Source organism: Lampetra planeri, chromosome 6 (assembly GCF_965212315.1).
Source record: "Lampetra planeri chromosome 6, kcLamPlan1.2.h2, whole genome shotgun sequence".
In the NCBI taxonomy this organism is placed as follows: Eukaryota; Metazoa; Chordata; class Hyperoartia; order Petromyzontiformes; family Petromyzontidae; genus Lampetra; species Lampetra planeri.
In genome coordinates this window covers 12,784,774-12,845,721 of record NC_136112.1, presented here as the reverse complement: position 1 = coordinate 12,845,721, position 60,948 = coordinate 12,784,774, and the positions used below count along the sequence as shown (strand labels likewise).

Here is a 60,948-nt window from a genome sequence, read left to right as displayed (position 1 = left end):
CCTAGACGGGCACAAGCACCACGGTGACATCACCATCACCACCATATGGTGGCAAATGGCATCTGCAGCTGCTGCTGTGTGCACACACACACACGCACGTGTGCACGCACGTGCGTGTGTGTGTGTGAAGTGGTTAGCGCGATGTGCTACGAACCAGGCCCAACCCGGGTTCGATTCCCGTTTACGACCAATAACAGTGACGAATATCCGAACCGGTCCCGGGACTCCCCTAGGTCGACTCAGCCTTAAAACGAGAACCCGGTGCGGTGTGCAAACTCCCGCAGTGGGGAGACAAAGGCGGCCGGGCGTGATGTCGGCCACCCACCCACCCCTCCGTGTGCCCTGCCGGCCTTTATAGGTGAAGTTACTCGCTAACAGCACTTGGCCCAAAAGTCTGTCAAAGGCTACAAGGGGGATCTGTGTCTTTGTTGCGTGTGTGCGTGCGTGTGTGTGGGGAGGTGTGTGTGTAATGTAGTAGGTGTGTGTGTGTGGGTGTGTGTAGTAGTAGGTGTGTGGGTGTGTGTGTAGTGTAGTAGGTGTGTGGGTGTGTGTGGGTGTGTGTGTGTTGTAGTAGGTGTGTGTAGTGTAGTGTAGTAGGTGTGTGGGTGTGTGTATTGTAGTAGGTGTGTGTGTGTAGTGTAGTAGGTGTGTGTGTAGTGTAGCAGGTGTGTGTGTAGTGTAGCAGGTGTGTTGTATAGGTGTGTGGGTGTGGATGTGTGTATTGTAGTAGGTGTGTGTGTGTATTGTAGAAGCTGTGTGTGTGGGGGGGTGTGTGTGTAGTGTAGTAGGTGTGTGTGTAGTGTAGTAGGTGTGTGTGTATAGTGTAGTAGGTGTGTGGGTATAGTGTAGTAGGTGTGTAGGTGTGTGTATAGTGTAGTAGTTGTAGGTGTGTGTGTAGTGTAGAAGGTGTGTGTGTATTGTTGTAGGTGTGTGTGTAGTGTAGAAGGTGTGTGTGTATTGTTGTAGGTGTGTGTGAGGGTGTGTGTGTGTATTGTAGCAGGTAAGTGTGTGTAGCATAGTAGGTGTGTGTGTGTGGGTGTGTGTGTGTGTGTGTATTGTAGTAGGTGTGTGTGGGTGTGTGGGTGTATTGTAGTAGGTGTGTGTGTGGGTGTGTGGTGCTGCCGCGGATTTCTAGCCGCCTGTCAACGTCAGTGCTGCCGGGTCCGGGGTTTGAGTCGCTTTAATCTCGGGGAGGCGGAGAGAGAGAGAGGGCGTGGGGTGGGCGGTGAACGCAGAGAGACTTAACCTGGACACAGGGACACGGCTTAGGGAGAGGGACACTCACACAGACACACGCTCACACACACACGCTCACACACACGGGGGTAGTGGGACAAGGCGAGAGAGAGAGAGACGCAATCAGCTGGAACAGCGCAGCAGGTGAGTTGGACAAAGCTCGCGACGACGACGCCACCGACGTCTTCTCTCTGGGTTTCTCGCTCTTCCTGTTCGCCGTGCCGGCCTTAATAGGTGTTCGCGAACACGAGAGAGAGATGGTGTTGTTGTTGTTGTGATCACACAGTGGGATTTTGTTGTGTGTGTTTGTGTGTGCCTGTGTTGCAGGTTCTGCCGCTGCTAGTTTGTACAGAATTAGTTTTTGGCTGAGTCAGGATGTCGTGTGTTCTGGTTTCGTTTCGTGCGTGTGGTGTGTGTGTGTGGTTGTATCGTTTTACGTTCTTTATGCAGGGTGTATATTTAGATATATTTCCACAGGTCGATCTCTCTCGCTTTGTGATATATGTAACGATTAACGTTCTATATGTAGGAGATTTTTTTCTACAGGACTTCAAAAAAACTTCAAGCGACATTGACATCCTTTAGGCTTTCCCATGCGTTCTGGGGCGAAATAGTCGCGTGGCAGGCAATCCGGTAAATGTGTTTTTTTAACTTTGAATTCTCAGAGCCAGATTTAGCCAAATTAAGTTCAAGACGAAAAGTAACGACGCAGCTTTGCGCGCGCTGTGATTTGAGACGAGGCAGAGGCAATCAACTTCACTCCACTTGAAAACCCAGTTTAATCACAGGGCAGCTTGCCTGGATTGGAACACGGGAGCACAATAATGCTGACTCGGTACTTCGACCTCTGTACGTTGAACTTAATTCGCACCGTACGTGGCCAACGGCGCTAATCGGTGGTGCGGGATGATTATGGCACACTTTCTTTTTTTTCTCACGCAGAGGACATCTCTCTCTCTTCTTTCTCTGCTCTCTCAACCTGGTTCGTGGAAATACATTGGCAAAAATTGCCGCAGGCCTAATTTCGTCTTGATGTTGTTGGGGTTTTTGTAACGTCAGAGTACGTGTGAGTTTCCCCCCCCCCTCTCTCTCACTGAAGATAATGTTGCCGAGAGACCAGAGGCTTTCTGTATATTTGCTTTCTAGACCTCTACCCCCCTCTACCCACCCACCAGAAGCCATTGCTATCGTCTAAAGGTGATCTGTCGTTGTACACAGACCATGCCAAATCAGAGGCCGGTCTTCCGTATATTGTTTTGCCTCTGCAGAGGGCCCCACCCCCTATCAGAGTATCGTCTGTTAGTCTATTGGCTACAGAATGCATTTGCGAATGTAATTAGTAAGTTTCATCCTTACCCGTGTATCGAAAGTTCAATTTAAATGTGCAATTGTGTTGTGTTGTCTTGCTCTGGTCTGGGACTGTTTGTTCTGTTTTGCTGCCTTGTCCAAACTTGGGAATTTGTGTACTTAAGCAGTTTGAACTCATGTTCTTCATCTATTTACGTGTTTATTTTTGTCATCTGCTTACCTTTCATATACTTTGCACTGCTGCCGTTTGTTGTATTTGTTGTAACTCTCTGACCCGCTCCTACTGGACATCTGTGTAAAAAGAGCTTCATAGCTCGTCGGATTTCTCCAGGATAAATAAAGATTCCGATTCTCAGGATGCGTCATCCATACTTCTGAAACTATGGGACACTTTACGTCCGTGACTTGTGAACACAAAAGCCATCGATTGACACTGATGACTCATTCTGACGAACGTAAGACCGTCGGTCTGTCAGCCGGCTGTCTAAAGAGCTGTCAGTGACACTGGCCTGTCAGCCTCTTTCTTCTAGGGACCCATTGTGAGAGACAGGGACCGTCTACACATTGTGTAAATACTCCACGAGAGACGACACCGTCATTTTAAAGACTTTACCAGAGACTGATGATTATGATGACCAGCTGGACAGGGCGGTACAAGCACTCTGCGAGGCTGTGTTTGACGGGACACGCTGCTGCTGCCGCCGCTGCTGCTGCTGCTACTGCCGCCGCTGCTGCTGCTGGTGCTGCTGGTGCGCAGGGACGGTGCCTCGCTCTGACCGCACCGCTCGGCCATCATGAGTGAACTGGAGAAGCTACGCCAGGAGGCGGAACAGCTACGCAATCAGATCAAGGTGCGCGCCCTTGATCTTCGAGCAGCCCCATCAGCCTCGCCTCGGCACTATCACCATCAACATCGTTGGCACCGTCGGCATCATTCTCAACATTGTCACCACCACTGTCAGCACTAGCACCACAACAACACCATCGATGGCACCATCAGTGGTGGCAGCTTCTTTTACGTCATGACCGCCATCAACGATACCATGAGCAGCATCCTTTAAATCACCATCAGTATCATTACCAGTCCCATCAGCAGCGGCTTCAACAGCAACATCAATCAGTACCATCGGTAATATTTTAAACATCACCATGAATATCAAAGACATCGCCAGCAACATCAAAGACAAAGATCCACTGTATAGCCTGTAACAGACTGTTGGGGCAAGTGCTGTTAGCGAGTTGCATCTATGAAGGCCGGCACGGCACAAGAGGCGGTGGGTGGCCAGCACCATACCCGGCCACCTTTGTCTCTCTAGTGGCGATGTTTACAAACCGTACCAGGTACTCAATTGAGACTGAGTCGACCTATATGAGGCCCAGGACCGGTTAAAATAATTGTCACTGGTGGTGGCCGTTAGCGGGAATCGAACTCAGGTCGCCGGTTTCATAGCACAGCACGCTAACCGCTCGTCATCATCCTCCAAGTTCATTTCATCGATGCCAACTCAGCGTGTAACGACGCGTCGATATGTCACTGACAACCGATTCTTGCACTCCCAACACAAATCAATGAATTGTGCATGTTCACGTCAATCATTTCCGATGTATTCAAATTATAGATGAATGTTACATTTCGGCTCGTGGACTGAGCAAAACTGTGGCAATGCGACAGCAAACGACACGCGTTAAAAAAGTGTAGAAGAAGGCTTTCACAACCACAATTACGATCCATAATTCGTTTATTTTGGGTTGGATTATCGTGTATGATGCCAGTTTTATTTTAGTTACCACAACCCTCTAGAGTCTATGAATTAGTCGCATGGGCAAATGTGCCAGTTGATTTGTTTTTTCAGAAAACCGGAACATTTCTTTACAAGCAATAAAACGTATAAATAGAGCGAATGGTAAGGTGTAAAAAAACAATTACACAAATAACAATTCATTATGATGGGAAGGTGGCCGGGCGGCACAGAGATCTGAGCTCCAAGCTGGCACCCCTGAGACCCTGGGAGCCACTCGTGATTCCACTGGGGTTCCCACACGTGCAGAGTTGATGGTCTCTCAGCTCGTTCAACAAATGGCCATGCACGTAATTTCGGCATGAATCTTATCTCGAGAGCTAGAGGAAATGGTTCTGATTCTCGTGCAACGAATATTTCCCCTCTTTGGCAGAGCACAGGTGGGAAGGTGCTGCCCCCAACTGCGTCGAAACATTGTCTCGCAGGCGGTAGCTCTGTGATATCCACTTCTGCGGGGGCCGTTCTCTTACACGAAGGGTTGCACTGCACCGCTGTGCGAGCAATCCCAATGGGTGCTTCGTTTCGTGACGCGATGCCATAGCTGCATTCGGGAAATAAAGTGGGTGGTGAAAAGTAAAAATGTATTGAATCAGGTTACGAGCTCAATTCATCGAATCGCTGTGTGGGGTGGGAAATTGTTACATTGTATAGAATTTTCAAATTTCATGTTTACAAGTAATAAATACGACAATGGCGCTTTAAGTGGCAGATTTTTTTTTGTTGCCATGTTAAGTACAGGACCACAAACACCACCGCCGCCATCAGCATCGCCTGCCCGCGCATGTGTGTGTCCTGCCCATTGTTTCTCACGATCCCTGTCTGTGCCGTTGTGTGTCACAGGAGGCCAGGAAAGCATTTGCGGACACCACCTTCGCTCAGGTACTGTTGCCCCTTCTGTCCTGTTTGTAGGTTTAGCAGTTTGACAACGGCATTCTTTAAAGATAATAGTTTTCCGACATTCTTCCGCTAAATTATCGTTGAACAACAGGCAATATTTGACCAACGTTCCCACCGCCCCAATCCCACAAAGGTTATAAGTATAGTGATAAAAGATACCATCATTTACAGCCCTTTGTCTATCCACTGCTGGATGAAGCAATGTTGGTTATGGTGATTAGTTCATCATGCTTGGCCACGCTGGTCAATGTACATTGTTGAGTAATTAATAATAATATCAGAGCAAGTGGCACGTTGGCTGACCACCTGACTGGTCACATTGGTTGTGTATCGGCATGGCCAAAAATCATCATCTCCTTGCCACAAATGAACCACGATACCATGGCTATCTCGTCAAGGAGACTGAACCATCACGCAAACTCTGGTCATCCTCACAGCAGCTTTTGGCTGGCCATCGAGCACAGACGGTCACTGCATCGCACACTTTCAGATCTGCTTCTGCGGCCGTTTGGAACACTCTTCCTTCCAATAGTACGGAGTTTGTTGTAGTACGGAGTTAGACTGATGGCCTTAATCTAAGTTGTCTTGTAGTTGTTGTTGTTGTTTGACTTGCATCCCACTGGCATTTTTGCACGCAGCATTGGTGTACGGTGCTTTTTTCTGGAATTGTTGCTGTTTTTTTTCCTGGATTTTTAGTTTGCACATAGTCACATAGTCACTTTAAGATGTTCACTTGTTCGTGTTTTTGTTTGTTGCGGTTGCAACCGATTCAAGAGCCGAATGGCTCACAGGGCTATAGCTAATAAATAAACATGAAAACAACTTGAAAATAGGAAGACACTGGAGTTATGCACTTTTAAATCATCTGGATTAGAAACTAATTTCTGTAGAACTTATTTTGTGTTTAGTTTGTTGTCTTCCCCCCGCACCTCCGATTATTGCGGTTGGCTCCGGGTCTGTGAATTAAGTGAATTAGTAGGTTGCCCTTCCCCTCACTCTGATCCTCACCTCAACAGCTCACTGCTCAGTGTTAATTGCAGTTTGTCATTGACAAATCTAAAAAATAATCTGCCCGAGCCAATTTGCGCAGCGTCCATTTGTGTTTGTGCAACAACTTGCCATCTGGCTTGTGACACGGTTGTCTTTGCTCTGATTTCTATTTGCTTCATTGCTGTATGTTCGTCTTGGTTCTTTCGGTAAAGTCACGTAGAAGGGAAATAATAAAATAATACAAATAAAACATACTAAATTATAATTCTCACGATGTTTCGGCCACAACACAAGCAGCCGTCCTCAGGTGAAGAAACAGAGCTGTCGGAAAGACAGCGCTCCAATGAACACCGCTAAGCTTGGCAGCGTATTTAAGCTGGGTGGGAGGAGCAGAGTGCCTTGACAAAGGAGTTTACATATCAACAGAGGAATTTAGCATAGAAGTAGCTATGATAATGTGAGAGATTAGCATGATGTTTAAGTGAGAAATTAGCATGTAACTGGGAGATTAGCATGATGTTAATGTGAGGAATTAGCATGTAACTGGTCACGGAAGTGGCTATGTTAAAGTCAGAGTTTACAACCCTTATTGGTCATCCCGTGTCCTTATAGATCTCAACGTTCATCCTACTAAGTTCCATCACAAAGCAGAAACACAAACTAATCGTAAAAAAACAATTGCCCGTATTGAAACGGCTCTATGCTGTATGTTATTTAATTTGTGCTGGATTTTGCATTTTGCTGACCCATGTCAGTCGTGCAACTTACACTAAACCTGGTCTCTCGAGTTCTTTCCTGTTTAAACAAAGTAAACTCAACTAAGTACGTGTAGTATCACATGGTTGAAATCAACTAAACTAAACCAAGTATTTTGATTTAAAGCTTTCGTGACTGCAGGGATTCATATTCTTGGTTTTTTCGGTAAAGTCATGTAGAAGGGAAATAATAAAATAATAAAAATAATAAAACAAAAAAAAATTCTCACGACGTTTCGATTGCTTTTGTTGCAGTCGTAACGTCGTAGGATTTTTTTTATTGTTTTATATTTTAATTATTTTATTATTTTATTATTTCCCTTCTACATGACTTTACCGAAAGAACCAAGAATATAAACCAAGTATGTGCCGTACATACCACTTTGTGGGAATTCGACATTTTGTGCCCTGTGAAGAGACGGTTAAAGTGCCCCGATGCAAAGGGTTCGATAGTTGCTGCAATGTTTTATGGTTTCTCCTGCATGTATAAACACTGATTAACTGGCTGAAATTAACGAAATATATAGAGGACTGCAGAGCTTGGGCAATTGTTTGCGCTGGCTCACTGCGTGGCTCACTTGCCGCTCGTCTCTGCTTCCTCGGTGATTGTGAAATGCAATTTGCGTGAACAACGCTATATAAAACGAAACATCGCTTTTATTACGATCAAGATTTTAAACGTTTTGTCCATTAACTATGCGAAGTAAATGTATTCTCTTCACTATTTGGAAGATTTTCTGAATACTATGAATGTTCTAGATTTGGCCAGCGCAGGGGTTAGACTTTTGCCTTACTTTAAGGAGGGCCTGGGTGTGACTCCTTACTCAGGTGCCTTTCTGTGTATTGGGTTTTCTCTGATTTCTCCAGTTCCCTCCCATAGCAAAAAAAAACATACAGTGTAACTGGTATTGGCCAAACATCCCAAAGCTGAGAATTTCCCCAGAAAATTACTTAATTGGGATCACACACAGCAGCAGCAACATCACCGTCCTCCTGCAAACACCTGGCAGTACCCTCCTTAAAATTGTCTAGAGACTCAGCGAGGTTTTCCTGGTTAAGCACACTAATAATGTATGTAAATTACATACCTGTCAACCCCTCATCAGTGCCTACCTTATTACAGACCAATTTAACCCTTATTGATCACCCCATATCCTTATAGATCTCAACGTTCATCCTACAAAGTTCCATCACAAGGGAGAAACACAAACTAATAGACAAAACAAAAATTGCGTGCATTCAAACGGCTGTACGCCGTATGGACCTGAGAACTCAATTTCCCTGTACAAGAATACGGGTAAACCGTATGGGTTGACAGCTATGGATTGACATCCACGCATGCATTGACATTACCGCTCCTAGTGTGTGTAACGGTGGGGAGCGGCGGTATCCTGGTATACATGCCAACGTTGGCTCAACCTTGGCGCATGGTTCGATTTTGTTGGCATGGCCCAACGGTTCCACGTTGACTGGCCAGGGTAGTTGGCACACAAACGATTCCCGCTCGCATCCAACATCATTGACGGATATCTGAACCGGTCCTGGGCCTCCCCTGGGTCGACTCAGCCTCAAATGAGCGAACATTGGCACTGGGGAGACACGAGCGGACGGGCCTGCTGCTGGCCACCACCCTCCTTTGTGTGTTGTGCCAGCTTCTACAGGTGGCCCAACAGCGAGTTAAAGGCTATCTGGGGGGAACCTTTGTCTGTGTGGCTGTAGGTCACAGCCAGCTTGGACTCCGTGGGGCGGATCCAGTTGAGGACTCGGCGAACTCTGCGTGGTCACCTCGCCAAAATCTACGCCTGCCACTGGGGCACCGACTCACGGTACGCACTGGTGGATATACACACACACATGTGTGTACACACATGTGCATGTATACAACGACAATAACAACCACCATTCGGCACTAAGTGGCAGTGACGTCACCACAGTGCTTGTACCAGGCTATGTGCATGTGTGTATGTGGGGAGCGGTAGTGTAGCGGTTAGCGCGCTGCGCTATGAACCTGGAGACCCGGGTTCGATTCCCGCTCACGGCCAACACCAGTGACGATTATCTGAACCGGTCCTGGGCCTCCCCTAGGTCGACTCAGCCTGAAATGAGTACCTGGTGCGATGTGTAAACATCGCCACTGGGGAGACAAAGGCGGTCGGGCGTGGTGCTGGCCACCCACCCCCTCGTGTACCGTTCTGGCCTTCATAGGTGCTTGCTAACAGCACTTGCCCCTACAGCCTGTTAAGGCTAAACGGGGGATCTTTATTTACATGCACACTAGCTTTACTACCCGGCTTCGCCCGAGACTTAGATTCTTGTCTGGGATTAATACGCGGCCTACGCGGAGGGTGGGGGGGGATGCGTGACGTCAGCAGGCACACCGCATTACGCATGCGGGTGACATCACAGATCTGACGTCATCGCTCACTTGCCGTGCAAAATATATGCATTATTGCGCCCCCCCCCCCAATCCAAAAGTCTATTTTTATACTTTTTGCATTGTGTACAGTCTGGAAGCTCCCCACATGCCAAATTTCAAGTTTGTTGCTTGTTGGGAAGTATGCTAAACATTTCCAACAGACACACATATTCACAAATTTCCCTTTTATATATATAGATACACACATGCATATCTTCATGCACATATACACATGCATATATACACACATGCATATAGGGGCTATCCATTTAGCACGTACGCATGGAGGGGGAGGGGAGGGTTAACCCAAATGCATACGCTTGAGTATGGGGGGGGGGGTCTACTGACAATGTACGCATAGGAAGTGGGGCGGGGGGGGGGGTGAAGCCTCGATAATAATTTGTCCACATTGGCCTTCAAATGAGTTCGATAGTCCGGCAGTGGACTATCTGTTTGCTTAAACACGTGAATATTATAAATCCTTTATTGTTTCTGCGTGGATAACAGGTCCCTGCGGGGTGGGCTGGTAGGAACGAACAAATACGATACGAAGGGAGAGTTTGAGGCCTAGTTCTAGGCTTTAGGCCTAGCTGTAGGCTTTAGGCCGCTGTGAGTTAATTTTTAATAAAAAAAATTAATTATTCATGTTAAAGCTTTAAATTTAAATGTTTCTATTTAAAAACATCAGGGAATGTAACATTGTTAAACATTAACTCCCTTTCATACACGCGGGGGTACGATACGAAGGGAGAGTTTGAGGCCTAGTTCTAGGCTTCAGGCCTAGCTGTAGGTTTTAGGCCGCTGTGAGTTAATTTTTAATTAAAATGTTTTAATTATTAATGTAGAAGCTTTAAATTTAAATGTTTCTATTTAAAAACATCAGGGAATGTAACATTGTTAAACATTAACTCCCTTTCACACACGCGGGGGTACGATACGAAGGGAGAGTTTGAGGCCTAGTTCTAGGCTTTAGGCCTAGCTGTAGGCTTTAGGCCGCTGTGAATTTATTTTTAATTTAAATGTTTTAATTAAAAACTATCTCAGGGAATCATAAGGGAATGTTATACTTGTTTAGCCAGGAAAGCCTCACTGAGTCTAAAGGTTTTTGTAGGGTCCTGCCAAGTGTTTTCAGTAGGGGGCGATGTTGCTACACCTAATCGGACATCGGACGGACGGACGATATAATCTATTGTAGGCTGGTTCACTTCGTTCCTACCAGTAAAAAAATCGGCCGTTTTATAGGATTCGGGAGGTGGGGGGGGGGGGTGTAAAAAGTACGCGTGCGTACAGGGAGGGGGGGAGGGGTCATGTTTTGACAGATTTTTGCGTACGTTCTAAATGGATGGCCCCATACACACACAAAGACAAAGATCCCCTGTATAGCCTTAGCAGACTGTTGGGGCAAGTGCTGTAGCGAGCACCGATGAAGGCCGGAAGAGTACCTGAGGGGTGGGTGGCCTGCACCACGCCCGGCCGCCTTTGTCTCCCAAGTGGCGATGTTGTTTACACACCGCACCAGGTACTCATTTGAGGATGAGGACCGATTCAGATGATTGTCACTTTGTGTTGGCCATGAGCGGGAATTGAACTCGGGTCGCCGGGTTCGTAGCACGGCGCGCTAGCCACCACACTACCGCTCCCACACACGTACACACGCACACACGTACACATCTGCTCTTGTGAGAGATGATGCCGTGTGGTCTTTAAGCTCCGCTTTGTAGCAGATGGCTCGCTATGGTAAATTCACGCTTATGAGTGACCTTTACAGAAATCTAACTGTGTACTGTGTGAAAACTGGCTCGTAGCCTTAACAGACTAGCGCGATGCGCTACGAACCCAGCCACCCGAGTTCAATTCCCGCTCATGGCCAACACCAGTGACGATGATCTGAGCGTGCCCTGGGTCTCTCCTACATCGACTTGTCCTCAAATGAGTACCTGGTGCGGTGTGTAAACATCGCCACTTGGGAGACAAAAGCGGCCGGGCGTGGTGTTGGCCATCCCACCCCCTCGTGTGCTATGCCGGCCTTCACAGGTGCTCGCTAACAGCACTTGCCTCAACAGTCTGTTTAGGTTATACGGTGCGGGGGGTCTTTGTCTTTTGTGTCACATGTGTAGGCTGTATGTGCTCGTGTGGCCATTTGTATTCGAGCTTGTCACTGTGAATGCAAATTCTCGTGTTTTGGTGTGTGTGTGTGTGTGTATATATAGACTTGTGGTATGTGTGTCCGTGTGTCAGTATGATGACTTCACCTGTTTACCCAAATTACCTGGGTTTGTACCCCCCCTCCACCCGTGACCTCTTCCCATTGAGCCTTCACTCCACGCAGCCTCGGCTTGAACCTAGCCTGGCCACCTCAGGTCAGCGATGGCATCGACGGACCTTGGTGGCGAATGATGGCTGTTTACTGTCGTTGAATCAAAATAAAAAAAAACGGAATATGTATTGACACTGGAGGAATTCGATTAGCTGCAAATCTCTTCTTCACAGACGTTTGTTCCATGTTTAGATTTGAAGCTTTCGTGACTGCAAGGATTCATATTCTTAGGTTTTTTCGGTAAAGTCACGTAGGTAAAAAATTAAAATTAATAAAAGTAAAAAAAAAATCACGACGTTTCGGAGGCAACACAAGCTTCCGTCTTCAGGTGGAACCGTCACAGCACGATTGCTGTTTCAAGTAATTTCAATTTTTTACCTACGTGACTTTACCGAAAAAAACCTAAGAATGTGTGTTCCATGTGTTCCGTATGTTGAACGACATTTTCTGGCCTTTTGCTCGACTCACAATGCAGGCAAATGGGCGGGGCTACCACAAAGTGGGCGTGGTTACACTGAGTTTTGGGGGGAGCTAGTGGGTGAGTGGGCGTGGTCATGGAAAAATGGGTGGGGCTGTTTGAAGGAGGGAGGAGCTACAAACTCGGCACGTGTCCTCGCTGAGCCTCCCAGATGTGGTAGCTCTTACGTATGTACGTTGAAACTTCTTTCGTACCGATTTAAAGCTTTCGTGACTGTAGGAATTCATCTTCTTGGTTCTTTCGGTAAAGTCACGTAGAAGGGAAATAATAAAATAATAAAAATAAAACATAATAAAATAATGGCCACAACGCCGTGAGAATTATTTTATGTTTTATTATTATTATTTTATTATTTCCCTTCTACGTGACTTTACCGAAAGAACCAAGAAGATTATTTCGTACCGTACGTAGCCAACCGTGCTCGTCGGACGTGCAATGATATGAAATACAGTGAACGAAATCATTGATTCTACTCATAATATTAAAAAAAACTGAGCTTGGAGTTTCTCGTGTGGGACCAGTTTCATAGCCAATGAGTGTGCAGGGGGTAAAACGGCAACACAACTCACAGGCCTGAGGCCAGAGGGGCCCATGTGCCGGGCTATGAGGGCCTCATTTCATTCCTTGCTGCGGGGCCCATGCCATCCATGCTCCGGCACCGCGTGGGTCCCCCCTCGAAGCAGCAGTTTTTTTCCGCACCGTTGCATCACTGCTAGCGATCATTTGACTTCTAGGGGCAGCCATGGAGCTTACAAACATTTCACAAAAATAATGTGTAAAAGCCACTCAGCCTTTGAGCATTCTGCAAAAAAAACACCAGAAGTTGATAAAGAACTGCATTATGGGCCCCCTCGTCTTCACTTATCGCCAAAGTACATTTGAGCAAATGCAGTGATGCAGTGATAAACAGCTTCGGACCGGTTTCATCCTCATTGCGAGTTATCGGTAGTAGAGTATCGTCACCAATGCTCGCTGCTGCAACGTTTGCCCCTCGGCACCATGTACAGTGTCTGGGGTCCCTACTCCCACACTTCGGGGCTCATTTGCTTGGTATTCGCCAAGGAAGTCTTCAACTCAAAACAATTGTCTCAGTCTCTTGTCGCACATGCGATGGTGCCTTCCAAACGTGTTCCCCTCGGCGCGCGGTTCATGCAAAGCATTTTCCGCGCAGGCTGCTGCAACGTGAATATCAGAGGGAGACTTCCTCATTGAAACGCATCGCTTGATGTTGCACTGTTGCTCTTTCAACATGATAACCCTTACTGACAGGCCCTGCTCGTGTGCATATCCTTGCCGAGTCATGTGACTCCTACGTGTGTTTGCGGAATTGTGTAAGGAGTAAGAATGATTACGGGTTAAGTTTGAACACAAAGCTCATTTGATTTATATATTTTTTACACAGTTGTCGAACACAATCCCAAAGGCCCCAAATAGTCGAATGGTCAGGAACAAATAGCGCTATCAAAATTATAATGGATAAGAGAGATTATTATTATTATGAGAGCTTTGAAAAAGCAACGATGGTAATACATTCCAAAGTGCAGCAGTGCGTGGGAAGAAGCAGAAAGAGAAGTGTTAGACCTGCAGTGTAGTGGGCGTATGTATATATGTTGAACTTCTATTCACACCATACGTAGCCAACTGTTCATTGGAGGTGCGGGTGGGTGAGTGGGTAAGTGAGTGTGTATGCTGTTTTGACCTGCAGTGTGGTGGTTGAAGACAGTACGGATAAGACCAAACAGTCTGGTAGCCCGAGTATTTTTTCTACTGTCATCTTTTCAATGTTAACTCAATCATCTGCCACACATTTTTACTGGACCTCACGCTCTATGCTCGCGGGCAATCCACAGTCAAGTAATACCAAGAACGATGCGGGCGTGTTCGATTTGGCAATTAAATAGAGTTCTCTTACATCGTGTTCCACACTGCCATGTAAGAGCATTTAGGCGAAGGGCGCAATATCGAGCATCGTGATTCTCAGATTTGTCTGATTATAAGCATTTTTTTGAGCTCATTCTTTTACACGTAACTTTCACACAGAGCACCAGATACACAAGGAAAATAAATACACAAGTATGTCGATGTTATATGAGTGGACGTCAGGCCATGTAACCACCAGAGCCATGCGACAGTTTCATCTTCCAGCCCCTGCAACAAGTCCACCCGGCACGCCCTGACGCACTGCATAGCCGTTCTCCTGATCAGCAGAGACCCAACTACATTTGTGTCAAATCTCAACTCTCAATTGACACCAGTCACTCTCACAAGCATCCGCATATGCAGCTTACGACTTAATCTCATAACATCCACACGTGGTGGTGGTGTTGTCGTTTATTGAACGCTGCAAGCATCTTAGAGTCGCGCCAATTGGGTCCTAGAGGAGAAATCAATTTGGCCTGGCACCACTGTTTTTAATTGTAGTCGCGCCGAGTCACTGCTCTCACTGCAAGGGCCCTCTCTTGCAGTGACGGAAGTGGCCGAGCTGTGCGTTGACAATGTGAGCTGTTTGTTGTGTTTAGTTTGTTGTCCGTCCGCCGCACCTCCAATGAGCATGGTTGGCCACGTACGGCGCGAAATCAGTTTGACATACGTGGTTGCCCGCCAAAGGTATTTATTTTAAAGTCACGTTTGGTCCTTGGCAAGGAATCAGTTGCCCACCCATTATCTGTGTGTACAGTATTAGATTGCAATCCAAACTATATACTGTACAGAAAACAACTGTAGTTCGCACTTCTTCAACGCAGAAGGAGGAACAGCGAAACTTCACAAACTTTCTCGTGAAACCCTCTCATCGTGGCCAGCAGCAGACCTCGTAGTTGGCACTTAGATCTTGAACTCATTGCTGCTGCCATACGCAATAATCGAATACATTAGCTCCTCTACGTGTGTTTGCATATGTCTGTCTGCGTGCCTATGCATAGAAATCTAGTGAGTGCCTCGCAGGACGGAAAGCTGATCGTGTGGGATACCTGCAGTACCAACAAGGTATCACGGTGTGCACGTGTGCGCACGGCGTGTACCCACGTGTGCGCACGGCGTGTACCCACACGTCGTTCCACCGCCCTCCCTCCCTTCCCAGTCCATCGCTCCCGTGCCTCCACATTTGCATCTCATTTGTGTTTTGTTGGCATTCCCGTGAGCGCGTGTTGCTGTGTTCAGTGGTTCACCTGCATACATGCGAGCACATGTGACAGGGCAGGTGTGTGTGGGTTCGTGTGCATTTTTCCGGGTTCATTTGCGTCTTGGGTTTTTGTGATCATTCGTGTTTGCATTTCCTTCGCAGTGTTTGAACTTGCGACCGTGTGCGTGTGTGTGTTTAACCTCACTGTGCCGTTACAAGGTCCACATCTCGGTGTTTACAAGGTGCTGTGCATGTTGCCGATTTCATCACATTTGTGTTTTTGCTGCATCTGATTGACCCATGCCATGTGTGTCTGTGTCTGTCTCCATCTCTATCCTGTCCACCTGCTTGTCCACCTCCACCTCCCAATGTCAACACGTCTCAACACCTTCATCTTCCAACACCTCTTCCTCACAAATCCACTACCTTCCAAAACATTAACCTACCAACACCTCTCATGTCTCCAATAACCAATTCCTCTACCTAACTACACCTAAACCTATACATGTCTCCACCTATCTTAACCTTCATTAACCAACACCTCGGCCTCCTGATATCTCCACCTACCAACACTTCCAAATGTCTCCACCAACAAACTCCTCTCTCTGCCAACACCTCTATTTACTTACACCTCTACCACCCCATATCTCCACCTACCAATAACTCTACCAACCAACACCACTCTCCCAATGTCTCCACCTACCTACACCTCCACCTCCAATTATGTCCACCTACCTTCTCCCTCCTTATCTCCCCATTCTCTCCACTTCTCATCTGTGTTCCCTACTCACCCCCTCTGCTCTCACCCCAGCTTGTTATTGAGTGCATCCCAGGACGGCAAACTCATAGTCTGGGACACGTATACTAACAACAAGGTAACTAGGCGAGGCTCTCACCAGGCCTCACTGCAATTTGACAGTATTCCTTGAAAGCAAAATGATACACCATACCTTTTAGTAATATCTTAAAGCATCACCTACAATGACCTCTTGACGTCTGGAAATTGTGACCTCAATCTTAATGATCTTATGAATATGTATGTGAATCATGTATACATATTTTGTTACCAATTGATGCCCAATTACCCTGGCAACATGAACACACACCAAAACATTTTTATTTCAATCTATATCTGTGGTCCGAGCCCAGTGGCGACCCTGTTTAATACTGCCGGGGGTATTAACAGTAAAAACAACGCGTCGTTTGCTTTATAATGGACGTTCAAGATCCCTGAAAATTTTCAAAAAAGAGTCACCAATGTGCGCTGGCATCACAGTCCATATTCGCCAAGTAAGAAAAAGTACTCGCAAGTTACTTAATTGCGAAAAAAACAAGCCACACGCAACAACGTTGACCCCTACTGTGAAATTAGTGCAGGGCCCTGAGACTCAGGCTGTCCTGGGTCAATAAAGGGCAATATTGTTGCTATTATTATTAAGGCCACACGTCACGGTGGAACAATGGAAATCACAGCAGAGGTGTTTGGTTAGCATCCCTCGAGTCGATCTTGCACATGCGCCGTCGTTAGCCTCACAGTGAGCTGTTTCCCCGTGGCTGTCTGCCAATTGAGACCGCGTATCTGGTTTAGACAAAATTAAGTGGAAAATCAAATTAAATTACGTGTGCTCTGTGCACACATGCATTTGATGACCGGGATTAGATCTTTAGCCCGCTACTCCTGACAACCCAAGTTTAATCGCGTGCTGATGAACCCTGGATTCAAACCCACGAATTTGGCGATACTGGTGCAGTCTCTAACTCAGCCATGAACCCCATTTTTTAAAGAGACACACCCAGACCCAGGACTCAAACCCAGGCCCGGAGGGGCATTGTGCTCAGGTGATCCTGGCATCTACATTGTGGGCCCTCTAAAATCACCTGGCCACCTTACCCCCCCCCCCCCCCACGACTTTATAATGTGATGACCTTGACCTTATAACCCGCTGACCCGAAGCTCGATCACCACCAGGTCCATGCCATCCCGCTGAGGTCGTCGTGGGTCATGACGTGCGCCTACGCCCCCTCGGGAAACTTCGTGGCTTGCGGAGGCCTCGACAACATGTGCTCCGTGTACAGGTGAGCGGGGAGGGGGGGGCATTAGGCCAGGGCTATGGCGATGTATAGAAGGAGAGGTTGAGGTAGGCTACGGGGTATGTATAGGGTAGGGCTATGGATAGGGATAGGGTACGGGGGTTGGGTTCTAGTTAAGGTTATGGGTGAGCTTAGGATTAGGGTGGGTGGGTCATTTCAGCAGGTTTAGGGTTAAGGATGGGGTTCGGGTTATGGGTAAGGTGTGCACACATGCATTTTATGACCAGTCAGTGGGCACGTTAAGCAATTGGAAGGTCACAAGTTCAATTACTGGTTGGGTGTGACTCGGCCAATCATCTCTCCGGGGTGAATAAAATGAGCACTTAGTGGGGAGGTCAGCAATCCCGTGGAATTGCTTGCTCCTGCCATAGTAATATTTGAATTTTACTCACTGGCCCTGGGCTCTTGGTGGGGAGATGAACGCAACCTCAATGCTCATTTAAGCAGGGAATCAATTTTTATTTTAAACTAAATTATTCAGCGATGCCGCTGTGTTGGCAGTGGTGTGCAAGCACAGGACAAAAACTCCCATCGCATCCCATCAAGAACACCGTGTGTGTGTGCGTGTGGCCTCAAAGGAAACTATATAATGGGCAACGTTTTCGGCAACGGCCCTTTTTCCACGGCGCATTTTTTTTAAACGTGTTTTATGACAAAGTACCGTGAATTAAAGAAGCCAAAATCCTAGATCGGGATTTTGGCTTCTAGATCGGGCATCAGCAACCAAATGAACAAGAAGATAAAAAAAATTGTTCGAATTTTGAAAAAAAAAATGGATTATTTCAAGAGCCACAATGCAAATGTGACTATGAGATGGTGGTCCTTAATAAATAACGTCACGAAGTAATCCTTAAAGAGCCGCATGAGACTCCGGATTCGCAGGTTTGCCGACCCCTGGCCTAGATACTCTTTGTGGCGGTGATGTCATTGGCAATCCCTGACGAATGTCATCATGAGGAATAGTTTGTGTTGCTTTCCTTACATAGATTCATATAGCGCTTTATTCCTGGGTGCTTTACGACAATTGTAAACATTGTACATGTAATGGTGGTGGTTGAAATAAAGAGTGGGTTTTTTTTTATAAAAGTGGTGGTGTTGCTATGGTGACAGTTAGGAAAACAGGTGGGAGTGGTTAAGGAGGGGTTGGGGTAGGCCTGGTCGTAGCTGGGGGGTAGGGGCAGGGAGTAGCAGTAGCATGGGCAAGGCAGAAGAGATGGGGGTTTTTGTAAGGTAGGAACGGAAGTAGGTTACAGTAATTGTCATCTCGTGGTGGCGAGATGTTTACAATTGTCGTAAAGCACCCAGGAATAAAGCGAGATGTTAACTTCCTCGCTGGGTATACAGGAGGTCGTGCGTTCGATCCCAACTGTGACACCTGCTGTGTATTTGGAGTTTGCATGTCTCTGTCTCCCTGTGATTGCGTGGATTTTTCTCCAGGTCCTCCGGTTTTCCCCTCCACATTTAGAAACATGTTTTTAGAGTATTTGGCTGCTATAAATTTACACATTATAAGCCACTTAGTTGAGCTGTTATTTGCGGCCAGGTCACCTCTGATAAAGAGCCATTTAGCTCAGTGGGGCTTACCTGGTAAAATAAAAATAGTAAATTTATGTGCAGTGGGAGGTATTTTTTTGCATGTGTATACCCAAGATCCCACAGGCAAATAACAACCCCAAAGTGATGGACCAACAGATGTCGTTCTTCTATGTATACTCATCTACTGTGACTCTTTTGAGATGTCTGACCAGCGTGGAAGACTGGACCACATACCCTCTAGATGAGAGATATCTCGAATTTAGGCCCTTCTGCCGGCAATGCTGTGAACAGTAATTTTCAAGGGCTGTACCTTTATCTTGAGAGTTTTATGAAGGTGTGGGTTAATACATTTTATATCCACATTCAAATGCAGGGTGATAATTCCTGGTTCTCTCAACCACTCACCTGGTGTTCAAACTAAATAAAAATTTTAAAATTTTGCCATATAAGGCCAACGTGGAAAATTATAGCAGCCAAATACTCCAAATGTATTTTTATAAATGTGGAGGGAAAAATTCGAGGACCCCAGAAAAACATCCACGCAACCACAGGGAGAACATGCAAACTCCAACTATACAGCAGGCGTCAGGATTGGGATCTAACCCACAACCTCCTGTATATCAGGCGAGGTAGTTAACATCTCACCATCGTGACAAGTTATGAATTGTGTGAAGCCCAAAGTAGATGGTGTATTGATGACGACAAATCAGGGTGATGATTATATTCATTGCACAATGGCTGCGTTTGTGTATGTGTTGCATGCGTTGTGTATGCACACGCTTGGGGAGCGGTGGCGCAGTGGTTAGGCCACTGCACTATGAACCCTGCGAACAGAGATCGATTCCTGCTCCCGGCCCACATCGGTGACGATTATCTGAACTGGTCCTGGGCATGCACTAGGTCGACTCAGCCTGATGGGAATACCTGGTGCAGTGTGTAAACACCAGCAATGGGGAAACAGATCTGGCCGGGCGAGGTACTGGCCACACCACCCCATCGTATGCTGTGGTGCCCTTCATAGGTGCTACTCGATAACAGCACTTGCGTCAACAGCCTGTGTAGGCTACACGGGGATCTTTGTCTTTGTTCACACACTTGTCTGTGGTTTTGTGACCCTCAGTCTCAAGTCGCGTGAGGGAAATATAAAGGTCACGCGTGAGCTTCCCGGACACAACGGTACGCACGCACATAACAACAACAACAGCCGCCATTCGCCACTAAGTGGTGGTAACAACACTGCAGTGCCAGGCCAGGTGCACTTTGAGGCCATGTGAAGTGTCGAAGGATTGCTTCTGGCAGGAGGTCACGGGACAGACCCAGATGTTATGGGTTAACTGTCTGAGATGACTGGCTGATGCACACACAAAGACAAAGATTCCCCCTGCATTGCCTACAAAGGCTGTTGGGGCAAGTGCTGTTAGTGAGCACCTATTAAGACCGCCACGTTGCAGGAGGTGGTGATTGAATGGGCGAGCGTCACGTCTAAAATTGGTGCTGTGGGCTGTTGTGGGGCTACGTTGCAGAGAGCAATGGAGGCAAAATCAAGTGTTGTGCTGTACTATTGTCCAATGTCTACGCCCATCGCCTCTATATCATTTCTGCAAATGACACATAATGCATATGTTAATGGTCAAATCTGTAAATGACGAGAAAACAGATTGTAAAATAAAACTAGTGCAGGCCGGAAAACCATACATTTCAAACCATAAGTTGTTTGAAAACTTTGGACTGCTGGAGCGAACTAAACTGCACAAATGACACAGAACAGATGATAAATACCATTGAGAGATGGTAAAAGCAAGATATAAAATGTGTTCCTCATTGAAGTCGCGAAGGCTAATCAAATCGCCTAAAATTCATGGCTTGTGATTCGTGTGCCACAGACGGCAACATTTGCTGGCCTTGTGCTCGACTCGGAATGTCGGTAACAGGCTACCTGAGCAGTGGGCGTGACCACGTGAGTTGTGGGAGGGGCTAGTGGTTTAGTGGGCGTGGCTATAGAAAGTAGGTGGTGCAGTTTGGAAGAGGGGGAGGAACGAACAACTTGGCATGTGTCCTGGCTGAGCCTCCCAGAAATGTGGTAACTCTTCCATATCAACAATAGAGGTTCATCTTCCTGGTTCTTTCGGTAAAGTCACGTAGAATGGAAATAATAAAATAATAAAAATAAAACATAATAAAATAATTCTCACAACGTTTCGGCCACAACGCAAGCAGCCGTCCTCAGGTGAAGAACAGGTCTGTCGATAAGACAGAGTCTGAATGACACGTCCTGGGCTTGGAGCGTCACAATAGAGGTTTTTGGGTTAGATCACGTAAACAAAACATGGCAATTCATCACTAGTTCAGCATGCTGGTGTGTTGGAGAGTAAACCCACAACATTTACAATTCGAGTATGACGTTTCACCAGTAATCACAACTCGCATCATCAGGCGGACAACAGTTGTGGAGAAATAAATTAGATATAGTGACTTGTGATCCAATCAGGTGTAAAAGCCAGGGCGGAGGGTTGATGTACATACATGCGCTCTACGTATGTACGTAGAAACTTCTTTTGCACCGTACGTAGCCAACCGTGCTCATTGGAGGTGCGGGGGAAGGACAACAAACTAAACACAAAAAGCAGCTGCTCGTGGATAGGTGAAAGGTTAACCCGTTGTTTTATTTTAACCCGTTGTTTGCGTTGCGTCTCCGCGCTGTGCCTTCAGGGTATCTCTCCTGCTGCCGCTTCCTCGACGACACCAAAATCCTCACCAGCTCCGGAGACACCTTATGGTTACTACGAGCAACAAAAACACAACAATACATACTACATTACAATACACCACAAACGACAGATAACTCGTATACAGCAACAACGACAACTCCAATTTCAGAAAAGCCATTCATACGCCTAGATTATGCTTTCTAACATGCGTTTGTTCTCAACGAGCTTTTGATTAGCCCATTTTGTGGCAGTTCGTGTCCAGCTTTTTGGACAACCCTTCAATTTCGATTTAAAGCTTTCGTGACTGCAGGGATTCATCATCTTGGTTCTTTCGGTAAACTCACATAGAAGGGAAATAATAAAATAATAAAAATAAAACATAATAAAATACAATTCTCACGATGTTTCGGCCACAACGCAAGCAGCCGTCTTCACCTGAGGACGGCTGCGTGCATTGTGGCCAAAACGTCGTGAGAATTGTATTTTATTATGTTTAATTTTTATTATTTTATTATTTCCCTTCTACGTGACTTTACCGAAAGAACCAAGAAGATGAACCCTTCAATTTGTCTGGTTTTCTATTTGGCAAGTACCCAAGACCCATGTATCTTTATATCGTGCGCAGGTTGCGTCATATTTGATCGTCTTCATCGTGCCTGCCACCCCCACCTTTGTTAATCTATAACCACTCTCAAGCTGACTTTGAAAGTGTGAATACCGCAACAAATAAAATACTACAACACGACAACAACTTCAATAACGGTGCAACAGCACGGCAAAAGTTTATCAAACACAGCGATGCAACAAAATCGTACGACGCAACAACATTATGCCGCGTCGATGCTACGAAATAATAATTTAGCGTCATTGTAGAGAATATTAAAACAAAATTTATTGGCAGCAATTTATCTTCATAATATCTGTTCCACCACGAAAAAAATATACGTTTTTTTAATGTGTAGTGACAGATATATTAAGGTGATATATTGTCTGCTAAGTCATTTGGTGTAGGTGAACCTGAGGGTTGCTCATCTGCCCTCTGCTATTGTTGGAGGGTGACTGCCTCAACCTACCCAGTAGCGTTGATCTTGACACCGCTGGTAGCGGTCATCGGCAAGCCCACCTAGATCTTCTCACACCACATCAGCTCCATCTCTTCTTTTAGCCTTTGCTGTGCCCATTTAGTACCCTCTATCCGGATGAACAAAAGCAGCCTGGGCATACGGTGGCTTTCGCGAGTCTCACCGGTGTTTCACTGTTGCCCCACTGTGTCCCTTCCCCCGCTCCCCACGCAGCTGCCTGTGGGACATCGAGACGGGCCGCCTGTCCTCCACATTCATGGGCCACACGGGCGACGTCATGTCGCTCTCCTTGTCCCCGGACGGGCGCATGTTCGTGTCGGGCGCGTGCGACTCGTCCGCCAAGCTGTGGGACGTGCGCGAGGTCAAGTGCCGGCAGACGTTCACGGGACACGAGTCCGACATCAACGCCATCAACGTGAGCGGCGCCAACGCGTGCGCTCCCCCATTAACGCGCTGGCAGCCAACGGAGCCCAGCAGCTTCTCGTGACTATAAAATGCATGGCCGTGGTGGCGATAGCGGCGATGGTGGCAGTGGCCTTGATGGCGGTAGTGGCCAGAGTGGCGGGAGTGGCCGTGGTGGCAGTGGTGGCCTTAGTGGCGGGAGTGGCCATGGTGGCCGTAATGGTGACCATAGTGGCGGTAGTGGCCGTAGTGGCGGGAGTGGCTGTGGTAGCTGTGGTGGCTGTGGTGGCTGTGGTGGCGGTAGTGGTGGGAGTGGCCTTTGTGGCGGTGGCCATGGCGGTAATGGCCATGGTGGTGGTGGCCGTGGTGGTGGTGGCAGTGGTGGCGGTGCTAATGACCCTGGTGGCAGTGGCAGATGTGGCGGCGGCGGCGGTAGTAACCATGGTGACCGTGGCCGTCGTGGTGCATTGGTTAGCGCATTGTGTTACGAACCAGACGAATATTTGAACTGAGCCTGGGCCCTCTTCTAGGTCGACCCAGCCTGAAATGAGTACCTGGTGTGGTTTTGTAAACATCTGCTCTGGGGAGGCATGGTGTTGGATACCTACCACCTCGTGTGCCGTGCCGGCCTTCATAATTGTTTCTAACAGCCCTTGCCCCGACAGCCTGTTAAAGGCTACATGGGGATTCTTTGTCTTTGGTGTGGTCTGACTCGTAACCAGATGAGAAGACACGTGATTATCATCAGTAATTAATCATCAAAAGGCTGGCTATTGCATTCTTAATTTAAGCTGAAAAAACACATACAATGCAACTGCTCTTAGCCAAACATCCCAATGCTCGAATAATAACCTGCAAATTACTCTATCGGGATTACATGGAGCAACGTCCTCCCCCCCCCCCCGTCCCCTCAAGTGTGAAAAGTCGGCAGAACCCTCCATGAAAAAGAGTCTCAAGACTCATTGCAGCTTTCCTGAGTGAACAAGTTTCAAGAATAAAATGCTTCTCTAAAGACAAAGTAAATGGCAGTGTTATGAAACGGGGCTCCCGTAATCGCATCGCAAGTGGACGGTCGGAAAAGAGAGCGCGGAGATGGCAGAGGGCTCTGTGTGCCTGGGCAGCGATGGCCGTAATGCAGTGGGCTGTGAGAAAGGGAGGTCAAGGAGAGCAGCGTTGCTTTAGCAGGGCAGGTTTTTGATTGGCTATCGAAACCACTTTGGAAGAGGAGAGAGATAAGAAAATAGTGTTTGAGGCAGCAGTGCTTATTTGTATTCCTGTGTGGATCAGGACCATAACTAAGCAACACAGGTGTCCGAGATGGATGATATGAATTTTGCGGCAAGATAGGATAAACAATGTTGCAATTCCGGAATTGAACGTGGTGGCGAAATGTTAAATTCCTCACCTAGTGAGCAGGAGGTCCTGGGTTCAATCTTAACTCTTGATCCCTGTACATTTGGAGTTTGCATGTCTACCCCGTGATCACGTGGATATTTCTCCGGGTCCTCCAGTTTTTTCCTCCACATTTAGAACCAACAGCGTGCATTTATAGTATTTGGCTGGTAGAAGTTTCCACAAGGATAGGGCACTTAATTGAACTATCACTTGTGGCCAGGTCGCTTCTGAAATAGAGCTACATAGCTCAGTGGTGCGTTACCTGGTAAAATAAAAAAAAAATTGTTTAATAGTTTATAGGTAAGTGTTGGAGGTATGATGCGGAAAAGGTCTCGCTGCGTAGGACGTGTGTGGAGGATGGAGGAGGAGGAGGGTCGGTTCCCAAGACCGGCAGTGAGTGCTGTCCACCAATCCGGCAACAAACAAAAAAACAATCTGGGCAGACCTAAGACGAGATGGTGGGAGACTGTTTGAGCTGATCTTGGAGTCCGCGTGTCTCCTGTGCTGCAGCAGCTTTGGGGATCTGGCCGAGAGGTTTGGAAAAGTGTTGGCAAGGTGCGGTGGCGGCAACAGTTGTGGCCATGGAGGCTTCTTGATCTTGAGTAACCTTGACCAGATCACTAAAAATGCGCTCGTTCTTGTCGGATCTCGGAAGCTCAGCAGGGTTGAGTCTGTATGTATGTATGTTGAACTTCTTTCGCATGGTACGTAGCCAACCGTGCTAATCGGAGGTGCGGGGGAAGGACAACAAAAAGCAGTTTCAAAGAAATTGGCTTTCAATCTTGGGTAGTGCTGGGATGATTGATCACCAGTACTTGCAGGGCTACACAGTGGGCAGCAGAGGGCAATGCCGTAACTGTCCATTGTGTGTCCCACACTTCCAATGTACGATGGTTCGTCGCATTCACCAATCCGCACTGACCAGCGGTTTGCAAAGTACGTATGGTCAAATAACCCCTATGACCTGCACGGCGTGAGGAGGCCCTCATCCAGCAGTGGATTCGTCGTTATCATCATCACCACCATCATCACAATCGTGAAGACCAACACCCTTACAATCATTATCCTCCTAACTATCGTTACCATCTTAATAATGATCCCACTCATAATTATCACCATCAATCATCCCTCCTTATCTCATTTGCATTGCCATGAATAGGGCACCATTGTTTATTTTTCAAGTAAAGTCTCACTCAGTCTGCAGGATCCTACATTGCGATGTTTGGCATGTTACATTATTGTGAGTTTTGTGTCGTCATCATCTACCATCATATTGAACATCACCCCTCCGGAGCAGTAATAAGGCTCTAGGACACAGCAAATAGTGGGGGGCAGAGACACTGTCTGATGTGGGGGCCCACACAAAATGCGTGCGTGCGTATGTGGTCAAGGTGGGGAGCGGTAGTGTAGCGGTTAGGGCGCTGCTTTGAAAACTCGTGGACCTGGGTTCGATTCCCGCTCACGGCCAATATCAGTGACAATTATCTGAACCGGTCCTGGGCCTCCCGTAGGTTGACACAGCCTCGAATGAATGCAATGTGTAAACATCGCCATTGGGGAGACAAAGGCGGTCAGGTGTGGTGCTGGCCACCCACTCGTGTACCGTTTTGGCCTTCATAGGTGCTCGCTGACGGCACTTGACCCAACAGTCTGTTAAGTCTATACGGGAGATCTTTATCTTTGTGGTAAAGGTGTGCTTGTGTGTGTTGGAGCGCATGTCTGTTGGTACGTGCATGTGTTGGTGCTTGTGTGTATGCATGTATGTTGAACTTCTTTCGCACCGTACGTAGCCAACCGTGATAAATTTTGGAGGTGAGTTCAAGGTGTATGTGTTGGTGTATTGGTATGTGTGTGTTGGTACGTGTATGTTTGTGCGTGTTTGTGTATTTGGAGTTCGTGTTCAGAGTGCGTTTATGTGTTCAAGACATATGTTAACGTATGCTTGGGGTGTGTGTATATGGGTAGGGACAATACGGCTCCTCGTGGCCGTGGTTACTAATTGACGCGACGGGGTCTCGGATAAGCACGTGACCTAAGTGGTCGTAAATAATAATTGAGACGGGGACAGACAGGCCCAGTTGAGGAGGTGAGAGAGAGTTCGGGAAAAGGGGCGTGGCCGGGTCGAGGAGAGGATAAAAGCCGGCGTGGAACAGGGCTCTGGGCTGCTGCTGTGGGGGAACCAAGGGAGAATCGTCGCCGTCTTGGAGCGGGTCGTCTTAATCGTCTTGGATCGGGCACCTTGTCGCCTTGGAAGGCTACAGTTAATATTGTCTCCGTGACTACTCCGCGTCCGCTCCTATGTAGTCAGCCAACTACATGGGGAGCGTCGCTTAGAGTCACAGAAGTTACCCAGCTGTACATCGTCCAATTGCAGTTACCCGTTAAATTATCAGTGAGTCGGCAGACTTTATTCATAATAAAGAGATACATAACTGAGCAAGACGGTGTCTCTGAGAGCTACATTACATATGTATGGTACGTGTGCTGTGTTTTCACTGTGTGTGTGATTGGATTGCATTTATGTGTTCAGGACGTGTGTGTGTGTCTTTGGTGCATATGCATTTTTTCGAGGGGTGTGTTCGAAGCATATGTTTGGGGTGTGTATATCAACTAGGGGTAGTTTAAGGTCTGATTACGTGGGAAACATGTGTAAGAGAACAAAGGAATTTGAAAAATACGGCTTAAATGCTTAATGTTCAGGAGAGCAGATTGTGACACAAACCCCTGCACACATATACCTGTTCATAAGCCAACACCGCAGTCAAATCATTCCCGAGTTCCCATGCTAATCAAGGGTACACGTATTCCCAACTAATCCCGTTGTAAATTCATGGACTTAAAATAATTGTATTCAATCTACATTGTCAGAGCGATGATATGATCTCTGTGACCTCTCGATCTAGCTCAAACGTTATCCCTCTCCGTCTCTCCAAGCATATCTTCCTCTTTCCCACTCACTCGCTTGCTCTCCCACTTTCAACTCCACTCTCTCTATATATTAAATTTCTCTCCATATTCTTTCCACCATCTTTTCATCCGTGTCTCCATCTCTCTTCCCTTCCCTCTCTCTTCGCCAAAGACAATGATCCCTTGTGTAGCCTTAACAGACTGTTGGGGCAAGTGCTGTTAGCGAGCAGCACCTATGATGGCCGGCACAGCACACACGAGAGGGGGTGGATGGCGAGCATCACTTCATAATTAAGGTTTTTGGGTTAGATCGCGTTATTTATAAATGTGTCCTAACCCTCCACCACCCGACACGGCCAATCAGCAAAAAAGTGTCACGTTGACAAAAGACAAATAGTTCACTACTTTAGCCCACCGGTGTGGTGAAGAGTGAAACCACAACATTTACAATTTGTTGAGTACGACGTTTCGCTGGTAATTGCATCCAGCATCATCGGGCAATTCTCCAGCATCATGCTGGACCGCCTTTGTCTCCCTCGTGGCAATATTTACACACCTCACCAGGTACTCATTAGAAGTTGAATCGACCTAGAGGAGACCCAAGATCGGTTCAGATAATCATCACTGGTGTTGTCCGTGAGCGGGATTTTTTTTTGAACTCGGGTCGCCAGGTTGGTAGTGCAGTGCACTAACCGCGACGCCGCTACTCCCCACACGCACACTCTGACTCTCTACCTCTCTCCCGATTCCTTTCACTCTCTGGACATCGTATTCCTCCAGTATGAATACGATTCTGATTCTGTTTGCCCATCTCTAACCCTCCCTCCCTCTTATCTCTTCACTGTCTCTCTCTCCCACCACGCCGCCCTTAGTTCTTCCCAAATGGGCAGGCGTTTGTGACGGGCTCCGACGATGCCACGTGCCGCCTCTTCGACATCCGCGCCGACCAGGAGCTCTGCGTCTACGCCAACGACGGCGTGGTGTGCGGCGTCACGAGCATCGCCTTCTCGCGCTCCGGCCGCCTCGTGCTCGCCGGACATGATGACTTCAACTGCAACATCTGGGACGGCATGAAGCAGGAGAAAGCCGGTGCGTGCATGGTTGTGAGGGTGCGAGAGTGTGTGCGTGTGCGAGTGTGTGCATGTGAGCGCGTGTGTACATGTGCGAGGGCGCTCGCACGCACGTGTGCATGTGAGCGTGTGCGTATGAGCGCGCGTGTGTGTAAGCGTGCACACGTGTGTGTGAGCGTGCACACGTGTGTGTGAGCGTGCACACGTGCGTGTGAGCATTACACGGGATATTTGCCTTTTGTGCTTGGGGAGCAGTGGAGCAATGGGGCAGTGGTTTGCACGCTGCGCTCAGAACCCGCCGACCCGAGTTCGAGTTCCACTCACGGCCACCAACACCAGTGACGATTATCTGAACCGGTCCAGGGCCTCCACTAAGTCAACTCAGCCTCAAATGAGTACCTGTTGCGATGTCTAAAAACATCGTCACTGGGGAAACAAAAGCGGTCGGGCAAGGTGCTGGCCACCCACCCCCTCGTGAGCCGTGCCAGCCTTCATAGGTGCTCGCTAACAGCACTTGCCCCAACAGTCTGTTAAGGCTATGGGGGGAATCGTTTTAGCTTTGTCTTTGTGTGCAGGCGTGCTTGCGGGCCACGATAACCGCGTGTCATGCCTGGGCGTCACGGATGACGGCATGGCCGTGGCCACGGGCTCCTGGGACAGCTTCCTCAAGGTGTGGAACTGACGGGCGCAGGTGTAGTCCGGCACGGAGACGCACATGGCTCCCGCGGGATCCAGCTCGCGGCCACGCATGCACACACACACGTGGACTGAGACTCGTACAAGATACACGCACACGGACAGATACTCGTACAACACACACACACATGGCCAGAGACTCGTACAACATCCACACAAACAAACGTGGATATAGACTCGTACAACACACATACACACAAAGACACAGACATGCATACACCAAATATATACATAAATATACGTTATTGATTTTGGGGTTAAGCCACGTAATGCTCTTGACCATGTTCGTGTCGTGAGACCCTCCATCACCCGACATAGCCAAACAAATTCAATGCACAAGCATTTGACACGCCAATTATATATTTTTTGTGACTATTTTATTTGCCTGGCTGTGTTGGGTGGTGGAGAGTCACGACACAAATTTGGCTGGATCATTATTGTGGCTTAACTCAAAAATCTGTTACGAGTCATACTATTGGCTGCAAAAAACCTACGTGCTATGATATACTCATACATTTACACATGCAGCATATACATAGATATGTACACACATGCACATATGATATACAATATACATACGTACATATACAAAAATGAGCCCAGCAATACACACATACGCATACACACACATCTTGCACACACACACGAACCATATCATCCCCAGCCAGGTTCTATCCACTGCTCGATAAATCCCTACCCCGGTCACCGCCATCCCTCACCAGTTGCGTGATGCCACAGTCCATCTCACTGCTGCGCATGACACTGGCACAAAAACACGCATGCAGTTAAACACACCACACATATTCAGCACTCACTCATACCTGCATGAAAACACAAACGTTCAAACACACTCCAGGCACATGTACACAACCACATTCTCACATGCTGTGCACGTGACACACAATATGCACACTCGCTAACTTGTGTATAGTATACCTATCACCCAAAACACACACACACACGTAGACTTTCACTGACCCTCTTGTGTGTGTGATTAAAATAACACTGTCTCTCAAGACCGTCTCTATCTATACGAGGAGGGGCCCTGCATGGGGCTGTTTGACCATTTGCATGTATGAGTGTTGGGCTCAATGTGGGAGGAAATCGGAGAATCCGGAGAAAACCCGCCACGCATTCGAGGGGGGTACCACTCAGCACTGCCATCTCCTGGCCACCTTGGAGCCCCAACGCCTACAACACCTGGCACGCCCTGACTGTCATCCATGAAAGCTCTAAACAAGCTCAATCATGCTATTTCGGTTGGTAAGGCCCATTGAGCTTCACAGCTCCGTTACAAGGGACATGACCGCAGCTCAAGTCCGTGGCGACGGTCACGGGACATCGCAGTTACAAAGGGATCCATAGAATTCCATAGAGGGCTCTACATTTGCATAGAGCTCTGCAGAGTGACTTAGAGATGCGTAGACCACACAAGCCCAAGACCGACGGCAGTGTCATAGGACATCATCGCAGGGTGGGAATGTGCAAGCTGGCAAGAGCAAAAAACAACAATTGTTGACATGAAACCCACACACCAGAACTTACCACAAACAGGATAAAAACAAATATTACTTAAAAACAATACAAAAAACCAGTGTATGTTAATAAAGTGTACATACGGCCTTGGACACAATGGTATATAGGACTGAGCTGCAGCATTTGCGGTTGTAGGAGGATCAATCATCCTTCATGGTCTTTAAGCAAACGTAACTAAGATGCTTTTGGAATTTAAAATTATGGAATATTAAATATAGAAATATATATGTATAAAACATGAAACATGACAGAACACGAAACGGCACTTGATGGTCTTTAGTAACATTAAAATAAAGATCTTCCACGGATAAACATTTTTCTCAAGGGCAAATGATAAACCAAATAGTGGAGCTTAAATAACAAACAAAAAGCACTCAACACAATTGGCAATCACACTGCGGCCATAATAGGAAACGTATAAGAGGTGACGTTTCAGGCAATGGCCCTTCATAGTACTTAAGTGAAGGGCCGATGAAGGGCCCATTGCTCAAAAGGTCGCCCCATGATGTGTTTGCTTGAAGGTAGTGTCATTGTCGAATGTTTGTTGAGTTTCTATCTTGTGTTACCTGTGCTTGTACACCACTGCCAACAACAGCATCGCCAAATCATGTTTCATAACGGATATTAGTTCAAGTGCGCTAGCATGCAAGCACTCGCCATGCTCTGCCCTGCTTAGCTTCCAACATCTAATGCGTACAAGGTGATGTGGTTGTATGCATGTGGTATGCAGTACGATGTTTACACACCTCACCAGGTACTCAATTGAGGCTGAGTCTACCTACGGGAGGCCCAGGACCGGTTCAGATAATCGTCATTGGTGGTGGCCATGAGCCGGAATCAAACCCGGGTCGCTGGGTTCGTAGCAGAGCAGCGTGCTAACCGCTACACTACCGCTCCCCAGATATGTTAAGTGCAGCGCACCCACACACACGTTCACATCGTTACTCACAAAGTGTCGTAAAACGCACATACATTAAAATCTAGTGCACAAACCACTTCACTCATCTCTATGCTTACACTTCACTACGCATTCACGGCGCATCTGAGATTCACGGAAACGTAATGAAGCACATAACGTGCACAGTCTATATTATCGCATTATTTATCCACTTAGCGAATAGAAATCATGTATATGTTTGTTTAATCGTCATACACATCGACATTACAGCGCATGCATGCTGACATATATACACACGCACGTATATAATTACACACAGCCGTGCACACACACGCACAGCACATGCACACGTGTGCTAAATTAAATCGGGCACAATGTATAGATTTTGTACACGCATAACTGCATTTAGACTTCACATACATGTTAACATGAAGACTGTTTTTGGGAGCGTCATGTGTATACCCACTTATCTGTGTACATACACAAATACATCCACCGTAGTCATTGTCCGATTAATAGTACCCATACAAAGACACGCGCGCACACACAATGTTCACACTGCTCAATGGGTTAAAACATTCAATTCCATTTCATATCGAATACAATGCATACATATGCACACCTATGCTCACAATCAGTGGCGTAGCGTGGATGGCAATGGGCCCTGGTGAAAGCAATAAAATTGGGCCGTCCCTATACAATTATCCCCCCCCCCCTCCACTTCACGGCCCTCTTGGTATCCCGGCTCCTAGACCTCTGGTCCCATCGCTCGCGAGCTACGCTGCTGTTCACAATGTAGGCTCATATGCGCCACTCACACGTTCCCCCTTCTGTAGGCAAAGACTGGTGTTGTGGGATGTGTGTTGTTCTTGTAAAGTGCTCGTGGTTTATTTAAAGTAAAGAAGTACTTGCAGCAAATCAAAAATGAATTTGCGTGATTTTTGTTTACGTGTATTCTTTTGCGTTGATTTCCCGTTTATATATATATATAAAAAAAATGGTTCTAATGAGTGAAGAATCATCGTGCACCTCATAACAACGGTTTGTTTTTTGCATGAGCACCCTTGACGCCAGGGCGTCTCAAATCCCCCTTATGATAAGCGACTTGCATCACAAATCGCAACACATTGGAGAAGTCACCCCCCTCCCCAGTGGCAGCTGTTTTCACGATTCAGCAACTGGCCTGCAAGCGGGCATCAGTCTGCCAGTCGGGAGGCATGGGGCGGAGGAGGGGATGATTTATTTGTGTAATCCCAATCGGGTAATGTTGCACGTTACTTTTCCACAATGCCAGAACGCGGTGGTATACTCATTTCGAACGACATCGGTGGAATCCTTTCACGCCCACTGAAAAATCGGACGGTGGTACGCAATTTATGGTTGGGACCCCTACAATAATAACCGGGGTGGCCTGCTGGAATCGAACCGCGGTCTTCTGAAACAAGAGGCAACGTGCTACCGCTGGGCCGTGCCCCCCCCCCCCCCCCCGTGGAAGGTGACGCAACAGAACCACTTCTGGAGTCGCCTCGATGGCAATCTTTCACCAAACGTTAGAAAAAAGTGCTGTTAACACCCTCAATGAAAACTGCTGAAAACCTAAAAAGACAATTAGGGTTATATTGGAGAGGGAAAAGTCACGAAAGCTTCAAATCTAGAATTAATGCCCTCTACGGGGAGGAATTTCACCTACGTGACTTTACCGAAAAAACCTAAGAGTATGAATCCTTGCAGTCACGAAAGCTTCAAATCTAGAATTAGAGGGAAATAAAGTTTGTTTACTAGCGGTGTCCAGGTGGCTCAAAGGTGGTAAGTGCATTCCTTTGTGTTTGAATCCCGCTCAGGACCAACACCAGTGACGATTACACTGTGTAACAATTTTTTTTTTGGTTGCTAGGTAGTAAGTGTTATTTCCTAATTGCTTATGCCTCAAAAGTACAGAAAATGGCTATTATTCCCCACAAACTTTGCTTTTGTGACCAGGACAGTGATATTTTGAAATTTTAATATTTTCCAGAACATTCCAGATAGATTCAGTGCTGAGTAAACTTGGAGTAACTTGTAGAACATTCTCGAACTTTCCAGTATTATAAATAGTATGAATACAGGGGCCTTAAGCCCACCAGTTCAGTTTAGTTCCAGCTGCCGAAGTGGATACATATCTGCCTTTTTCTGAGATGGCATCAAGAGGCTGCAAGCATCCAGCAGGCACATTTTTTTTTATGTCTGCGGCCAATTTATCAAGACGAGCGAAAAAATACTCTCTGGAAGCATCTGCTAAGATGTGTGAGGCCTACAAGGCATATTTCGGTATGCCTGTCGGGGATCAAGGCAATCCCTGGGCACCTCATTTCACCTGCGAGCAATGCAAAAAAAATCTCTGAAAGGTAAGATGGAGAATTGTTGCTTGGAATTTTATGTTATAAAATTTGTGAAAATATTTTAATTGTAACAGTTTTTAATTTTCAAATGTTTTACAATTTTCAATCGTATTGAAAAAATATATCGTATATGAAAAATGTTGCGAGAATCTCTTGCACATTAGTCATGGGTGAAATAAATGTATTTTTTGGGATGGTACAGAGGGGAAATGAGAGCCATGAAGTTCGCTATCCCAAGAATTTTGCAGGAACCCACTGACCACTTGAGCAACTGCTACTTCTGCATGGTGGACCCTTCCAAACGTCGGACTGGCAAGAATACACCTGCTATCACGTATCCAGACCTTCATCCATCGCCCCGGTGCCACACTGCCATGAGTTCCCCATACCCACTCCTCCGGAGAGAGAGCAGCCGTCTTTAGAAGAGAGCAGCAAGTCAGAGAGTGAGGAAGACGTAGATCCAGATGACAATTTCGAAAGTAGAGCTGAGGAGAGAAACCCATACTACCCCAACCAAAAAGACCTCAACGACTTGATCAGAGATCTTGGTCTCGCCAAGTCCAATGTCGAGCTTGTGATGTCTAGACTCAAGCAGTGGAACTTGTTGGATGAAAGTGTGCAAGTCGCAGATCAGAGGAAGCGTCACCAACATTTTTGCAGCTTCTGTACCCGTTAAGAAGGGCTCTGCTTCTGCTACTATATGACCAGTCTGTTTAAGGCAATCGAAATCGCCTGTAACCAGAATGAGTGGCGCCTCTTCATTGACAGCTCATTCAGGAGCCTCAAAGCTGTGCTGCTCCATAATGGTAACAAATACCCGTCTCTTCCCCTGGCTCACTCGGTGCACCTCAAAGAGGATTACAACAGCATCAAGACCTTGTTGGACGCCTTGAAGTATGATTAGTATGGCTGGGAGGTCATCGGAGACTTCAAAATGGTGGCATTCCTGATGGGTCTCCAAGGCGGTTTTACCAAGTTTCCCTGCTATCTTTGCCTTTGAGACAGCAGGGACACCAAGGCGCACTACCACAGACGGGACTGGCCACAGTGGACCGAGTTCTCTGTGGGGAGGAATAACATCAAGTGGGAGCCACTGGTGGACCCCCGGAAGGTGCTGATGCCACTACTGCACATAAAATTGGGCCTTATGAAACAATTTGTCAGAGCTGTAGATAAGGAGTCGGCAGCCTTCAAGTACCTTCAAGACTTCTTCCCTAAGCTGAGGCAAAGGTCAAAGCCGGTGTCTTCATCGGACCACAGATAAAGAAGATCCTGGAGTGCAAGGAATTCCCCAAGACGCTCACTAGTAAGGAGAAAGCGGCTTGGAACAGCGTTGTCGCAGTGGTTCGTGGCTTCCTGGGCAATCACAAGGTCGACAACTATGTGAAGCTGGTTGAGACTGGTGAAGAACTATGGCACAATGTGCTGTAGGATGTCCCTCAAAGTCCACACCCTTGATGCTCATCTTGATAAATTCAAGGAGAACATGGGAGCGTACTCGGAGGAGCAAGGCGAGTGCTTCCACCAGGATATACTGGACTTTGAATACCGCTACCAAGGACAGTATAATGAGAACATGATGGGAGACATTTGGGGGCTGATTCGTGAAAGTGATTTACAGTATAAACGTAAATATCGAAAAACTACTCATTTCTAAAAAATGTTGTCATCATTTTTGTATTACTTTAGTATAAAGACATGTTAATTTTCATTCATATGTTTTTCTGACTTTATGTGAACGAAAAGACACAAATTCGCCCGTTTTTTCCTTTAAAATAGGTACATTTCAAAATATCACTGTCCTGGTCACAAAAGCAAAGTTTGTGGGAAATAATAGCCATTTTGTACACTTTTAGGCATGAGCAATTACGAAATAACACTTACTACCTAGGAACAATAATGGTGTTACATAGTGTTATCTGAGTCGGTCATGGGCCTCCCCTAGGTAAACTCGGCCTCAAAATGAGTACTTGGTGTGGTGTGTAAAAATCACCACGAGAGAGACAAAGGCGGTCGGGCGTAGTGTTGGCCACCCACGCCCTCGTGTTCCGTGCCCGCCCTCATAGGTGCTTGCTAACAGCACTTTCCCCAACAGTCTGTTCAGGCTATACGGGTGATCTTTGTCTTTGTGTGAACACGTCTATAAGCACCCGTGTACAATTTTACCTAAACTTACTTTAGAACTGCTTTGGGGCCGTCCATAAATGACGTCACGCGATTTTGGACGATTTTGTACCCCCCCCCTCGTCACACATCGTCACAAATGTCTGACCCCCCCCCAGGTGCGTGACGTCATTTATGGACGGTCCTAAAGTGAAATCTACAAAGTATAAAAAAAACTTTTGTCGGCTTAATTGGTCCTAAATAAAACCATAATTGGACCCACTAAAGTATTTTTTCCTAATTGCAAAAACCGTGCTAATGACTATGTTAGTGAGTTTTTGGGCATAGGACTCTGTGAGCCACACAACCAGGCACAACCTACCATATTAATTCAAATGTGCCTTAGTCTGGCTCTACGAGCCCTAAATTCCCCCGAATCCTCAGTAAAAAACTAATTTATAACACATTCCTGCGGAGGGAGCTGGTAGGAACGTTGGGTTGCTCGGTCAATGGCCAGGGTCAACGGCGGCGTGGTGTATTCCGCAAATATGCCCGACTGTGAGGGCGGGCACAAGCCGGCGTGAGTAGGTTAAACGTTGAGTTTTATAAGGGCACCACGGGGTGACCAGCCCCTCCCCACCCAGCCCCACCCCTCCCACCCCCCACCCAGCCCCACCCTCTCCAGCCAGCCCCTCCCCACCCAGCCCCCTCCCTCCCCACCCAGCCCCTCCCTCTCCACCCAGCCCCTCCCTGCACGACGGACACAATAATCCCCTGTGGGCTGGTGTAACCAGGAGGTTCCTACCAGGTACCAATGCCGCTGGGTCACCAGATGCCATTGTCAAGAGAACTTGCATATAAAACAATCGCGTTCTCAAGGGGTTACCACCTGCCCCAAGTCTGACCAGAGAAATATGTGAATCTGTATGTGTTTGGGGTATCAAAAGTTGATTTGTAACGAGATGTCATGGAATTACGTGAACTATATTCTAATTTTGATATACCCAAGCCAAGGGAACGAACAAATCGACTTTGTTCTTTGCATCGCGAAATATAATCGCTTCCAAACGATTCGATTCCATTGCCCGCTTCACTCCTACACAGGAATCGCTGGTTATAATCGATACCCATCGATTCTTTTCCTCCACTTTGCTGTAAAAGGGAATCGATTTAATCACCTTCGTCGATGCCGATCCGAATGACGTCACCGCGAAGCGAGGCGCGAGAAGATGGCGGGCATCCTCTTCGAAGACATCTTTGACGTCAAAGACATGGACCCCGAGGGGAAGAAATTTGACCGCGGTGCGTCTTCCTCGCGTCTTCCTCACGCGGCGGCGGAGCCGGGGCCGTTAGCGGGGTGGTGCGCGCCGCCGGGGTCGGGTTGAGTAGCGGCGGCGTGGTGTGGAGTAGTCGCCCCCCCCCCACGGCCAAACACGTGTCGGTGCTCGACTAGAGTAGGCCTCGGCGTGTTGGGTTGAGTTCTGGAGAGAGTTATTGACTTTATACTTCATTTATTTAACTCTTTGGTTTTTTTCGGTAAAGCCACGTAGGTAGAAAACAACTTTTTATATATAAAATAAATTTACTTATTAATACATTTATTTTACTCTGGTTCTTTCGGTAAAGTCACGTAGGTAGAAAATAGCTTTATTTATATATAAAATACATTTATTTATTAATAAATGTATTTATTTTACTCTTTGGTTCTTTCGGTAAGGTCACGTAGGTAGAAAAATAACTTTATTTTATGGATCCCTGCAGTCACGAAAACTTGAAATCTAATTCTAGATTTGAAGCTTTCGTGACTGCAAGGATTCTCCTGGGTTTTTTCGGTGAAGTCGCGTAGCTAAAAAATAAAATAAATGAAAACAACTAAATTAAATCACGACGTATCGGGCGCAACACAAGCATCCTTCAGGTGGGGACAACGTAGCGAAAGCACAACCGCTTAATTTAGTTTTCATTGATTTTATTAAATTTTTTACCTACGTGACTTTATAAAAAAAAACAAAGAGTATACTTCAAATCTATTCTTGACTTTGTTCGTGTGGGACGCGAACACACACACGCTCATGTCTACGTGTGTGTCTCTCTGTGTGCTTCTGTGTATCTTGTCTGTGATCGTGTGGTTGATGTTGGTGTTGTTTGAGGCAGCCGGGCGTGGTGCTCGCCACCCAAACCCCCTCGTGTATCGTGCCGCGGCCCTCTTGTTCCTACAGTCTGTTACAGGCCATGCAGGGGGAGGATCGTTGATGTTGGTGGAGAGCAGCAGCAGCTGTAGTTTTACATCGAGGTGGTTTGATGCAGATAATTGCGTCAGGAGTAACGGAGTCGTCAATGCTGTGAGGACGCCTGATTCGTATTGGTGAATCCGGCGTTGAGTTGTGATACGTTCTGCGGTCTGTCCTTGGATGAACACAATCTTCACATACTGGAGAGTTTTAATGTCCCGTGTGTTCATCGTCAACAACTGTGTCGGCATCTGCTGCCGTGATTTATTTCTCGTTGGTGTTTGTGACTTCTTGTGAATGGAGTTCTTTGTGTTTGTTGTCCGTGTCGGGTTTTCGTCTGTCCGCCTGTCTCGTATGTGTTGCACACGTTAATCGGTGCTTATGTCCCATCTTTGTCTCTGCCCAGTCTCTGCTTACCGACCTTATCAGTAGAGGGCAGTGCAGGAAAATCTATTGTACAGCAGCACTGGTATGTGCTCATACAGTACGGCTTTTATTCTCGCGCTGTACTCGGTGTGAAGTATGGTCAAGTAACGCCCCACGACCAGCAGGGTATAAGGACGGAATCATTCAGCTGTGCATAGAATGAAAAACGTTTAATTTGTATAGCGTCTCTATACAACCGCATCTCAAGATGAAGTACAAACACAGGCATCGTGTGCTTAATTTGGAAACGGAAATCGTGGGCCCTCTACTGGGAAACTCAAGGAACCTCCTGAAAAAGAGTCGAGATGCGGTGAGGCTTTGCTGGCTTAACAAATGTAATAATTCTAGATTTGAAGCTTTCGTGACTGCAAGGATTAATATTCTTTGGTTTTTTCGGTAAGTCACCTAGGTAAAACAATAAAATAAATGAAAACTAAATTAAATCACGACGTTTCGGAGGCAACACAAGCTTCCTTCATCGGGTGTAAAAAAGGCACAGCAAAATAACTGTGTAAAAAAGGCACAGCAAAATAAGTTGTTTTGCTGTGCCTTTTTGACACCTGATGAAGGAAGCTTGTGTTGCCTCCGAAACGTCGTGATTTAATTTAGTTTTCATTTATTTTATTGATTGTTTTACGTACGTGTCTTTACCGAAAAACAACTAATAATGCACGTGAACATGTGCGGGTATATATTGTGTACGCGTGCACATTGTGATTTGACTGCTGCTGCGTCTGCAGTTTCCAGGCTGCACTGTGAGAGCGAGTCGTTCAAGATGGATCTCATCCTGGACGTGAACACGCAAATCTACCCCGTCGACTTGGGTACGTTCACAGCCACGGTCCACACACTTGCCCTCTCGCGTGCGCTGACTGGGGTTTTTATTGACCTCTTCGTTCGCAAGACGCGCAGGCAACCATCTGTAGACTTGAACGAAGCGTCTCTCGTCTCTGTGTAGCGGACAAGTTCCGTTTGGTGGTGGCCAGCACCTTGTACGAAGACGGAACTCCAGACGACGGAGAGTACAACCCCTCAGACGACCGGCCGTCCAGGTACACATGGGCGCACATTGGATATCTATATGTTACACACACGTATCGGTCTGTGTGCGCACATGTGCAGCGCATTTGAATACGCGTAGACTTACACAGTACATACATAAAAGCCTCTGAGTTAAATTCCTTACCACGGCTAATATCAGAGGTGGATATACTTAAATGATGGATACTTTAATCTTTAGTGTAATAATTAATTTTATCTGAATTATTACATGTGTAATGTGCACAAAAATATATGTATGTGTGTATACATACACTTACAGGCATGCACACTCGTACTCGAACACCTATGACGACTGTGCGTGTGTTCTCTGCTGTGCGCAGGGCAGAGCAGTTTGAGTACGTCATGTACGGCAAGGTTTACCGCATCGAGGGCGACGAGACGTCCACTGAGGCTGCCACCCGCCTGTGAGCGACCACGCACGCGAACACGTGACATACACGTGCGCACAGTAGCCTCGCGAATACGTATTCTGATGCTCCTCTTGACTTGTGGATGCCTGCACCATCCGATAGCTACTCCCCTGTGCACACACCACACAGGTGCACACCTTCTTAATCGCACGTCGCAGCACCTACAGAAAAGTGCGGAACGTAAGACATATCAGGGTCAGAAAGTATGCTTCAATGAGAAGCATGCTTTCTGACCCTGATATGACGTCGCATACCTTAACGCGTCAGTACTTTGGAGGTAAGAGTTGGTGGATCACGTCGATTTATCAGTCTTAGAAACCTGCTGGGTTGCTGCGAGGTGGCCAGGAGATTGCAGTACAGAAAATAGGTTGTGAACCCATGTATGTGGACCTTTAACCAAACTATTTCTTTTATATTGAATAGGGCCCCGTGATTTCGATAATGCTATTGCTGATAGTCTGTTAATACAGCAGTGTTTAACAAACCTGATTCAACTAATCAGACCCCGAAGGTTGAAACCAGTCCAGAATTTGCTTGTTTAACTAAGGCCAACACTGCACAAACAATATTGTATTATGTGTGGACATTGTTCTGTTTATATATGCGCAGGCCTTTGACAATTATGTCTTCGTGTGCATGGGTTTTCTGCTGGTGTTCTGGTTTTCCTTTAGTACCTATGCACGCAAATCACTTTTAAATGACATTGGACAACCATGCCAGTACAGGGCTCTCCTAAATTTTATTAGACCATTTAGGCTTTAATGGATAATACATTATTGTATTGTTGGCCCTGATTCAAGGCTGTAAACCTGTCCCTTGGTTTTCAGTTTCAAGACAGAGCCTATAATAATTCTTTCTTTGGTCTGTGGTCATTCCGGAATTACAATGGAATGTCTCATTCGTTTGAAAGTTACAGTTTACATGCAATTTCACTTGCAATCTGCGCAGGTTAGCTGACACGTGCTATGGATTTAACCATGGTGACCCGATAGTCATTTTGAGCGAAAAGGAAGGCATGCAGTATATACTTTTAAGCCCTCTGTTAAGTCATATTATTTGAGTAAACAAAACTCCTGCAGTACCTCCTCGAGGAGTTAATATATATCATATTAAGTTGGCTTTCCTATTCTTTATTTTAGCCAATAGCTGGTAAAAATATATAACAGCCGAACTTAAAATTTGGTGAAATGATTGCAACGACGAGCTTTCTGAACCTGCATTTGAAACGTGCTTGTTTTTCTGACGTTGATTCACTAATCGAGCCTCCTCACTCCCCTCTTTCAACCCGCCCCCCACAGGGCTGCCTACGTGTCATTTGGGGGGCTGCTCATGCGCTTACAGGGCGACGCCAACAACTTGCACGGGTTCGAGGTGGACTCCAGGGTCTACCTGCTCATCAAGAAACTGGCTTTCTGAGCGTGTGCCAGGAGTGAATATGTGTGATGTTATTTGTAAGTAATTGAGTGAGGAATGACAGTGAGTGGGAGTGCACACTGTTGAGTGTGAATGTGAGTGAATGTTATGTGAGTGACTTGTGGCAGTGAGTGCGCACTGTGAATGCTAATGGAAATGACTGTGATTGCACACTGTGTGTGTGAGTGATTGTGTGTGTGTTGAGATTCAGCTAACGCTTGTCACCGGTGTCGAACACCACAGCCAACAATGTAACCATGGAGCCCCCCTGTCCAATTTGTTCACCTCTGCATAGCTTGGCATCTGGGATCCTCTGGCCCATGTGCCCCGGTGTAGTTGCACCACCTGCATGTCTCCATTCGCGCACTGCCCCTAATTGCTCACTGACATCACCTTGTGTCTTTGGGAAGTTTTGAGTGGTTATCATCCTAAGAAATTATCCCAATGACCCCAGGTTACATGTTGCCTGTGGTGCTCAACACCAGCAAGGAGTGATATTTGAAGTTTACTTGCTTATAATTGAGCACCTGGTGTAGTGGTGGTGTCAGCCTCAGATTCTCATTAACAGCACTTGCCCTAACATTGTGTAACATATATTTGTGACTACATCTCATCACATGTATGAACAAACCCTTTGCAGTGTTGTCAGGTACATTGAAAGTTGCTTGGACACAAAAATGTGGAGTTAAAATCTGACTTGTGCTTACACGCACACACCCGTGTGTACCTGCAATAATGGATATCGTTGCCCAAAATAAGCACCCCAAGGCGCAATTGAACATTTTTTTATTTCTGGAGCATGTGTCGATGTGTGTGCCGTCATATTTATATTTCAATAAAAAGTATTTACATTATTGTGTGTATAACTATCTGGTACGTCGAAGGACATCACTGGAAAACAATATATACCTAGGGCAGGTGATGAACGTGGACTGAGATAAAAAGGATGAAATAAAGCGTGGATGAACGTGCTTTTGAAAAGCTTCACTTGATAATGAAAAGCAACATACAAATATCTAAATACGTGTTTTTAAGTTGGTATTGCCTATGGTAACTTGGGAACATGGACATTGATTAAGAAGATGGCAGCTAAAACTGAAGTATGCAACATGCATGTCTGGGATTACATTACAGGATGAGTGACGCATGGGTTTGAGCATGTAAGTTAAATACAATTTTGATTGAGGAAAGTAGGCTTGGGGTGGGATGCATCCATAAAAGGATCAGTGGTTGGTGAATCTACCAACCGAAGGGCAGCTAAAGAAAGAATGTGCCCATAGAGGATGTCCATTGTATATGTAGTGAGTCAAACTTGAGTCGCAGACGTCTTGGGAGCAACACATTTTATTAAATTCTTAGCACAACAACTCCAGGCTATTAACACAACATACTCCAGGGTGGTAACCACCCAACTAACTACGCTACGGCGGAACTAGACACGGTTCCGCTATTCCAGTCCGGACCACAAGCTGGGTCCCGGACCGCGTGGCTGGAGGCTTCTTCAAGCTTGACGTGGATCTCCTGCCTCTCCAACAGTAAGATCTCAGGGCCCCCCTTATATCGGGCTGGGGCTGGCTCTGCCTCTTGCCCCACCCACCTCGATCTCTCGCCCTTTCCTGAAGGTTCTCGAGAGTTCTTGGACCATGTGACCACCCATTGTCCCCCTCCCCGGTGGCCCTCCTCCAGTATCATCCGGTCACATGTCCCCAGGTCAGCCAGAGTATCATGCTCCCAATGTAACCCAAGCTGGCTGACACTCGCTCTCTCACGCTGTGCGTGGTGCCACCGCGCTTAACCAGCGCTCACCCAAGTCCCCACTAGGGCTGGTAGTACACCCCGTGTCCTGGGGTGTACCCACAACAGTAGACATCCCACCGTGGCCTCGCAAGCCCGGCACCACACAGTGACATTCCCAGTCACTACATATAGATGGAGTTTTGAAATCAACTCGTGTGCAAGCGCTGGGCGGATTGTATTGCATTGCAGAACCAGGATGGTTGGGGAAGGCTTTGGGAACCCTTTATTCAACAGTGGTTTCTCGATTGAGTATTTTGACAATGTCGAGGTCTGCTATCCAAAACGAGAGGGCTCTAGGATAGAGCGTTCGTGTAGTTTTCCTTTCCGTTGAAGGATCATCGATGCCAGTAGTTTGCTGCATGGTCCATATTTTTGGGTGCACGACCACAATATTTTAACTTTTCATTTACGGAGGAGATACACGCATTGGCCTGTTGAACGGTGAATTAATGATACCGAATATAAGTTGAATTCCAGGTGGGAATACTGTGCTAAGAGGCACGTGAGCTCGATGATGTTTTAGGGGGTCTCGTTTTGTGTATTCAAATTCACGGCTACACGTTCGTGAAACGGACCTATAAATGAGTCACATTTGATACCAAACCACTGAACACTTATCAAAAGTTTTACGTTTTGTCAGCAGAGGGCAGTGCAACAGCTTCCATGGTACTGCATGGATTAAGGACTCTATGCTCTCCACCTGCAACCACGCACTGACCAGCGTGGTGAAGTATGGTGAATCAACCTCTACGACCCGTATCGTCCCTCACCCAGCAGTGGATTGAGTCCAGCCCCTCCCCGCCCAGCCCCACCCTCCCCACCCAGCCCCTCCCCACTCAGCCCCTCCCCACCCAGCCCCTCCCCACTCTCCCCACCCAGCCCCTCCCCACCCAGCCCCTCCCCACTCTCCCCACCCAGCCCCTCCCCACCCACCCTCCCCACCCAGCCCCTCCCTCCTCGACGGACGGACGGACACAATAATCCCCTGTGGGCTTGTGGAACCAGTGGGTTCCTACCAGTATTACAGACCAATTCAGACCTCATTGGCCACCCCGTGCCCCTATCAATCTCAACGTTCGCCCTACAAAGTCCCATCACAAGGCAGAAACACAAACAAATAGACAATATGTTTTCGCCCCGTACTGAAACGGCTGTACGCCGTATGGAACTGAACACTCAGTTTCTCTGTTCAAGAATATGGGGTAAACCGTGTGGGTTGACGGCTATAGGATCGAACCTACGACCTCCTGTATACCAGGCGAGGGAGGTAACATCTTGCCACCGTGACACCCCAGTAACAATCATTCGGTATATAACAATAAATTACATTAAATATATATTAAAAACCATCAACACATTCGTCACTAACACTGTGTGCGACCTTGAAAGGAAACTATCTATAATAGTAGACGTTTCGGGCAATGACCCATCACAGCACATGGCAATATATCCCCAACAGCTGAAGAAAATTTTAAACCCCATTAGGAATCGACAATCCCGCGTTAATCGAAACGTTACCCCTTGTACGCGATTCTTACCGCACGTAGCACCGCGGAATCGGATCGAATCGGATCGGATCGCGGTCCGGAGAACACGAAGCCCGCTTCGCTACAAGTGATTGGAACGACATCGATTACGATTCTTCAACAAAATCTTTCGCAGTTGTGGAATCGACGAGAAGGCGATTCTGCCACCTCTGGTGAGTTCGCGTTGGGGAGAGGACGCGGTCGGACTGGAGTTTGGTGACCCCCAAGCGGGCGACTCGTCCCCTCTTTGTCTCCCCTCATCTCTTCCCCTTCCCATCGTCTCCCTGATCGTCTTCCTCTCTTCCCCCCAGCAGCAGCAACAGCAAACAACGGCAATGTCCGAGCACGAACACGGCCGCAAGTGGGACAGATGTCTGTCGGACGCCACCGTGAAATTCGGTGAGAGAGGATTTTTTTCTTTTCGCTTGGCTCATTTGTGCGCTTGCACGACGCTAATTCTGGTGCATGGCAGCAACGTCGATGTCTGCTGGCCACGGCCGACGGGGGCTTCCTTCACGAGAGAGAGATGAGTTTGGTGTCGTGTTTTTGCTGTGACAGGAGCGCAGAGATGAGTGGTTTGGGTTGCGCGTGGCCCAACAATCGCTCCTCCGTGGCCCACAATCGCTCCTCCGTGGCCCACAATCGATCTGCCGTGGCCCACAATCGCTGCCGTGGCCCACAATAGATCTGCCATGGCCCACAATCACTTTGCCGTGGCCCAACATCGCACTGCCGTTGCACCTAACGACGTCTTGAAACCTTTTCACTGCTTTAAGATGCGCGCCATCGGCCTGGCAGTGATGTTTAAATGCTGTCGGTGCATACCGTGTCCAACCCCCGTATTCTTATACGGGGGGATTTGCGTTTTCAGGGTCCATACGGCGTTACAGCCGTTTCAATCCTGGCCAACAATGATAAAAAGTCGATTTGTTTGTGTTTCTCCCTTGCGATGGGCCTTTGTAGGATGAACGTTGATGTCTATAGGGGGCACTGGGTGACCAGTAAGGTCTGTAATAAGGTAGGGGCACAGCTAAGGTGGTTGTCATGTATGTTTATGGGTTTTTCCGTGTTCGGTATTTTAAGTTCACAACGCACGCGAACTGGCGATGCACTTTTTTTTGGATGCCATTCGCCCGCCAAAAACAAGTCGACACTTTGGCGGGGCTGTCATTGAGGAGGATGGGGGTGGTGATTGTGGTGGTGGTGATGATAGTGGTGATGGTGGTGGTTGTGGTGATGGTTGTGGTGATGGTTGTGGTGGTTGTTGTGGTGATGGTGGTGGTGATGGTTGTGGTGGTTGTTGTTGTGATGGTGGTTGTTGTGGTGGTTATGGTGGTGGTTGTGGTGATGGTGGTGGTGATGGTGGTTGTTGTGGTGATGAAACCGCTGTCGCTGTGGAGGTGAAACTCGTCTGCGCGCGGCCTCTGCGCTCAAGGTCAACGCGAGTCTCGAGTTGGCCATTGCGAGCCGCACTGTGCGCACGGTGGGTGATTTTGAACTCGTTGGGTTCCACGGGGGCCACTGTACGTGGTCACTGTACGTGGGCCACTGTACGCTGCTCAATGTGCCCCCGAGTCGGGCTACTGCACGTAACGCACTGTACGCCCCAGCCCCCCCCCCAGCACTGTACGCCGCAGCCTCCCCCCCAGCCCCCCCCCAACACTACGCCGCAGCCCCCCCCCCCCAACACTACGCCACAACCCCCCCCCCAGCCACCCTCCAACCCCCCCCAGCCCCCCACCACCCCCCCCTCCAACACTACGCCACACCCCCCCCCCAGCCACCCCCCAACCCCCCCCCCCCAACACTACGCCGCAGCCCCCCCCCACAGCTACGCCCCAGTCCCCCCCCGCACTGTACGCGGCAGCCCCGCCCCCCGGCTTACAGTGCGCACTGTACGTGACAGCGTGCTGTGCACGCGCTACGAACCCGGCGTCCCGAGTTCGATTCCCGCTCACGGCCACCAAAACCGGTGACGATTATCTGAATCGGTTCCTGTGTCTCCTCCCCTAGGTCGACTCAGCCTCAAGTGTGTACCTGGTGCGGTGTGTAAACATCGCCACTGGGGAGACAAAGGCGGTCGGCCGTGGTTCTGGCTACCCACACCCCTCGTGTGCCGTGCCGGTCTTTATAGTGCGCAGTCACGGGTAGTGCCCATTCCGTGACTGCTGCAGGTCACTACGCACCATCATGTGCGCTGCATACACTGGGCATTGAGAATGTGTTGAGCATTGTTGGTGGTGGTGATGGTTGTGGTGATAACGGTTGCGGTGATGGTGGTTATGACGATTGTTGTGATTGTGGTGGTCGTATGGATGATGGCAGTAAGTGGTGAGTAATGGTGGTGATGTTGATTGCTGTGAGTGTTGTGATGGTTGGTGTCGATGATAGTTGTGTTGATGGTTGTGGTAGGTATTAGTGCTTGCGATGATGGCATAGCAGTCGTGCTGATGGATTTTGTTGGTGGTTATGTTTATGGTTTAAAATGCAGGGGAGGATGAGTGACGCTCACAACAATGAACAGAGCGCCAGGTGACTAAAATACAGCTAGGTGGCATAGGAGCGCAAATAGTGCATCTCGGTCATGTCACCCATAACCTGTGTCTGCCCTGTGGCTTCATGCCTTTGAGACTTCAACACTTACGGCCTTAAAATGCAATTAGTCTGTGACAAGCTCTGTGGTAACATCACTGCCACTTAATAGCGATTGGCAGCTATTATTGTTGATGGTAGATGATCAGTGTTTGTGTTTTTGACAATTGGTGGTTGCGTTCATGTTATTAATGTTGGATAATGCTCGTATTGGCAGTCTTGATAGTAGTTTTATTGATGGATGAATGTCTGTGGTGTGAGTACTGACACCATCTTCGACTCTGATCCACAGGTGCAGGTCTTGCTGTGGGACTTGTGTTTTCAGTCATCTTCTTCAAGAGTGAGTACACATCAGCACACCCAACATCGACCATAACACATCACCATACAAGATCACCCATTGTCATCCAACATCAGTCATCACTACCCAACATCACCTATCACGCACAGCTAGGCCTCGGCAAGGTAAGGTAATTTACCCTTTTTACCGGGTAAAAGGGTAAAGGTGTCGACATGCCAAGGGGTAAGGTAAAGGGTAGGGTAAAGGTAGCTCGAAGTATTACCCGGTAAATGTGGTACCTTGTTCACCGCTAAAAGCTCCGTGGCACAGTCCGTGGCCTCCATTTAATAAGTAATATTAAAAAAAAAACTTTTTTACAAACACGCTTTAATGAAATGTACGAGTAATGGCAGAACTCCACGACTCCAGGAAGTGGCCCCGAAGCTTGCCATAACATAAGGGACCGTGGCCAATTACAGCCAACGTCAGTTGACCGTGGACAATTAGACCCAAGCCGAAACATAACATATAAAAAAGAATGTTTAAAAATATATATTTTTTATGATAGAACATAGTGTTGTCATCAGTATGACCTAAGTATATCAAGTTTGCAGTCTATACCATATTGGGAAGTGGGTTAAAATTGAGTTACAAGATTTGAGGATACAACAACGACAACAACAACAGACAGAGTGAGTTCAAATAAAGTGTGTAAAATTGGAATCGAGAGTATTCTATATGAATAAAGCGCTCTACCTAGCATTTACCGTTATAAACCTTTTTCATGTGTAGTAGTACCCCAGTAATTACCCTGTAATTTGTATGGGGTAAGGGTAAAGGTAGGCTCGTTGCTTTTTACCTTTTACCTTACCTGCTAAAGGGTAAAAGGTAGGGTAGAGTGATTGTATTGTGGTAAGGTAAAAGGTAAGGTAAAGGTAGGCTTGTTTTTTTTACATCTTAACTTTTACCTTACCTTGCCGAGGCCTACGCGCAGAGCTCATGACCCATCGTCAACTGATTAATAAGTCAATATTAAGGCCATGAGGAGTGAAGACACAGTGGAAAACACGCTGTGTGACAAATTTGGCTTTCTGAGTTTATGGCTAATAACTGCCAAGTGATATCTAAAGCAGTCCTGGGTCTCCGCAAGCTTAACCTAGCCTTAAATGAGAACCTGTTGTGGTTTGTGCACATTAACAACGGACATGAAATGCTGCTAAGCATGGACATGGCCACAACAGAATATCTTGTGTCATGCTGGCTTTCATAGATGCTAACGAACAGCATTTGTCCAAACAGTCCCAAGAGGCAAAATGGTTCTTTAGTATGTGTATTTATTATGCGGTAGTGTAGCAGTTAGCGTGCTGTGCTATGAACCCGGCGACCCGAGTTCAAATTCTTGCTCACGGCCAACGCCAGTGACAATTATCGGAACTGGTCCTGGGCCTCTCGGAGGTCGACTCACCCTTAAGTGAATACCTGGAGACAAAGACAGCCGGGCGTGGCTTTGGCCACCAACCTTCTCATGTACTTGTCGACTTTAATATACAGTGGTACCTCGGTATACGTCGTTAATTCGTTCCAGAAGGTAGGACTTATACCGAAAATGACGTATACCAAACGAATTTTTCCCATAAGAAATAAAGGGAAAGGAAATAATCCATTCCAGAGTATAAGAAATGATATTTTATATGGCATATTATACATTAATGGGGTTGTATAAAATACTTTAGACACTACGTATTACTATAATGCATACATAAATTAAAATGAATGCATAAATAAATAAAAATAAATTGAAATAAAAATAAAATGTAACATCACTTTACCTTGCTGAGAGGAGTTGATAGCCTACGAGGATGGTGGTGAGGAAGGGGAGGAGGCGTGAACAGGGTAGACGCGGGTACGCAGTGACTTGTCCCGACCCATACAAGTTCTAGCAAGCGCGTCGTATCCCAAGCAAGACGTCGTATCCCAAGACATTTTTAAATCCTTTATATTAAGTTCGCTTGCTTGCTTGCGTGCTTGCTTGCTTGCGTGCTTGCTTGCTTAGGACCGTGCAAATCTTTCAGTCGTTTTTTAACCCACTTCCCGTGATCCAATCGAGCTGACATTTTCCACACAGACTCGTTGTGCCAGATAATTATTGTTCGTGAAAAAAAATTCCCAAAATTTTACACTTTTTAGGCAAAAAAATTTGATTTTACATATATTCAAATAGAACTCAATCATGGCTTTGGCTGAACGTCAGAGTGTAAGAGCCCAGAGCGTAACCCCTCCACAGGCCGTGGCGGAGTAGCGCAGTTGGTAGCGCCCTCGCTTCCCATGCCAAAGGTCGCGGGATCGATCCCCGCGTCCTCCACAGGCGAATATATTTTTTAATCCTTTATATTAAGTTCGCTTGCTTGCTTAGGACCGTGCAAATCTTTCACTCGTTTTTTAACCCACTTCTCGTGATCCAATCGAGCTGACATTTTCCACACAGAATCGTTGTGTGACAATTAATTTTCGTGAAAAAAAAAATCAAAAATTTTACACTGTTTAGGGAAAACAAATTAAATATTTAATTACCAATTGCTTAATGGTGGCAGACAATCATCTGACCCATAGGTGGCAGCCATCTCAAGCCAGAGGATGAGAGGACTCTAGCCGCCACGCATATAAAGGATTTATAGTGAAAAACTTTGTTTTTACGGGTTTACTTGTTTCTCGTCAAAACATAACGTATACCAAATTCGACGTATTCCAAAGTGGTCGTATAATGAGGTATGACTGTATGCTCATGAACAGCATTTGCCCGAACAGTCTGTAAAAGCCTGTTTTTGGGGATCTTTGTCTTTGTAAATGTACTTACATGTGTTTATGTTTACAGGGCGGGCATGGCCAGTGGTGTTTGGGGCGGGGTCTGGGTTTGGCATGGCGTACTCCAACTGCCAGCGCGACTTTCAGAAACCATACCTCGTGCATGGGGCATACGTGCAGGTATGGGCATAGACACACGCATATACACAGGCACATGAGTAGGCGCATAGATAGTAACATTCGTAGACACAGTTACAGCAACAACTGCCCTTCGCCAATACGTGGTGATGATGTCACCACGTACTTTTTATTCCACATGAAGTGTCAAAGGCTCGCTGGCCTGCCGAGGTGTTAACCCATAACACCTAGGCAGACCTAGGTGTTATGGCTTAACAGATGCATACCACCTATTCTTTTCATTTTGCCAACTTGCTTTTTTAACCACCTTGCACTTTGCTCGTTGTTGTGAACATTGCTCTTCTTCCATCCTTTGTTGCTGTCACACCTTTCACAATCCCTATTCCACAGAGGAAAATCTTGAGACTCCACTGGTTTCTGTCGCTGGCAAGTCCATGAGTAGACACACACATGGCCGCACAAATAGATGCGCACACGGGCACATGAGTACACACAAGCCTATGCAAAGCATAGCAGAACCCTTGTGAAAAATCACGAGACTAAGCGAGGATTTCGTGGGTAAACAAGCATAAGAAAGTAAAATCATAAATCAGTGATGGATTTTGTTCGATAAGTAATGATTTTTGTGTTTAATCGGTGATGTTGATTTTGTCTCTTCAGGACGATGCCAGCAGTGCCGCGACAGTCACTGAATAACGACCTTTGCTTTAAATATGAAACAACTTATGCATACTCGCACACGAGCGTGTACACATACTCGCACGCCCACATGGGTGTGAACACGCTTGTTCTTGCTGTCATCGGCACGGGATTGTGTGCGTTTGTACACGCACGTGTGCCTCCGAGGGATGTCTGGTGATCTGGTTTAAATAAAGATATATTGGCTCTTTATTGTATATTGTATCTACTCTTACTAGTATGTGTTGTGGATGCTTGCTGCCGTGTCACGGTTAGCCCCAGACGTTTAAGTTATTTGGTGATGACGGTGATCCTTCGTGTTCTGTTATGAATGCTCTAAAGAAAAAAATACATGTTTTCTCAGTAATTTAAAAACTAAACATTTTTTAACCAGGTGAGGTCCACTGAGTTGTTAATAAGCTCTTTTTCAGAAGCGACTTGGCCACAAATGATTTCCCAACGAAGCTTCTCATGTGCAAATTTATAGCAGCCAAAGACTCTAAACACATAAAGGCCATAATTATAATATATATGGGGGGGGGGGGACATATCCCACCGCGGGGGACATATCCCCGCCCCCCAATATTCAAATATGCTCAAAATGTCCCCCCAATATATTGCTATAAAAATGTAAAAATAACAATTGCTATGCTATGCAAATAAAAATTTGCTAAACCTTGGCCACAATATCTGGACTTGTCTTCATATAAATCAATGCATAGATTGCTGTTTATATGATTGTGGTTATGGTTGTACTTTATTAATCCCTAATCTCAAACATTACATACAATGAAACAAGAAATGGTTAAAAAGTGAAAACAGAGCAATGTAATACAATACACTATTAGACATTATTGTAAAAAAAAAGTCCATCCCATGTGTTAGTGAATTTTTTAATATTTTAGGCAGGAAATTAGTTTTCAAATTTAGATATTTTTATGGGTTGGGACTCCCAGACCCCCTGGAAGATTTGGTTCCCCCCAATATTGACTTCATGGCTACGGCCTTGAAACACATGTTTATAAATTTGGAGGGAAAGACTGGAGGGTCCTGGAGAAAATTCCACACAACCACGGGGAGAACATGCAAACTCCAAATATACAGGCGTCAGGGTTGGGATCAAACCCACAACCTCCCGTATACCAGGCGTGGAACTTAATGTTTCGCCACCGCGACACCCCAACTTTACTGAGGTTTATTACCAATGTAACCTTTCAGGATATGAAAGTAGTTTCAGTGCAATGCTGCATACTTAATAGTTGTGATTAAGATGGAGGTGTAAGTCTAACCCTCTTCCACCTTATCCACTCACACAGTCTTTCTGGCACTCACCCAGGATGAAATACGGAGACTAATATTGGCTACAAATAACATCTCGTTAATACCAAAAGCCACGGCTAAATTTGTTAAGTGTCAGTTGCGAATTCCTAATCCTTAATTGCAAGGTGCACTATGGCAACGTGGATATTTGTATGCACCTGCCACGCCAGTCCACAGAGTTCCAGTCTTGGGTCCTTGCTCTGGAGAGAACACGAGTTGCCAAGGAGTACAGGTCGTGAGTACAAGGGCATTGCTCATGCAGAAACGGCCTGGGTGCACGATTGCCGTGAACTCCGCACAGGAGCAGGTCATAGATGTGTGGAAGCAAAGGTAGATGGACTCTGCCAAGGTGAGTCGTGTTGTTGTCGGCACATGAGGGTCGGTAGAGGGTTGAGCCAGGGACCAGGGCAGCACGCGCCAATACGATCGCTGCCTAAGGTGAATCGCCGCGTTGGGACCTGGACACATGACTGAAAGCCACCGGGAGCACGCAGTGGCAAAGCGCCTGTCAACCTGATATTACCAGCCTCTAGGGTATGCTGTTATGCTAAAATGTTAGCAAGTGAAAGGTTGCTCTGCATTTACATACCTGGGCGTCCCAGTCCCCAGTCCCAACTGGGTCGAAGCGATACGCCGCTTTGTAATAATGCCTGCGATTCCCTGCTTCCTGTCCCACTAGATCAGTGGTTCTTTCTTGGTTGGGGTGCGAGACGTGGCCACATTTTTTTTGGAAGGTAAATCATCAAAACAATTTAAGCACAGGCACGTAAGTACTACTTTGTTTCATCAAACATGTATTTATTAACAATACATTTTTCTACGATTGAGAAACCAAAAGGATGCATGGCTGCAATGAAGAACCACTGCACTAGATTATGGTTGCAAGCTTAAGCAGCGTTAAACTTCTAACCGTGTTTCTCTGGTTCATTTTCACACTGGGATTCCAGATCACGATCACAAGATAACTCGGGTTGGACTTCAAATCCTGGGGGCTCACAGAGCCACTGGCCTCTATGACTCGTGTATTACTGTTACCAGGACCACTGGCACCCTGTCTCCTTGTGTCCATGTTTGTCTCTGTGTCTTCCTGTGGCGTTTGGTATCTCCCTGGGACTCTCTGTGTGGCTCTGTGTCTCCCGTCTCACTCGGTCACAACTCGGTAAAGGAATTGAAACTTTTACATTCCAAATAATCATGCTCCCGGCGCGGACTCGGTGTAAACTGCATTGAGCGGGACTGGCTCGACAAGGTAGCCGAGAGAGCAAGCTCCTGGTCGTTGAGATGCCGAGAAGACATCTCTTGAGGCAGGGCGTCCAGACAAGGACAGGGTGGCCACGTGGCAAACAGGCTGTGCCACAGCACCCCAACCGTTTCCTGGTAGACTCGGGTAAATACACAGTCTTCTTCTTGGTCGGCGACAAGGATGACCTCACGACTCTGTCCAGCTATGTAGAGGTCCCTGCCTCAAAGCGGACGCCAAATGAATGTCTTAGTGGTGCCGCACATGATTTAAATGCCGTCAACAGGCATTTGATATTTTTGTTTGTACTTTCCAAAATGCCATCGACAACATATACAATTTGTTGTACAAAAATGAGGCTAAAGACTGCCTTATATTTGGATTAAAAGTTGTAAAACTGAAAATGAAAAATCCGAGTGGCTTTTGAGGACAAATACACACACACGTGTTTGTCAATTTTTTTTTAATGAGTGGTTTGTAGAATAATTGCACACGTTTTCGTACATGCCTTGAATTTTATGTTAATTTGAATACTGTTAATATTGAGATGTCTTTGATAGCAGTGCATGGTGCCTTTATTATTTTTAAAAGCTATATTTTAAAGGATGAAGCTCATGTTCCTTTTCATCTAAAAGCAAAAATCCCGGCAGCCACAGCGGGCAGTACCGGATATATCAAAGTGTGCAGGCGGTGCAACTGCACCAGGACACACTAGCCAGAGGAGCCCAGGTGCCAAACTATGAAGGTGGGGGGGTAGTTGATGGGTTGGGGGGCGAAATTGAACAGGGGGCCCCATTTAATTCCTTGCACCAGGGTCCAAAGCCGACCACGTGATGCCACTTCCCAAACGAGTCCCTTAACCTCCATACGTTACGTAACTTATTGTACTTATAATCATGCCAAGTGTATTGACACAGGACTTAGGAAAACACAGATTGATTTAAAATGTAATTTAAAAGTGCAACGAAGCTGGCCTGTCCCTACCTGTGTTGAGTTATAGGTGGAGCCGCAACTGTAAAGACAGGTTCCCTTTGGATTCGTCCTGAATGCACTTCTTCACAACGCGCCCCTCTACGTTTAAATATCATGAGGTCTATAGCAGGGCTCTTCAACGATACATTCTAGCAGGTCAGAACACATTTACCGTAATGTGCTGGTAGGCCACCTAAGATCTTACATCGCATGGACAAACATGCAGTCACATCGCATTGCGCCTTCACAACATCTGTACACTTGACTGCTAATCTGTGCCTCTTGCATTCAGCTCTCATCGCCCCCTTATTTATCTTGCTTTCATCTCACTAATGTTGATCTTATTTACAGCTCATCTATAAAGACAGGTTCCCTTTGAGAGTGCTATAGACAACAGTTTTGTGAAATTAGATAAGAGGTCTCTTTTATCTTGGGCTCGCTTATATGCACCCCTTGCTCATCTCTCTCACTCATCTGTATCTGTATGGGCCATTATTTAAAAAAAAAACCTTCACGGGTCACATGTGGCTCTTGGGCTTCCAGTTAAAGAACCCTGGCCTAGAAGGAACCCACTTTTTCCGTGGAAAACTGAAGAGTCCACAGATGATAAACATGATTGCATGCGATGATTTGCATACTGAGAAGACCTCTGCTTATGAACACGAAGGGTAATTAAAGACCCACCTAGACTCTGAAGACCGTCACTCGAACAGAATAGTCATTTCATTTGTAAATTTATTAGCTCACAATTACAATTTGACTTGTTGACCAGGAAATCCCAAGATGGCAACAGATCGTCGAGTTCATCTTCCGTTGTAGTCGCAATTAACTCACGCCAGCTGCTCTATGAAGTGTTTGAGAACCTTGACACGAAGCTCTCAGCGATGAGACACAACTGCAGACGTTTGCAAAGTGATCCTTCTCGCAGCCATCGTGCGATATTGATGAGGCAATGCTTTAATCGTGGCCTATTTGAGACATGGCAAATGGTGGCCCAGGTTGAATGTAAAACTCTAGTACCCGCTGATAAAATAATTAATCTTCAGCAATAACCCTGTAATTTGTTGCGATTTGCTATGCATTGTGGCATGTGTGTGTGTGTTAGCCATTACAAGCGCAGGTTAATGGCACATCTGTAAAGCCTGGGTAGAAGTTGTAGAGTTATGTTGTCAGAAACGCTCTGCACTGCTGCTTTTTAACCTGGGTGGCCACTCTATAAGCAAGAGCCTTAGCACAGGTTCAGCACCTGCGGTTAGTGCGGTTGGCTACGTACGGTGCGAAGACGTTCAACATACATGTTATAGACAAGGCCATGAAATTAAGATACCTATCGAAAAAGATTACACTTGCACAGGGACGACATGAATAAACACTTTTTAAAAAATCAGATTAATGCCTGAAGGAAAGGTTTCCCAAATTGACTCATTCCACGCACCAGATTGTTGTTAAAGACGTCCCGCGTGCACGTGTGTCGACGTGTTCCACGACTGTGTGGGTACACGTGCTGCACGTGACGCAGGCAGTGTTACTTTGTTAGCGCGTCACGTGGGGCGTGTTTAACAATCATCGGGTTTGTGCTGCGTGTGGAGTAAATTGGTAAACAGACGTAGCTCGATGGGTCGCGAGGAGTGGAGTTTGGGAAACCCTGGCCTAAAGAAATGTCGAGTTGTAGTCCGTTGATTCAACCATTTATATTTCACTGGCAGTCTACAGGATGGTCCAGATGTCTTGTGACCCCACAAATTAATTTATCCCTAACATTTTTTCCCTTTCCATATTCATTTCTGTTGAAATAAATCTTACTTACAAAAGCTTACGTTTTAGAGATTTCGAGAATGGGTTGTCACAAGGCATCTGGGACCACCCTGCACATGAATAGTTTAACAACTAGCCACTAGGTGGCACTGTTTACCAAAATGCATTGCAAAAGTGGTAAGGTCCGTAATCTTTGGTTCTTTCGGTAAAGTCACGTGGGTATAAATAAAATAAAACAAATCACGACGTTTCGATCGCAACACAAGCGATCTTCATCAGGTGGGACAACCACAGCAAGAAAATGCTCAAGTCGGCGGGAGAGCTGCCGTGGCAAGAGGTTTTATAGGTAAGAGAGGGGGGAGGAGGCGAGGGGGGGCGCGTGAGCGCTAGGGGTAGAGGACGTGATGCTGGGGGGGGAGTGGGCGGGGCCCACTGCATCTCCGACCAACACCACCTAGCCAGTGAACTGAAACACGTACACCAAGCCCTCAAGATGAATGGGTACTCGGACCGCATGAGAATCCAATCAAAACCATTACTTTACCATAGATAGCAGGTGTTACCAATTTTTTTTCCAAAATCTTGAACAAACACAAGATCCAGGTCCGATTCAATACAGTACACAAAATCCGTGATCTAATCCTATCTGTGAAGGACGTAATTCCTGACATGCAATACCCTGGAGTCTACAAGCTGAGTTGTACTTGCGGTAGCAGTTACATTGGGGAAACGAAACGACATGTCTCGGACCGTGTTCGCGAACACAAGGCAGATCTTAAACACGGCAGAACCAATACATCTGCCGTAGCTGACCATTGTTATAACACTGTGGCCTCGCATAATATTGTTTTTTCCGAGACCAAGGTACCCTGCACACCTTCGGGCTACTATCAAAGGTTTGTTCATGAGGCCATCCAGATATATAAACATAGATAATACTTCAACCGAGAAGATGGATACAAATTGAACAATCATTGGAAGGATGTTATCAACCAGGTAATGCCTTAGCTTGTTGTTTTCATCATTACCTGCCAGTTTACTGCTAGCCCCGCCCCCAGTCTCATGTCCTCTATCTGTTCTTCCCCAACTTCCCACTTCTAGCCCCGTCCACCCCCCCCCCCCTCCAGTCTCACGTCCTCTTCCCCTAACGTTCACGCCCCCTCCCCCTACCCCCTCTCTCTCTCCCCCCTTGCCTCCTCCCCCCTCTCTTACCTATATAACCTCTTGCCACGGCAGCTCTCCCGGGCGGATTGAAAATGCAGCAGAGCCTGGGACGGAAGAAATAACGGCAGCCGTACGAGGGGTGTCACGAGGGCCTACCCAGAGGATGCGTCGATGGGTGCCTCACCACCCTGGAGCCACCAGTCGACCGCGTGATGTCATCTTCCAACCTTGTGGCCACCCCCGGCCACATTGCTCATGGTTGCTGCACTGACGTGGTCCCTCAGACAGCTCCTCCACATTAACAGCAGCTACCCACCGGGGCATACCCCTCAATCACTCATTCATCTCGACTATCTTCCATCGCAACCGTGGCAGACTTCTGGCACACAGTGGCGTAAATTGGCCAGAAGAGTAGTGGCAGCCGCAGCGGTAACGTCAGTTGTAGCGGGTTCGGTGGGGGGAATCAACATCCGCATATTGATAGACACCGCGGAGTTGATGACCATTATCTCCCTGTGTGTCTTTAACATGCTCCCCCAGAAAGTTCGCTCATTACATCCCGTGAAGCCATGTTATGTTGCAGTGAACGGAGGGAGTATGGGTATTCTGGGGCAGGTGGAATTAGAAGTTCAAGTAGGGAGTTGGTAATATCGGAACCTGTGTTGGTCTCTAGAACATTTGCGATTCCTTGCCTTCTAGAGATGGATTATTTGAACTGCCTCCCTATTAAGATAATGGCGAGTAAACTTGTTTTGCTGCTAGACAGCGGAGCAGAGAGGCTGTCTCCCGTGCATGCGGTTGTCAGGGAGATGCTCGCAGTACCGCCAGCCGCTCAGATTTTGATTCCCTTTATCGCACGCCGCTGGTAACAGCTCACGTGGACTCACCCATTCTGGTCTCGCCAGCGGCGATGGCCATGGATCGTCATGGTCTAGTGGGAGTAGACACCGTGCTGCGCCATGGACAGCAGCTATTCATGCAAGTGTTGTGTGGTGCACGACGACTCGTAAGGGCTTATGCCAGTTTATTAACACAAAAGGGGTAACAATACACACCAGAGATAGGTGCCCTATACTCGGTCCTTCACTCGGACCTAGCTCGGCTATCTCTTGGGCTCTCTCACTCGGGTCGGGACAGGGGCTCAACCAACACCGCCCTAACCGAAGAGAGCAGCACTCCACGTAAACCTAGCCGGCTCTTGCAGACTTCTCTGAGCCCTACCCCTGGCTATATCTTCGGCTCTCCTACTCGTAGAATTCTGACGGGGGATCAGCTAACACCGTCCGGTCACGAGCCGGAGAAGCATCCTTCAGACGCTCACCATCCCGGGCTCCCACAACGACCCCTCTTTCGTCCCTGGGTCCCCCTTAAGTATCCCCTCTGACGTGACGTCATCCCGCCTTCAGCGCACATGACGTCACGTCATCATACTACTCCTCTACACAAGCCTTGAATACTGCTGATACAGCGACCAGTGTTCATGCCGGGATGGTTCTGGCGCACGTACGGCCACTGTCCATGGAGGGGGAGGAGGTCCAAGCGACTGGCGTAGAGGCTGATGCAGAGCGCACAAATGCAGAATCTGCATCGTGGTTGGATGGGTTAGCTTCACAGAACCCTGATTTGTCTGACTCCCAATGCCGGGGATTGAAGTAACTGGTACAGAGGTTTGAAGGGGTTTTTAATGAAGGCCCTTATGACTTGGGCCGGACGGATTTAATGTCACACCACATTGAAACGGGGAATTGCACCACCGATCCGTCAGAACGCATACTGCATGGGGCCGGTGGAGAAGGCTCACGCACAGAAAGGTAGATGAAATGCCACGAGCAAAAAAAATGTCACCCTCCACCAGCCCAAGTCGAGCTCTTGTTGTGACATCGTTTACTAATGTTGGGGGACTGCTTACGCGGTGGGAACTGGACACCCAGTGTCATTGTCTGGTTGTTCCCACTCCTGTGCGGGAACGGCTGGTGACGGAGGTTCATGGTCGCCGTCTCCTGCACTTGGGTGAACACAAGACGCTCTCCACACTTAGAAGTCGCTACTTCTGGCCAGGCATAGCAGCAGATGTACGCACATGGATAGCCACGTGTGCTGAATGTGCACGACGCAAAAGCCCCCTGCACGCCCGGTGACAGTGCCATGGCAATTCATCACCATCTCCCGGGTGAATGAGCTGGTGGCTCTCGACATTTTAGGATCTTTCCCTCGCACTACTCGTGGTCGCACATTTTTGCTTGTGGGTGTTGAGGTATTTCACCCGATGGATTATGGCGTGGCCCCTCGCCGATCAGACGGCTCGGTCCATTGCGGAGGTTTTCTTACAGGGGCACGTTATGGACAAGGGTGTCCCGGAGAAATTGCTCACGGATCAGAGCCGCAATTTTTCCTCTAAACTGGTGCAGGAGCTGTGCAACATTTTTGGTACGAAGAAGTTGCGCACATCACCGTACTACCCACAGACTGATGGGATGGTGGAACGCCGAAACCGCACCATCACCGCGATGCTGAGCCAGATCGTCGATAAGTCACAGACCGATTGAGACCTGCACATTGAAATCCACGAGGGAGACAGGTAACCGGGGATGGTGATGCTGTTGACATCCTGTACAGGCCACCATTCGTGCGTTGTGTCACCCTGGCTCTCTTGTGTTTGTTTTTCATCCCTCGCCGCTGTTATACTGTGGGTGTGTTGCTGCCTGCAGGATTGCCATTTTGTTTCCATTTCAGGGGTGTGTATGCTTATGTTGTTCCCCCCTTTCCCCAGTCGTTGTGTTACTCAAGGGCGGGTTTTCATTTGGGGGTGGGGGGGGGTATTGCAGGTGTGCGTCTGCACGCTGAGGTGGGACACGCACGCACATACGAGAGTGATGGATTCAGGGATGACTCCTGCCGGCACTTTATTGGGACAAAATGATGTGGTGTATCTGGGCATTGTGCTCGCACGGGCACTGTGCAGCGGGGTAATGTAGGATACTCAGGGCGGCAGCGCGTAGCAGGATCTTCCTCACCTCTCTCAT

The 60,948-nt window shown here is 47.2% G+C and overlaps 3 protein-coding genes across 7 annotated transcripts; all 3 read left to right on the top strand.

Moving 5' to 3' along the window:
- Nucleotides 1-1,203: 1,203 nt before the first annotated feature.
- LOC144719539 (guanine nucleotide-binding protein G(I)/G(S)/G(T) subunit beta-1-like) lies at nt 1,204-29,411 on the top strand. 2 transcript variants are annotated; one of them, XM_078595557.1, is made up of 11 exons: nt 1,204-1,380; nt 3,302-3,395; nt 5,184-5,222; nt 8,705-8,811; nt 16,129-16,192; nt 17,287-17,393; nt 20,065-20,120; nt 21,654-21,720; nt 22,948-23,149; nt 28,311-28,527; nt 29,084-29,411. In XM_078595557.1, the coding sequence occupies exons 2-11, from the start codon at nt 3,339-3,341 to the stop codon at nt 29,188-29,190; spliced, it is 1,023 nt and encodes a 340-aa protein (XP_078451683.1). In that variant the 5' UTR covers nt 1,204-1,380; nt 3,302-3,338; the 3' UTR covers nt 29,191-29,411. The 2 variants fall into 2 exon arrangements, with proteins under 2 accessions (XP_078451683.1, XP_078451684.1); XM_078595558.1 differs by lacking the exon at nt 1,204-1,380 and adding an exon at nt 1,409-1,470.
- Nucleotides 29,412-37,263: 7,852 nt separating this feature from the next.
- POLR2H (RNA polymerase II, I and III subunit H) lies at nt 37,264-42,515 on the top strand. 4 transcript variants are annotated; one of them, XM_078595572.1, is made up of 5 exons: nt 37,264-37,421; nt 39,517-39,600; nt 39,735-39,828; nt 40,159-40,242; nt 41,547-42,515. In XM_078595572.1, the coding sequence occupies exons 1-5, from the start codon at nt 37,349-37,351 to the stop codon at nt 41,662-41,664; spliced, it is 453 nt and encodes a 150-aa protein (XP_078451698.1). In that variant the 5' UTR covers nt 37,264-37,348; the 3' UTR covers nt 41,665-42,515. The 4 variants fall into 4 exon arrangements, with proteins under 4 accessions (XP_078451698.1, XP_078451702.1, XP_078451701.1 ...); XM_078595576.1 differs by having other exon boundaries at nt 37,315-37,421; nt 39,524-39,600; XM_078595575.1 differs by having other exon boundaries at nt 37,324-39,086.
- A 2,623-nt stretch (nt 42,516-45,138) lies between these two features.
- On the top strand, nt 45,139-51,687 carry MICOS10 (mitochondrial contact site and cristae organizing system subunit 10). Its single transcript, XM_078595571.1, has 4 exons — nt 45,139-45,383; nt 47,869-47,916; nt 50,729-50,838; nt 51,457-51,687. The coding sequence occupies exons 1-4, from the start codon at nt 45,320-45,322 to the stop codon at nt 51,490-51,492; spliced, it is 258 nt and encodes an 85-aa protein (XP_078451697.1). The 5' UTR covers nt 45,139-45,319; the 3' UTR covers nt 51,493-51,687.
- The last annotated feature ends 9,261 nt before the right edge of the window (nt 51,688-60,948 follow it).

What these genes read in the sequence shown, in the direction of transcription:
- MICOS10 (XM_078595571.1), top strand. Translation starts at nt 45,320, where the DNA reads ATGTCCGAGCACGAACACGGCCGCAAGTGGGACAGATGTCTGTCGGAC. An exon ending in TTCAGTCATCTTCTTCAAGA is followed by an intron (nt 47,917 to 50,728) that starts GTGAGTACACAT and finishes TTATGTTTACAG; the next exon opens with GGCGGGCATGGCCAGTGGTG. An exon ending in TGCATGGGGCATACGTGCAG is followed by an intron (nt 50,839 to 51,456) that starts GTATGGGCATAG and finishes TTGTCTCTTCAG; the next exon opens with GACGATGCCAGCAGTGCCGC.
- LOC144719539 (XM_078595557.1), top strand. Translation starts at nt 3,339, where the DNA reads ATGAGTGAACTGGAGAAGCTACGCCAGGAGGCGGAACAGCTACGCAAT. An exon ending in AACATGTGCTCCGTGTACAG is followed by an intron (nt 17,394 to 20,064) that starts GTGAGCGGGGAG and finishes TGTGACCCTCAG; the next exon opens with TCTCAAGTCGCGTGAGGGAA. An exon ending in AGCTCCGGAGACACCTTATG is followed by an intron (nt 21,721 to 22,947) that starts GTTACTACGAGC and finishes CTCCCCACGCAG; the next exon opens with CTGCCTGTGGGACATCGAGA.
- POLR2H (XM_078595572.1), top strand. Translation starts at nt 37,349, where the DNA reads ATGGCGGGCATCCTCTTCGAAGACATCTTTGACGTCAAAGACATGGAC. An exon ending in TCAGACGACCGGCCGTCCAG is followed by an intron (nt 39,829 to 40,158) that starts GTACACATGGGC and finishes TGCTGTGCGCAG; the next exon opens with GGCAGAGCAGTTTGAGTACG. An exon ending in ACTGAGGCTGCCACCCGCCT is followed by an intron (nt 40,243 to 41,546) that starts GTGAGCGACCAC and finishes CGCCCCCCACAG; the next exon opens with GGCTGCCTACGTGTCATTTG.